The sequence below is a fragment of the Castanea sativa genome, chromosome 6, assembly GCF_040712315.1.
Source record: "Castanea sativa cultivar Marrone di Chiusa Pesio chromosome 6, ASM4071231v1".
Classification (NCBI taxonomy): Eukaryota; Viridiplantae; Streptophyta; class Magnoliopsida; order Fagales; family Fagaceae; genus Castanea; species Castanea sativa.
In genome coordinates, this window is record NC_134018.1 from 56216627 (window position 1) to 56268480 (window position 51854).

At 36.1% G+C, this 51854-nt stretch overlaps 2 protein-coding genes, 1 long non-coding RNA gene and 2 pseudogenes across 3 annotated transcripts; 3 read left to right on the forward strand and 2 right to left on the reverse strand.

Annotated features, from left to right (window-relative positions):
- The window catches only part of LOC142640231 (uncharacterized), a 5179-nt pseudogene extending 2942 nt beyond the window's left edge, over positions 1 to 2237 (forward strand).
- A 25330-nt stretch (positions 2238 to 27567) lies between these two features.
- LOC142638029 (uncharacterized) lies at positions 27568 to 28308 on the forward strand. The gene is made up of 3 exons (XR_012844962.1): positions 27568 to 27684; positions 27755 to 27828; positions 28242 to 28308. It is a non-coding gene; the product is annotated as an uncharacterized LOC142638029 (long non-coding RNA).
- Positions 28309 to 28590: 282 nt separating this feature from the next.
- Positions 28591 to 30232, reverse strand: LOC142640232 (uncharacterized). The gene is made up of 3 exons (XM_075814309.1): positions 29904 to 30232; positions 29085 to 29177; positions 28591 to 28966 (listed from the first exon to the last, which is right to left on the reverse strand). The coding sequence occupies exons 1-3, from the start codon at positions 30230 to 30232 to the stop codon at positions 28591 to 28593; spliced, it is 798 nt and encodes a 265-aa protein (XP_075670424.1).
- Positions 30233 to 32681: 2449 nt separating this feature from the next.
- Positions 32682 to 33166, reverse strand: LOC142640233 (uncharacterized). The gene is made up of 2 exons (XM_075814310.1): positions 32935 to 33166; positions 32682 to 32863 (listed from the first exon to the last, which is right to left on the reverse strand). Exons 1-2 carry the CDS (start codon positions 33164 to 33166, stop codon positions 32682 to 32684), a joined length of 414 nt encoding a protein of 137 aa, XP_075670425.1.
- A 6072-nt stretch (positions 33167 to 39238) lies between these two features.
- LOC142640234 (acetyl-coenzyme A carboxylase carboxyl transferase subunit alpha, chloroplastic-like) lies at positions 39239 to 47075 on the forward strand (annotated as a pseudogene).
- Positions 47076 to 51854: the final 4779 nt, after the last annotated feature.

The window sequence follows — 51854 nt, forward strand, 5'->3', positions numbered from 1 at the left end:
AGTTTTTCGATGGATATGGGTATCACGGGACATCATTTGAGCAACAGAGTTGTCAGACTATTACTTGGACTGGGCACCCTGAGTCCCGCTTCACCTTTGATGTTGCTGCAGATGAGAATGTCAGCCAGGTACTCTTATTAGATTGATTATTGCATCTGTTCTGTTGCGTTTAGTTGTGTTTTTTTCCCAATGCCATGGTTGGGCCTCATTTAAGTGATGCAACAACAGGAGAAACTATTTAAAGTGGCTGGATTGCCGATGGTAGAGAATTGCATGGGAGGCTACAACAGTTGCATGTTCGCATATGGCCAAGTGAGTTTCCCCAACAATGATGTTGGATAGTTCAAAGGTCTTTTGTGCTAGTTCTGTCCAGCATGTTATACTTAATCTGCCAGCAAAGTTTAATGTATTTTCTAAATTTAGCTTGCATTCTAATATGATCTAGTTTTGCTGTTATTATATATAATTGTTTGTATCTAGACTGGAAGTGGAAAGACTCACACTATGCTTGGAGACATTGAGGGAGGCACTCGAAGACACAGTGTAAATTGTGGGATGACACCTAGAGTATTTGAACATTTATTCACAAGGATTCAAAAGGTATGTGCCTAACTACCCTAGGATTGGCATTATGTGTGTACATACATAAGAGTCCTCTGCTTCACCTCATTTCTTATATGATCATTTGGATCAGACACCAATGACATATGACATATGATCATTTGAAACTAATATTTTTGAGGTTTCTTCCTACCATACTAGGTATATTTAATTTACATTTTGAGTTTCAAGTGATAGCTCGATGGTAGTGACCCCCTTTGACCTTTGTGGTGCCTAATGTAATATTTGTAATTCGAACCCCATCTTCCCCCTCCCCCACTATCTATATATCTATCTATCAAAAAATATTTTAAAAATTACATTTTATATGAAACCATTTCTAAAATTTTTAGATCTTTATATTCTAGTTTTTTATTTGAACATGTAAAAGGTGTTTCATTTTTCCCTGTCTGTTTATATATGCCTGAAATGTTCTCAACATGCAAATATGTTTAAACCTTTGATCATAGTCTTATTTTGTCTGTTACTTCCTTTCTTCCAAATTTTAGTCCCATTGATATAAAAGTTACTCTTTAAGCTACCTTTGTTTATTTGTTGCAAGAAATTCAATGCATTTGTCAATGGCTCGGTTTTGGTATGCAGGAAAAAGAGGCTCGTAGAGATGAAAAGTTGAGATTTACTTGTAAATGCTCATTTTTGGAAATATACAACGAACAGATTCTTGATCTTTTAGAGCCATCCTCTAATAACTTGCAGGTATGGATAATTTTTTGCTGAAAGTTCTGACCAACCAGTTATGCCTACAAAAAAAATGCACATTATTAGTGCAGAAAGAGTTTTATATTTCTGCAAATTTCTCTTCTTTATGAGGTCATTAAAAAATAGAGAACAATTTCTCTTATGATCTTGTTGGATTGATGGCTACAATGAAGTTTTGAGCTGCTCCATTTGTTTTGATTAGTATGCCAGGAAACTTAATTCCTTATTTTGGTGTCTATGTTACAGATAAGGGAAGACATTAAGAAAGGCGTTTATGTAGAGAACCTGAAGGAAATAGAAGTCACAAGTGCTCGAGATGTTATTCAACAACTTATTCAAGTATATAACACCATTATTCAACAACAGTTGGAACTATTTTTTCTCTAGAAATAATTGTTACTCTCTCTTTCTCTCTCTCTCTCTCTCTCTCTCTCTCTCTCTCAGCACATATGATCTAAATCCATGTGCTTGCATATATTTTGGAAGTTCATATTCTTCTGTTTATCAAGTTTTCTGTTGTTTTAACTCAATTATTTTATGTATTTTGCAGCCACAACTTGAAAGTGGTGATAAAAGTAAGTTTTTCAAATTAATCCCACATTTTGTGATTACATTTCAGTTTTATCTGTATTATTCTTGAGATTGTTTTAAACTTCTGTTGTTTCAGTTATAATGCCTCCTTCAGCCTTGGACTGCCTTGGTTAGTTCATCTAATTTGATCTCTTATTATGCATTATGTTTCTCATAGTTGATGTAGTTTTTATTCGTCATGGCCTTGAATTAAGATTGCTAATGTGGATAATAAATTTGCAGCATCTTTACATATTGATTATCCAATGTTGTTTGAGCTTCGGAATGCTTCGCCGAGGGGGTTTCTCATTGTGGCGTTCTTGAGTTCATTGCCGAAGAAGGCATGATCTATATGCCTTACCGGGTAGGCATTCAAAATATTTTTTGGGCTTGGAACTGGTACTGCAATTTGCTATAAGGAAGTTTAGCTGTCGGAGATGTCTTCTGGTCATATAATTTGTGCCTTTTCTTTTTGTATTCTTTCTATATAGATGCATTTTTCATTTATTTTATTGCTTGGAACTGGTACAATGCATTTTTCATTTATTTTATTTCTTACTTGTTTTTTCTATTTGTTAACTCTGTAGATGCCTTGATGACTTAGGATAATGTGTGCTCCAAATGACCTCCACACCAATATTTGCTGAATAATTTCTTTTTATTAACTATCTATCTCTCTTGCTTACTGCCTCTTCATTTAAGTGGAAATTTAGCATTGCTGAGTGACAGTGCTCAAAGGATCTGTGATTTTGGGCACAATTGACGAAAATGATTTTAGGGGTTTTTTTTTAAAGATTTTTGGGCTTGGTGGCTTTAATGGGTGGCCAGTTATGGGTTTGTTTGTTAATTTGTGGGTTGGGTGATGAATTTGGGAATTGATTTTTCTGTTTGGGGTTGCTGGATTGTGTGACCGCTGGATGGTTGGAGCAACATTTAAAAATGAACTTATGTGAACTGTATCGGAGCCTGTCACATTATGTACTTTTCCGGTATTCCTCTCCTAGGTTTGACAACTCATACCCAAATTTTTATCCCTACTGCCTAATCCTAGTGCTACTTGGGATTATACTGGGGACATCTATAAAATTTAGTTACTTATTTGCCCTTGATGCAGAGTTGAATTTTCTAACTCAAAAATGTTATTTGAGCTCCAAGTGGAAATCAATTTGTTCCTTCGTTTATACAGCTTTTTGTGTATCAGCTTCCTACTACCATTCTCTACATGGCCCCATTTAAGTTTATTGTAAAATATGGGGTTCTCAAGTCTCTAGATGTACACCTCACACTTCATTGACCTAGCCCTTCTTTTAAATGATCCCCACTAACATGAGTACTCATTGGTTCAGTCAATAAATAGCAATATGTTTATCATGAATGGTAGTAAGCCTAAAGTCTAAGCTCGCCTTGGATGGGTAACTTATGTTTGGGATCTTCTCTTTTATAAATCAACTAAATGGGGCTGCTTTCTTGACCACGAGTGATTATGAGGTTCAACTTTTGTTTTTTGCGTTTGGAAAATGTATTCTTATAATAAAAAAGAGGGGTGTTTGGAACATGTATGTTGTGCATGCAAACCTTTGATAATTCTAAGCACATCATCCAAATTACAGTGGCTCAAATGAAAAGTTTACAGATTTTTTATCTAATTAAAAACAAAAAATGCTCAAAAAAATGAAGAGCATGTTGGTTTACATTTCCATTATGATCTTTTATGACATCTGCCTTCATATACTTACCGTTCTTAGTTCCTACTCCCCTCATTAATTGCCTTTCTATTTCTTAATGCAGGTTATGAATTCTACATATGCAGGTTATAAATATTGATGAACCCAGTTTGACTTCTAAGCTAGCCGATTGTCTCTCGACTCTCTGGGTAGAGATTGTGACCGCCGTTTTTAGTTTTGTTTGACTTGTTTAAATCTTACTTCACAATGCTACCCGACCAAATGCTATCTTGGTGATATGTGGTTCCAACTCGATCTTAAATTTTTATTATGCATCATTGCAGGTTTATAAAACAAGCTTGCTTAGTTACTTGCCGTGATCCAGCAGTTTCTTGATCATAGCATCCCGCAAACATTACACGGTTGATGTTGTTGTTGCATGGTATGGTCCTCTTTCATCTTTATAAACTTCTACATTTTCTCGAATAAAATTTACATTTTGTTCACAGTTCTCTCTATGATTCCCCGCAGTATACTGTTAATTTGGTTGTGTTCTTTATAGACAAGAAATTGCCAGGTTAGGAATCTGCCACTGTTATTACTAAAATTCTTGGTTGACAGTCTTTGGGCAGTTTCATTGACTTGTGTTGTTACTGCAGAAATGCCTGATCGGACAAGTGGAGCATCATTATTGTTACCCTTGACTTCTACAGACAAGGATAGCAGGAACAAAGAAGAGAATCACAAGCTCTTGAATGGGAACTCAGGAGACCCTACTGATCGGGTATAGTGAATCAGTTTTATTTTTTTTATATGTTATCACAATTAAACATGAAGCCAATTATCTCTAACCTCAAATGGCACCTCCTCTTCTCGTAAGAGTAAGGTTGAGGTTAAGGTTAAGGTTGTGGGTTCAATAACCATAGGTTTAGTTCCTTAATTTTATGTGCAGTCAGTTTGTACTCTGTAGCTCAATTTCTAAGTTAAGTGCCGATTAGCAATTATGGATATAATTGTTGTGTAACTTGATTGAAAGTAGAAGAATTCATTTTGACCAAATGTGAATGTAGATCTTACATAAGGGAATTCATTTTTGTGAAAGTAGGGAAAGCCGGTGGCTACCAACACTTCTTTGTGCCAATACTAACAAGGTCTGCTCTTGGTGTAATTGTTGCTATATTTGGCATTGCATTCTCCAATAAGCTTGGTTCACTTCTTGTTCAGGTTGATTTATTTGATCAACTGCAATAATAAGGTGTATTTATTTAGATATCAAATTCACTTGTTTGCAGATTACCATAATCGGCAGCTCTAGGATTTGATAGCTTCTTGGTTATGCGCCATGGAGCCGGTCCTTTTAGCTCTAATGATGAAAGGCAGAGATTGGGTCGTTACTTCGCAGTGATGTGGTTGCGCCAATTGATGTAATATTCTAGAAAACTGGAGCTAATTCGGCAATGCCAACTTCTAAAGTGTAATAATTTATGTTAATACTTAAGAGTTTCTATTCCGTAACTTATTGTGAACTCGTCCAATAAATTAATAACAAGATGCTCTTTCTTCTAAAGCTTCGTGCTCGTGGTGAAATCATATAACTTTTTCAAGGGCGACCATGGTTGTATATTGATGTTAAAATTTTTGAAGTTAATCACTTGTCCGAATAATAATAAATTTTTGACAATTTAAGGTCTATTGACAAGGCAATAAAATTCAAAAGCAAATTTTAACCATCATGTTTGATTAGCAAACTTGACAGAAATAACAACCCAAACCAAATTGATTTTTTTGTTCTCTTCCTCTTTTTTATTAAGAAATCACATTGCCTAATATTAGGATTTGTTCGTAATTGCAAGTTATCTCATATATTCGCTGCCAAACGACAAGAGAAATTTGACATATACAATTTCAAGTTCTTGGAACTCGAAAATTATCGATGCAACTACAACTCTAAAGTGGTGGTTTTTAAAAGTTTTGTTAAGATCCATTTGCACAATTGATTACCTACATGACCAGAGTGTCCCATTCCATCTGTTGCCTATAATGCGAGTGCAAAATGATGAAAAAAAATTTTCCCTGAAAATCGAGTTTTAGAAACTCGAGTTCCACTCGGGGAAATTTTTTTGAAACAGGCATGCCTCTCTCGCCTCTCGACCGAAACAGCATGCCGTCGTTGGGGAAAAAAAATTTGCCCAGTGAAACAGGGCATGCCTCTCTGCCTCGAGTTCCTTTGGTTACAACCTCCCTTAATACTGGAGTTATAATGGAAAATAAAATCGGTCCATTTGGTCTAATTTGGTCTGATTTGGTCTAATTTGGTCTGATTAATCTATTTTGGTCTGATTTGGTCTGATTTGGTCTGATTTGGTCTGATTTGGTCTAATTTGGTCTGATTTGGTCTAATTTGGTCTAATTTGGTCTTACTTGGTCTGATTTGGTCTTAATTGGTCTGATTTGGTCTGATTTGGATATTTTGGTCTAATTATTTGGGGGTCAGCTGTCCACCATTGCTACACTGATATTCATAGTGCTACATGTGCTGCTCAATAGCTCGGCACTGTTGAACCCTATCTAGTCATATCATTCACACTCACGTCAATACACAGATCTGCATCATTTTGCAATGCACTGTTTTCAAGGATGCAGAAGACCCCTGAAAAGTTTATGATGCATTTAACACAACTCGGTATTGTCTTGTCAAGTTCATGTCAGATGAAACACAAGCATGCTAAATACTCTTCACATGAATACCGTTCACTGAATAGTCATGGCAAGACACTACAACTACCGCCTGTAATAAGAGAATCTCACCGTGACATTGGGAACATTTGAACAAAAAATTTGTGTAGTGGTTTTCCACTCGTATTGACATGACAAGCCCGAATATATTAAATTTTATTATTGAATACACAGTGGAATGAGGTTATAAATGTACCACAATTCTTTTCTTATTCCTACACCACTAACTTTGTAGGTTGAGTAAGCTATGAGTCGCAACGCCTCAACATCATCTCGTACACGTAGAAACAAGTTTCAATCTACTTCAACAAATGAATCATCACAAGTTCCAGCAGATCAACAACTACAAACATACACAGACCACTATGGAGGGAAATGGGTTGGAAAGAAGAGAGATTTCGTTAATATGCCAATATACACGTACGAGAGTCTTGGAAGCGTTGGCCACATCATGGTCGGCAAACCTACAAAACTAAGTACAGATACCACCGCAATGGAGTTCACCGTAGCAGAACCACCATGGTCAACCCTATACGAGAAGAGGTGTGAGTTGGAGGTGTATTGTCGATGGCACGGGTTACGAGTTCCTAAGGCACGCTCAGCCGAGTTACCTAGAGATGAACCTGCCAACATACTTGCTCGCCTTGAACAAGAGAACAATCAAATGCAAAGGCGGCTAGACCGTTTTCATGCAGTCCAAAAAGCTAGGAAGCATCTAAAGGGGAAGGCGCAAGAGCGAGCCATGAAGTCTATTAATGAAATTACTGTGTTAGATGATGAAAGTGACATTTCAGACTTCTCAGATTCAAGCAATGATGACTTCCAAAAATTTCTACCTACGAACATTCAACGTTGTTGTTGATGTCTACACATTTTGTGAACCTACTTGTATTAGTGTTGTTGTTGTTGTTGTTGTTGTTGATGTCTACTTGCTCATTTTTTCCCTGCTGTTCGTTGTTGGTATGTTATGAAAAGGTGTACTTGTATTAGTGTTTGCAAGAATTATAAGTGCTTGGTGAAAGTTATGGTCTAAACCGCACAACTGTGATGCATCAACACACAAGACGGCCAGCAAAACTTATATTAGATCAGCAACATTCATAGGCATTTTGCACATCTGAGAGAGAGAGGAGAGTTAAAAGAGTAAGGTTAGGGATCACAAAACATAAACTTACAACAATTAACAATTTGATGTGTGTAGTTTTCAGTGTTCTCCTTTTGATCATGTCACAAACTCTGCCTGGAGTTCCAGACACCACCTGATGGCCTAATTCTAGCTTTCTGATATCATCACCCACACTCTTGCGTCCAATGCATGCATGTACTTTAATACTTATGAAATTACCCATTGCCAATATCACCTTCTCTGTCTGAGATGCCAATTCTCTTGTTGGTGACAAGATCAAGGCCTGAACCCTGTTTAATTTTAGACATTTAAAAAATAATAATAAACCAATATGATCATAAACCAGCTGTAACAGAAAAATGAAACCAAAACATAGAAGCATCCCAATAGCTCCTAGCTATAGAGGTAAGTCATCATGAAACACATGATAATGCTTAGAATGGTCCATTAAGTGATATTTTGTTTACCTCAAGAAGTCACATGTCCTGATCATTAATCGATTAAAATAGTGAAGATTGTAAATCCTTTCAATGGTCTAATCTAAACTTAATGACAATGCAAATATGGACATTGTTTTTTTCTTATTTCTGTGGGGGTAGCCTGGTTGCTACAGGGACTGAGGGAAGTGTGCAATTTACACGCAAGCTTCTTTGCATTACAGACCTCTTGTATTGAAATTATTTTCCTGAATTCAATCATAGAGACTCTTTCTCTCTCTTGGCTAAAGCAGAGGATGTCTTGATTGAACTTAAATATAGTCCACTAAAATACAGTGCATTGCATTGCATTGCAAAATGATGCAGATCTGTGTATTGACGTGAGTGTGAATGATATGACTAGATAGGGTTCAACAGTGCCGAGCTATTGAGCAGCACATGTAGCACTATGAATATCAGTGTAGCAATGGTGGACAGCTGACCCCCAAATAATTAGACCAAAATATCCAAATCAGACCAAATCAGACCAAATAAGACCAAATAAGACCAAATCAGACCAAATCAGACCAAGTAAGACCAAATTAGACCAAATAAGACCAAATCATACCAAATAAGACCAAATCAAACCAAGTAAGACCAAATTAGACCAAATAAGACCAAATCAGACCAAATTAGACCAAATAAGACCAAATCAGACCAAGTAAGACCAAATTAGACCAAATTAGATTAATCAGACCAAATTAGACCAAATCAGACCAAATTAGACCAAATGGACCGATTTTATTTTCCATTATAACTCCAGTATTAATGGAGGTCGTAACCAAAGGAACTCGAGTTTTAGAGACTCGAGTTCCACTGGGCAAATTTTTTGAAACAGGGCATGCCTCTCTGCCTCTCTGCCTGAAACAGAGCATGCTGTTGGGGAAAAAAATTTGCCCAATGGAACTCGAGTTTCTAAAACTCGATTTTCACTGGGGAAATTTTTTTCCCCAACAGCATGCTCTGTTTCAGGCAGAGAGGCAGAGAGGCATGCCCTGTTTCAAAAAAATTTCCCCAGTGGAACTCGAGTTTCTAAAACTCGATTTTCACTAGGCAAATTTTTTTTTCCCAAGGAACTCGAGTGTCTAAAACTTGATTTTTACTGGGCAAATTTTTTTTTTCCCAGTAGAAAATGCTCTGTTTCAGGCGTCATTTTACAATGTAAATGCACTCAAATCACAACAAAAGTCATTCTCAATATATCACCATTCTAAACATGTCCAACCACGCTTAATTTGCAATTCTAACCATACTACTCAAATCACAATCTTCATAGAGGTACATTGGATAGAGAATTACAAGTACATTCAACAACAATCAAAAAGTTCACATAGAGCCAATACAACGTCGTCCATGGAAGGATGCCTGAAAAACGTAGAGTATTTACGTTAGGAGACAAGATAGTAAACATTAGGTAAACATCGAATGAACAACAATTATTTAACCGATGCATAAATTTTTGCCAACCTACCTAGTGTGGAACATGGCCGCTTGTGGAAGCACCGCGGGATTGCGGACATTTTCTGCGGTTATGCCCGGAAGCATGACACAGTCCACATGTCTGCTTCGGTTGACTCTCTATCAAATCTGCGTCCTCCCTCCGCCATCCCGGTTCTTGATCCTTATTCCTCACTCCATCCATCTCATTTCTTATTCGTGACTTCACCGGTCGACCTTTGGCCCGCAACAATGCCGGATTAGGCAACCACTTTGGCCCCATGGGATCCCTCCATAATGACTGTGACTTAGGAACCACAAATGCATGCTCATAAGTGTTAAGGGCATGGTTCAAACCATAACATGGGTGAATATACGTGGTCGAATCAATATGTAAATAGTCACATACTCTAATTGCATGTGAACACGGGATCCCTATATTTTGCCATTTCCCACAACTGCATGTTTTTTCCCGTAACCGAACTTCGTAATCGTGGTTTCCCCTCCCGCGCTAGACACGTTGAGTTGGGTAACTACTTGAAATATCAGCTCTTCATTGCTAAATGGCTTGAGATAGTGTTTCTCGCATTTACGCTTATTTCCATCCCACGTGGATAAGGCATATTCACTCCATTTCTTACCCTCTCGACAACTCATAATGGTATTCTTTGCGCCGGTCGTGGAAATATTGAACAAGTTTGCTCCAAGTGAACTCAACCAACGCGGCAATAGGAAGGCCCCGTGCACCTTTCAAAGACACCATTGAAACACTCGATATATTGGTTGTCATTGCTCCAAAACGTCTCCCACCATCGTATGACCGGGTCCACATGTCCACATCCTCGCTCATTAGGTATGTGTATGGAAGATAATCTTGATTCTTTTCCTTACCATCCCTCCCCGTCACCTTCTTCTTCTTCCTAATGGCCTCAATTTCCACCTCGCTTAATGGAGTCCATTATGGTAGCAAATTTAACTACCCGACTAGCATATCCCGCTTTCAACGCCGCCGACTTTAGAGTCGAGTTCGAAAATGGGTGTTGAAGTTGCTAGCAACATGTCGAAGACAATATCTATGAAATACCTTTGCTTTTCCATCATCCCTTCTAGGCCAGCTTTGCAATGGCGTTTTTGATACCGAGATGTCGGTCGAAATTATGCAAATGCCGTCGTCAGTATCGTGGCCAATCGTTTCTCCGAGGCATCGTAAAAACCACCTCCAACTGGACCCTGACTCACAATCCACAACAGCAAAGGCGAGAGGGAATACCTTGTTGTTAGCATCGGTTGCCATTGCGACCAACAACTTTCCCTGATATTTACCATACAGATGGGTCCCATCAATACTGATAACCGGCTTGCAGTATTTGAATCATGATATGAATGGACCGAAAGACCCAAACACATAATGAAAAAATACTGTGTGATCTTCATCGGTGGGTGTGACACGATAGCAAACCGGGTAGTCGGGTCCTGATCAATATACGCCATTAGCAACTTTTGCAGCCTTTGGTAAGATTCTTCCCAATCTCCAAACATAAGCGCAATCGCCTTTTGTTTCGCATCCCATACCTTGTAGTAAGAAGGCTTATGGCCATTATATTTCGCCTCTATCAGAGATCTGAGATGCTTAATTTGAGTGGTGTGATCCTCAAGTAACTTGTTATGGATTTCTGCTGCAATAAAATTACAACTCATCATTCTACCATCATTTCGCACTCCAGTCGGTAAACACGTGTGAGGACCCACATACACGGTGACCATCCATAGATTTTGGAGCTCGGGCTTCATAACTGCGTAGACATACCACTTGCACGACTCATGCACGCATTTCGCACAAAAATTTTTCCTCGTCGACCTAGTGATCTTAAAGTTTTTGTTTTCCTTGAGGGCACAAATTGTTAATACGCGCTTCACCTCCACTTTACTCGCAAAAGTCAACCCTTTGCACAAATTCATCCCCTCTCTCCAAGTAGACACAAATGGCATCTCAATATGTGAAGGATCAACCATATTTTCCCAAGTATTTGCAGAGAATGACAACGCAGGAGGTGCGTAGGCAAGGATTGTGTTTGTAATGTTTTGGACACTAATAACATTGTCTGCATCAGGTTCACCGCCGTCCAATGTCTCATCGTCATCAATGTCCCTCTCAAAGTCCCCAAAGTCCCGAAAGTCCCCTCTCTCAATCATGTCTTCATAGTCATCTTTATCGGCAAAATCTTCACCGTTAATGGCAAGATTCTCATCAACATAGTCGTCATCATCATCATCATCATCATCATCATCATCATCGTCATCATCATTGTTAACGACAGTAGTCTCATCAACATAGTCGTCGTCGTCATCATCATCGTCATCATCATTGTTAACGGCAGTAGTCTCATCAACATAGTCGTCGTCGTCATCATCATCATCATCTCCATCGGCATGAACATCATCATCCTCTACATGTGTAGAATACTCATATTGAGCATCCGGAAGCGCAACTTGTAAGCTTCTAGTTGTTTGTTGGATATCCTCTTGCCATCCTGCAAGCGGCTCCAACTGTATGTACAACTCAATGTTACTTACTTCAGCTATACTCTCCAACTTGTCAAACATGATCTTCACATGTTTGTCTTTTTCTATCAGCATATACTTGTAATTAATCCGGTGCTTCATGATTTCATTTGGCATACGATAAGTAATTTGCATGTTGTACGCATCGGATTCTTACCCAACTCTTCCATGACAAATATCTTCAATTCATCAAGGGTTTTCAACCTACGATCAACTTCGGCATAATAAGTTCTCATACCCGGCCCCTCAAATGGCAATCCCTTGTTCGCATTGGGATTCTTAAGCGGACCACCATGGTATATGATTATAACAATATCAGGCATTGTGAACCTGTTCAAGTCAAGTCCTATGTTAGTTAAATCACATAGTCGTAAAGTGAGGGAAAAAAGTAATGCAATCTTACCAATGAACATATTCAAGCCAGGTTATAGAGTGCCCATTAATATCTAAAGGCCAAGACGTAAACCTTCTAATCCTAGTGGATGGAGAGACGGAATTATCTATTACTCCATTGTGTGGTGACCTATAATGCCTAAAAGGGTTCTGAAAGAATTAGGTGGGTAGAGGAGCATGATTACATACCCATTCACTACATTCATTCACTACCCATTTCATACCCAAACCAATGATAAATAAAGTCAAAAAAACTTGAAAGATCATGATAAAAATAAAAGCCTAGAAATGATGAATAAAATTTTGATAATTACATACCCATTCCCATTCATTACATTCATTCACTACCCATTTCATACCCAAACCAATGATAAATAAAGTCAAAGAAATTTGTAAAATCATGATAAAAATAAAAACCTAGAAATGATGAATAAAATTTTGATAATTACATACTCATTCCCATTCATTACATTCATTCACTACCCATTTCATACCCAAACTAATGATAAATAAAGTCAAAGAAATTTGTAAGATCATGATCAAAATAAAATGATGAATAAAATTTTGATAACAAAAACTATACAAATAAATACTCAAAAAATTAACACTAACAAAACAAAGTTCTATAATTCACAATATTGATAAATTAACTAAGTTATGTTAACTATCTACAAAATAAATGGTAAAACTCTTTAACCCACACCCATAGACAACATATCCAACTATAATGACAATCAAATTATGCAAACCCTTACCTTAGATATGAATTTGCTGAGAGGGAAGAGCAGTGAGAGTGGAGAATGTGGTTTTGTGAGAGTGAGTGGTGTGAGAGAGTTATGGGTGAGTGAGTTAGTGAGGGTGAGTGAGTGAGAGAGTTAGTGAGGCTGAGATTTTAGGTTTTCTCTGTGTGTTGAGCAGTGAGAGTGGAGAATGTGAGAGAGTTAAATGCCACGGGCTGAGTTTTAAATAAACATGCCCAGAGGAAATTGAGTCTATAAGACTCGAGTTACTGCATGAAACTCGAGTCTTTAAGACTCGAGTTAGATGCGTATAAACTACATAATTTATAATAAGATATAGGTAAACTCGAGTTTTATAAACTCGAGTTTAGGTAGACTTAAAACTCGAGTTTATAAAACTCGAGATCCAGGTGGCATTTTCTCCACCTCAGCAAGCCCAAAGCGAGCAGAAAGCGAGTTTTTGAAACTCGATTTATTATGTAAATCTCGAGTTTCAAAAACTCGAGTTGCTATTTTCCTACATAGTTTCAAACTATGCCTAACTTACTATATTCATGCATCCACATGCCTAATCTGCACATTCCCCCTGAGTTTTGAGATTGAGTTATGAAAACTGAGTTCTGAGATATGAAATCTGAGACATCTCTAAACCAAACGGGCCCTACATCTCCTAAATTCAAATATATTAATGATATTGGAACAACTGAAGAATAGATGATAATAAATATAAGTATATTACATAGATAAAACAAGTCATTTTTATATATATTAACATCTAAAAGTATGTCAAAATCCTTGCAACTTAATTGATTGGCACCTTTTAGTGTTTACAAGATATTTTAGAGTTCAAATTGTTCTTCCCCTCTTGTATGTTAAGGCTCTGTTAGTGCATAGAAAGGAAAATGGATTGGTCACTTCAAGGGGACCAAACCTCCATGGAAGATCAAAGAGAGAGAAAAAGAATGAGTAATGTATTATTCACAAGACAATGTCCTGTTCTGTTACACAGTGCTTCCCTTATACCCATGGTGTAATCCTAACTCTAGTACAATTAACCCACCCTCACAGTACAACTAACGCACCCTCTTAACCACTCTTCACCTTATTAACTAGTGTGGTAACCCATTACCCCAAAGTAACTAACTAATATCTATCACCTGTTACAATCAGTTAGGTCCACATGTACAATTTCACTGTAATGAAATGATAGATCCTAACATTGTAACTATTGAAATATTAAAAAATAATAATAAATTAAAAGTAAAATGTAATCTCATATATAAAAGTACAATGTAGTCTTAATATTATCTCATAAATATATATATATATATATATATATTTATATATATATAATAACTTAAACAAAATGCTATGATTTTCATGGTTAAAAGTTTGTGACATGTTCTACTTTATCATCATAGAGAAAAAGAAAACATGTTCTACTTTAGCTGAAATATTTCTGTTTTAAATACAAAATAATAATAATAATAATTCACATTGGATTAGACACTTTAAAATAATTTTTAATTGATGGGAGGGGAAGATGGTGTCATAAGGGAAGATTCTCCCAGATGGCTAGATCTATTATGAACTTATGATTAATGAATGATAGAATAAGTAGAAGGGAAGAACATAAAATACAAAAGGATAAAAGCTGATTCAGGTGGGGTGGGACGGTGGGTGGATGATTGAGAATGTGGTGGCCGTACAACAAATAGTACACTCTTTTAAGAAGAGCAAGAAGGGGAAAGGATATTTGGGAATTAAATTAAACATGCAAAAAGCATATGATATGATGGAATTGAATTTTCTTAGATCACCTTTGAGTGATACCAAGACAAAGCAACAAAGTTGCTCATATGTTAGCAAAGTGGGAAAAGTCTAGCTCTAGGTTGGGTTTGCTTACTCCTTGGGAACTACCTCCCTCTATTTTGAATTTGGTTACTTGTAAATATTTGAGCTCCTAGGGTTTGTGGCTCTTATTCTACCTTACTAGCTAGTTCTTATTTTCAGTTGCATTGATGTTGCTAATTTCAGTAATATGTTGTTGTTAGGTGTGTTGTTGATTCTGTGTCTTCTATTATGATGTATTGTATTTTTCTTTGCTTTGTTGAATAATATCTATCTTTCAGCACCCAAAAAAAAAGCAATTTACCTTTTTCTCCTGTACTACATCTCATAAAATACAACAAAAATCACAAACTCAAACTATTCCCTCATCCATTGGCATGATTTGGTTTGAGACAACAAAGACCATTAATTATTTGAATTTTAAATTATAAATTTATCATTAAGCCAATATACTAATCAATTTTTGATATAGGCAGGAATCGAATCTCAAATCTCTTTATCATTAAAAGACGAAGTTTAAATGTTAATCTTAAAGAAATTTGGACCTTAGATTACCGCTAAAAAATAATCTTATTTTTTAAGGGTGTGAGGTTAGGAATCTCCCCCCTTAACCTTTTGGCCTTACTAATGTTTGAGGAAACAGTCAAGTGCTTGGAAGTTTTGAGCACCCATGTTCATGAAGAGAGAGAGAGAGAGAGAGAGGATACTAATTGAGTTTATGATACTAATTTGAATGTGAATAAAATATTTACTTTGCCTAGGGTTGAACTCCCTAACTCTTCAAATTTCTCTTTATTTCTATAAATTTGATAGAATTGCCCATCTTCATCACACACACACACACACACATATTAAAGACAAAACTTAAGTACAATATCTTAGGTGTTGTTCCTTAGATTCCCCTCTTGAGATTTAACTATGTGAACACTTAACTATAAAATACACTTCCATCCTATGAGAAAATTTTCACATGGCAAAATCTTCAGAAGGGAACCTAAGGAGCAATACCTAAATACTATACTTAAGTCTTGCTCATATATTAATACTCATTCAAACTATTAATGTCTCATTTTCTTAATATATACTTTATCCCCGCATATATAACTAAAGCATTGTCTTAAAGAACAAGTTAGTAAATATTTTTTGTTAAAAACCTTTTTTTGAAAAGAAAAACTAATTTTCATCTAAAGAGTTAAGATTTTTTTTTTTTTTTTTGTTCATTTTGAATAAACATGCTATGATTTTTATGATTAAAAGTTTGGAACATATTTTACTTTATCATCCAGACCTAAAAAAAAAAAAAATAACAAAATAACTAAAATACTTATAAGGGCCGTTTGGTTGGTGATTCCAAACAATAGTTTCAATGTTTAAACACTGAAAAATATGGGCCCAAAACAACTATTTGGTAGGAGTGTTTTTTTAGGGCGTTTGAGTTAGGTTTCTTATTTTAGAGTGTTTAAACATTGAATTTAAAAAACTCTTCTTACCAATTTTCAATTTTCATAAAACATTGTTCAATGATATTTTTGTAAATAAGTTAAAAACTATGAGACCCACATATTTGACAAATATTAATTGAAACTCTCTCTCCCTTTCACGTTTCTTTTCAGCTCTCTCTCTCTCTCTCTCTCTCTCTCACAGAGTAACAAAAACTCAAAAACTTCCAAGACTATCATAGCAAAAGAAAACTGCCAACCTAAAAAAAAAAAACACACACACACACACACACACACATACACACAAACACAAAAAAAACGGACTCGCAGGTCTCTCTCTCATTCTCATGTGGGTACTCAGAGTTGGTTAAATGATTTGGGTGTAATTTTATGACTTTTTCAAGATAGGCCTTTGGGAATGGGTGGGAAGAAAAGGAAGAAAGAGATGGGAAGAAAATGTGGGAAAAAGATGAAGAAAAAGAAGATATGAAGAAGTGGAAGTGTTAGAATGTGTGTGGCTGTGGGAATGGGTGGGCCGTGGGGCTCTCTCTCACTCTCATAAAAAAAATTAAAAGTACTATTATTGTCAGAAAAAGTAAAAATTTTATTACTTTAAAAAAAAAAACACATACATATGCCAAGCACAAACATTTGTTCATATTTGAAAATATGTTATTAGAAATAGAGTACCAAACACATTTTTTGAATTTTGAGTACTGTAAACACGTGTTTTCATAACACTTTTTAAATCACAATTTTCACATTATTTTGAACAACAATACTTGAACATCACTACCAAATAGCCTTCCCATTAAAGTTGATACAAGCTTAACAGTTATATCTAGACTTTTTATACTTCCCAAAAAACATTAGTATTTTATTGCAATTTATTCCATATTAACGGGGTGCCTTGTAGTACCCGTCAACAAGACCTATAAAAAATGGTCTTGTAATTATTCCATACTAGTCGCTAACTAGTACTATGCATGGAAAGACTATTAAAAATGAGATCTAATGAAATTTCTTTTTCTTTTTCTTCTTAAGTTAAATATTTATTTTCTTTATAATTAGTAAGTTAAGAAATTGTTTTTTTGGGGTAAAAAAATTGTTATTTCCCTGTTGAAATATTTAATAGTGTAAAACACTAAAGTTTGTTTAGACCCTCGATTTTAATTATGACTTGATTGCTTTTACCCTACTTAACTAAGTGCGGGATGAGAGTAAGTGTAACGCAATAAAACCAGAACTACTCTAAAGCATATGCATACAACATAAACAATAAATGCAAAGCTTAAAGAGTAAGGGAAGAGAGGTGTAAACACAAGATAACACGATGATGTGTTATCGAAGAGAAAACCGAAGAACTTGGCGAAAAACCTCTCCGTGACCCTCCAAGTCGAAATGATCCACTAGTGAATAAGTTGGAGTACAAGGATACCAAAAAGACCCTCTAAACCTAATCCACCCAAAATACTTGAGCCCTCCAAACTTTAGCTACCAACTGACTTTTTAGAATCTTGTCTTCACTAGCTTCCCGGATCCTGCAATACCGCCCAATTGCACAGCCAAGCCTCATCGGCTTATTTTGGCAAATACCCAATACTTCCCAAGTTCCAAAACACTTTATACACTCTGAATAGGCATGGGTTGTGTTTGGATATAAATCTCCTTTCAAGGTATAACAATGGGAGAGGGGAGGAGAAGAGACTACAAGGATTTCTCTCTTGAGAATAAATAGCTCTCTCTAAAATGGTGGGTGTTGTAGAAACCTTTTTAGAGTTTTCTTTTAAATAACCTCATTTCAATATTGTGGGTAATAAGGGTATATATATTATGGGTGAAGGGTATAAGAGTCATACTTAAAATCATCCAGGCAGAGAGTTTCGCGGGTCATTCAAGACTTGGCCAAGTTGCAAAATGACTTGCGAAATACAACCTAGCAAAAGATAGTTCAGCTTCCAACATATGCTTCTCACGTGACCTTTGGCGGGTAGCTCACTCGTGAGTTAGTCGCGAGCAAGTTGCAAACTTCACTGTCTTGATCAATCTTCACCAACTTAACACTAAACTCATTACAATTATATCTCACAAAATACAAAAAAAATAAATTAATGCAATTTACAACACTTTTTGTCATGAAAATAAAACCAACATAAATGTTATGTGAAAGACCATAACTTAACGCCTGTTAATGTCAGGGTCCCAGGGCTAGTTGCTATATGTTAATGTAACTGAGGAGTTGAAGTTATTGTACATTAGTGCATAAATGGACTCATTTGGTATGAATTTTAGGAAATGTGCAAATTTACAACAGAAGGTTCATCAATTTGTCCAAGTGGTTATACTCATAGTCCATTCCATCTTGGCATTCAAATATCACACCAACAGTGAGTCCCTCTAATCCTCTCTCACTAACTGCCTCCTATGCTCTATATAATCAACTCAACCCTCCAACCCTCTCTTATTGATTGGCTCCTATGCTTTATACAATCAACTCAGCTCCAACAATGATGAGTCCCACTAACCCTTTCTCACCGACTGCCTCTGTGTGTGATGCTTGGAAACACAAAACACTTAACCTTCTCTACAAAAAAAAGAAAATAGGGTTTGGTCATCATAAATTGCACATCATTCATGAAAACCACAATATCATTTTTTTTGTTATACTGAACAGTAAAGACCAAAAGAATATTAAAGATAAAATTAAGTTTACCATTCATCAGAATCAAATTATAATCCATTACAAAATCAAGCTGATAATAACACCTACTCTATATGTCTCATTCTAGATTTCAGGGAATGATTATAGTGAGTTCTAGTTATGAAAGGTTTGGTTCAAGCAATTTTCCTTTAGTACCAAGCAAAATAGGAAAAATGTACCATGTCAAGATAAAAGCCAATCCTCAAGATTATTAAAACCTGAAGTCAATAAGAGCAACTCGATCAAATTCCAAACATTTCAACAACTATCCAACACGATCACATACAAAGCCTTTTGCTATAAAACAAAGAATAAGTAATAAGAAAATGTTGCAATGATTTTTTTTTTTTTTTAAAACCTATCAAATTGCCAATGAGACAACACCGTAAAGCGTGACCATTTGAAAACATCTAAGTGGGCGTTCCTACTTTAAATCAATAAATAAAAAGGCAAGGTAGTATAGCATCAGTCAAGCTCCACTACAAAATACGCGGGTCTTAGGCAACATTTTTTTAGGCCGCGTATGTAAAAACGACAAATGAACTAAAGCCGCATTTCAAAAAAACGCGGCTTAAAGAAAACAACAAAAGCCGCGTTTTAAACATGCGGCCATAGAACGCGTCTAAAGCCGCGTTTTCTTGAGCTATAGCCACATTTTTGGGGGTGGAGCTATGGCCACGTTTAAAACACGCGGCTATAGGACCTGCATATTTCATTTTTTTTTTTTTAATCTTAACTATGGCCACGTTTAAAAAACACAGCTCTAGCTTGCCTAAAGCCGCATTTTATAGACGCGACTTTAAATTTAGTCTAAAGCCGCGTGTTTAAAACGCAACTTTAGTTTGGAATTAGGCAGCGTTTCTTAAACGCAGCTTCAGATTTTGCCTATAGCTGCAAGTTAAAAATGCGGCTTTAGGCTTTGTAGAAATACTAATCTAAAAATTTTCAACCCTAGCCTCTCCAATGGCACATCAACCTCCATCTCTCAAAGCCTAATCTCACCCCTCTGCCGATTCACACTCATTCTCTCTTTCTCAAAGACAGAACTCTCTTAGGCTCTCACCTATCTCTCATCCTTCTCATCAAGCTCTCACCTCCGATTCATCCATCATCCTCACCAATTCATCATCGTGCTCACCGCTACCACCAAAGCTCACGCTCCATTGCACCGAAGCTAATGCACCATCGACGACCCGATTCATCATCCTCCTCACCCATCTTCGAAGCCCAACTCCATTCATCCATAATCCTCATCCATCCGTTCAATCAACCATCACCGACCCACGCAGGCCACGCCCCATTGCCGATCTGTTACCCAAGCCCCATCGTCGATCTTTCTCCACTCTTCTACAGGTACTTTCTCTCAGCTTTCCCTTTTTCTCAATTTGCATTTGGGTCTTTGTGTGTATTTGTTTATGTTGTTGATTCGACTTGGGGGTTATTGAAAAGATCCTAAATTTTTTGAAGTTTCGTTTATGATTGGTGATTTTTGATGGTCTGGGTTGAGGAAAAAGATTGGGGATTTGGGTTGGGGTCATGCAACCCTTTTGTTTGGTTATTGATTCTTTTCTTGCAGTTATTTGTTTATTTGATCTGATTTTTTATTATGTTGGGAATGTGTTTGTTATTTTTTTAGCTCAAACAAATCTGGGAAGTCCAAGAGGCCTGGAAAGGGTGGTAATCGCTACTGGAAGAACATTGGGTTGACTTTCAAGACACCGAGAGAGGCAATTGAAGGTTTGCTTCCTTTGACATATTTAGTTTTGCAATTTTTTTGTTTCTTTCTTTATGTGAAAGCACTGCTAAGACTCAAAGAGATTGCTTGCTAGCTTGAACTTTCAAAGTCCTAAACAATGACTATTTGTACCTCTCTAACAGTAGTAGTAGTTATATGTTATAAGTTGAACGTGGTGGCAAAAATGAAGCCAAATTTATAAGCTAGTAGTGGGTGGATAGGCCAAGACTATCTAGTGCTTTCTAAAATTCCATATGGGTTAGGTACATTTATAATCATCATAGATAGAAACTGGTTTCAAATTGTGTATTTGTTTGGTCAGTTGAAGCGTAAAGGGTAATCATTAACGTTAAAATTAACCACATGCTTTGTTTTGCCAAGACGTTTTTTGTTTCTATATGACTTGTGTATTCATGTTTTTACTTTTTCCTTAGCTGATGTGGGATGGGAGTTGAGACCCTTGGTTGATTATGGAGTGGCTTGAAAGTATGCCTTTTTTTTTTCTTTTCTTTTTCTAAAATAATGGGATGCTTTGGCATTATTAGACAATTAAGCTAACTCTTTAGGTCACATGAAATAAAAAGAGAGCTACCCTACCATGTTTTCCTAGGTATATTAATACTGCTTTAAGATGTAACAATGTGAATATTTTTATAAGATAATAGTACCCTTAGACTTAAATTACTCCGCACTTTCCTCTTTTGAACAAGTGCAAGTATAAATAACAATACAATTCATGTGTGAATTGTGGAATGTGATTCAGGTTAGTGTTAGCAAATTAAACTTACCCTTTTATCTGTGCGAAGAGTCAAAAAGACTTATCTGTGGAATGAGTGCAAGTATGATGTTTTTCATGGGATTGTTTCTGAGTCAAGAGTGAAGTATATGCTTGCTAAATTATTTAGGGAGATACATGAATTGGGTATTCTATGGAATTTGTATTGCTTTTGATGAGTTTGTTTCCAAGTGAAGTTATAGATTCTTCCTAGTTGGTTAGAATTATAAACATGAATTAGGTATTCTATGGAATTTGCATTGCTTTTGAGGTTGTGGTGCTTTTGATGAGTTTGTTGCCTAGTGTTCTTAGGTGATTAGAATGATAAAATAGAAAAGAAAATAGTTTGCTAAGTTAGTTGCAATTGAAAGTATACAAGCTGTATAAGATCGCATTTGATAGTGCTAAAAAGTTGTCTAACTTCACTAATCTTGTTTCTAAGAGTGTCTCTAGCTGCTATATATATAGTATATCATAGCATGCAATTTTGGAGAAGTCAAGGTTTTCTTTATATGAAGTAACTTATGTTCTTCTTAGATCTCTGATTGGTTCGAAATAGCTAACTGCTGCCATTATATTTTTGTAGTACCATTATGGACATAAGCTGTGTTCTACCTGTAAAACAAGGGTACAAAACCGATGGCCCACTTGTAGACAAGAGCTTGGAGATGGGAAGGCACCCTTAGAAGCATGTGCGTAATGTTTGCAGTTAAGGTATCTCAAAATCATATGTTGATGCTTGCTGCAACTTTTTTGTGTCAAATGGACCCTAAACTTTCCTCCATTTTGTTGCTGTATTGAACTGCATATTCCTTGAAGGTTGATAATTTTCCATAGTCCTTAAAGCTTGATTGAAATTGTGACAGGTTTGAGAAAATTCCAGCTTCATATTCCTTTGAAATTCCGACTTGTTATTTTGTTGCATGCAACCAGTTGGAATTTTGTAGGAATAACAAGCTGGAATTGGGTGTGTGACAGGTTTTTTATAGTAGCGTTTGTAAATGCATTTGCCATTTGACAAATTCAAAAAAGTATTTAGGGGTTATAGCTGCGTTTAAAACGCGGCTATAGTTGTGGGCTAAAGCCGCGTTTTAAAGACGCGGCCATAGTGATGTGTTGAAGTCGCATTTTGAACGCGGCTATAGATTGCCTCTATAGCTGCAATTTTAAAACGCAGCTAGAGTATGTCCTATAGCCACGGTTATTGAAACGTGGCCATTGGTCTTGGCCTATAGCCGTGTTTGGAAAAATGTGGCCATAGACCCCTTAAGCCTATAGTCACATATTTTAGGCCACGATTGTAAACATGGCCTAAAAAAACACGGCTATAGACCAAATTGTCCTATAGCCAAATTTTTCTGAGCTATAGCCACATTTTAAAAACGCGGCTAGAGAACTTTTTTTTTTGTAGTGCTCTTACAGTAGGAGTATTACTCCCATCTCCCATAGAATCATGTAAAACAGTCTTATAGTCTCTTCGGACCAACTGTGCAACCCATCCTCAAGTTTTGGAGATAGGATGATATCCTTATCTCCAACAGCAAAAATATCTGGCTTGCAATCTTTAAGATTCAAAGAGAAAGATGCCACAAAATTAATTAGTAATAACTTCTTAAAAATTGATTTTGTGTTGAAAATTTTTAGGTAGATTGCTTAAAAAATATGAAACAAATAGGAGTATAGGACTAACTTGCAAACCTCTTTTAAGTAATGACACTTCATATCAACTCTCTATATTAATAAATACTTCTAAAGTTGTATGTCTCCCCATTTTTTACCAAATTTCTTTGATCGGAAGTAAAGTAAGCAAAAAAGGTGTGAAAGTATGATAGATCACTACTGATTCGATTAGAAGATTAACTCTAGAGAAGGCCTTCAAAATAAAATATATCCCAGCCAGGCATAGTTAGCAAATAGCCCTTAACTTTCACCGCTTCTTCTTAGACATAGAAGTTCTGTATGTCATAAATAAAAATGACATCACACAACCTTATGTCAGAAGGACTAAGTGTTAATTCTTGGCTAATGTCACATTTACATTAGTTTTTTTAAACTCCAACTCTAGGTAAAAGCAAACTCATATTGAAGGAAAAAAATTCTAAATTATTTGCATGTCATACTTATTTTGAAAATACTTCAATTATACTCTTAATCTTTTTTTCACTTCATACAATATAAATGTCGGACAAATTCAAAGTTCTGACATGTGTTGAATTTAGGTTAAATCATGAAATTAAATACCAAAAAAAAAAAAATCACGTAATCATATTATTAAGCAAGTGTTTCCATACTATGAAATATCTCAAGAAGAAATTAAGGATAACTTACAGTGTAGAAGTGTAGAAGTAAAATATGTAGCTTCAGAAACGTTACATTTTGATTATTAATTGGTGTTATACGTGCAAGAATAGCAGAGAGTCAGTGGATCTTTTTTTCTTTTTTTTTTTATAGTGAGAAATTTGTGGTCATTTTTATTTACTCTCTTCAGGGTATCTTGGGTTAAGCTGAAGACAGTGATTTAGATGTGGGAATGTTGGCAATGGAAATTTCATCAGTGACGGTTTTAATAATTTTTTTCATGGTGTTTTTTAAGAAGTATAAATTATACAATCTAATTAAAAGAGAAATTCATATATTGACAACAACAACAATAAATAAAAAAAACGCAAATACATAAAGTTTACAATTGTCTTCTACGAGTTTTCATAGTTTGAAATCATTTAATGATAGTCTCATTATCAATGCTACAAGCTACATCTCTTTCAATGTACACCAAGCAATCGTTCATCCACTGAATGTAAAACAAATTATGAAGCAAAATATAATTTTATTAGCATAAAAAAAACCTGAGAGTGTTTCCAAATTTCTTTTAAAGGGTAGACAAATAAAAAATTTTAAATTATTATTATTATTATTATTATTATTATTATTTATATATATATATATATATATATATATATATATAAAATTTAAGTCAGAGTGGTCCTGAATTTCATCATCGTTGGAAATAAAAGATTTGGAATAGTGCTACTCCCTTGTATGTTGTGTGGATAGAACTTTTGATAGTGTTGAACAATCTAATGATAGTTGATATTGAGATCATTGACTGTATTTGGCAGCATCCGCTCCTCTTATTTTCTAGGTTTTATAAAATATACCAACTTGATACTGTAATTCTTTGGGAGTAGTTCAATTTGCACATAGTGTGGTTGATCTATCTCCTTTTTTGAATAAGAGTTTACTTAATAAAATGTCATTTTTTGATTATTTCTCTGCATTTTGTTCAATTTTAGATTCCCCTATTGAACTGATTCTTAAACCTATATTTTGAGGATTAGGAGGATCATGCGGACTTGACTTGTTATATATGTATATGGTCAAATTACACTCTCATCCCTTAAGTTTTAGAGAAATGACACTCACCCCCAAACTTGAAAGGAAAAAATACTTCCCTCCCTTGAGATTTGAAAAAAATAACACTCCCCCCTGTTAATATTAGTAATGGAATATTCTAAATTTTTAAAAGATTCTCTTTATCAAAGTTTAACCATGGTTAGAGCATTCACATAAAATAAAATAAAATAAAAAATGAAAAGAGCATATTATAAAACATGTTACTTAAGTGGATTTTTTAGTCTCTTCTAGCACCTTTCCAATTGATTTTTTATAGTTTGATGATCCTCATAGATTTTTTAATCGCACCTCTCTCCAACACTTTGGATAAAAATTTATGAAATAACACAATTTGTCGAAGCTTTCAAGCTTTTATTGTTTAAAAATGAGTTTGAAATTTTCAGAGTCACTTATCAATATAAAAAACTTTCAAGCACGGGTAAATTGGATAGAATTTACATAGGTGCATGTGTGTGTGTATATATGTGTGTGTGTGTGTGTGTGTGTGTGTGTGTGTGTGTGTGTTTATCAAAGTGTTGTTGTGTTGCTATTTTTATTTCATTGCAATTTATTTTGTTAGACCACATTTTCATCACACAGGATATCTATTTATAGATTTATTAAACTAGTTTTAATTATTCAAAGTATAAGAGAAACTCTAGAAGTTCAAATCAATTATTTTTCTTTATGCAAGTCAGGTGAGGTATCAATGGCTATTGGCTTCTACTTACCAGCTCATTTTTACATTTACTTCTTTACTGCCAAGTATTGTCTCTTTGGTTGAATTATTAACAAGTAGCATCCACTTATTGAATTGCAAATTACCTTTCAAGCATTATAGACACAAGAGAAATAGTTTGGGCTTTTTCCAAATACTAGAACTACTTCTCAAAAACTAATTTTTTTAGTTATATTAATTTCAAAATTTTGGTTTAGGACATTCAACGAATATAAAATCTTCAAAAAAAAAAATGCTGAAGAAATAAGATAATAGAGCATGAGTAAATATCCAAAGCATTGTGTAACAAACAAAACGAGCTTTTTCAAACAAAATCCATCAACGGAAATGTCTTGAACTCTGAAGCAAACCCATTAACAACAACAACAAAAATTGAGCTTTTTCAAAAAAAAAAATTAAAGCTTTACAAATTGTTTTGTGAATATTATACCATTGTGCACATAACAATCTATCTACACATAAATTCCAAAAATCCATGGCTCAGCTATGCTAAAAAACAGGAAATTTTGAGGACTTTGTCGACATTTACCTGGTTATTCAGTTTTTGTCGTATTCATTGTGGAATCATTGTTGGGCCATGGAATGGGAGGTTGTAGGGGACAAGCTAAGGTGTATTTGTTACTGTGAATTTGTAAATAAAAGTCCTTAACATCAATCTAGGTTTTCAAAGAAGCGGGAAAGGATGAGCGGGAAGGGATGATTGCCAAAATTTTAGGTTTTGTAAAACTTTTAAGAATAAGTTGAGGGCAATTTTGGAAATATGTTCTTAACTAAAGAATAGGTTAGTACACAAAATTTTTAACATCAATTTAATAGAGTTTAGTTAAATGAATGTCAAAGGGGGAAAATGTTTTTTCTTTTTAAGTTTGGGGGTGAGTGTCATTTTCCTAAACCTCAAAGGAGGGGAGTGTTATTTGCCCTATGTATATTATAGAGCTTACTTTGTGACAAGAGGTTCCCACTTAGCTATATGTTTCTTAATTTTCATAGCTGATTTTAGGGAGAATTGACTGATAATGTTAAGTGATTTTATAATTGATTGAACCAATCTGATATTCCAACTTGTCTTCATGTTTTGAAGGGTGGACTGACAAGTTCCTTTTGGTTTACAGCTATTTTAAAGGAGGCATGAGGACTAGTGTTGAAGCAATCCTACTGGTCAGTGTTTGCCACTTCAACCCAAAATAGCCACCTTTTTTCTTTTTTGTTTAGATGTTTGAATAATTATTTGTTCTACCTAATTTATTCATTTTATTGCTGCCCATTTGTGTTTTATGGCTGCTTGTGTGTAAAGATAGATAACTTAGGATTTAGGACTGAGGAGACTCAGGACCAAGTAAGAGAGAACAAAAGAAGTCTTAGGAATCTTAGGCAAGCCTTAGCATATTGCTTCTTATTTTTTCTTTTCTTTCCCCCGTTTTTTATATATCAGTAATAATTTTGGAAACATAGCATTAGTTTCTATATGAAATTAATGCTTTGATGTCCCAGGCTTACAAATATGCATTCTGAATCAACAGTTCTCCCAAAAACAAAACAAAAGGGTTTAGGCTTCATATTGCAGAACTTGGCATCAGAATTAAGAATATTGTCATTCCAAATTTTATTGTAACTGTGCTTTGGTGATGAGCAATAAGTACATCTGCATCATAGAGTTCTTCTCTGTAACCGCCATCCAGAGAATGAAATTAGAATTAGCTGTTGTAGGGTCTGTTGATTCTCTTTGTTTTAGTTTAAAATGCCAGTGTATTTTCACCTCTAGCTTAAGTACGACTTTGTAAAGCTTCACTTTTAAAGGTTCAGCTGTACTTTCACTTGACTTATTTTTTAAATAAAATAAGCGAATGATAATAAATTCATCCAAACACATTCTGACTGTATATACACTTCCATTCTTTAATTTCCCCTGAATATTTTCCTTTTACTGTGCAGGTGCAAGAACATAAGCATCCTCACAATCTTCTTTTGCAAATTGGAAACACATTCTACAAACTTCCCGGGGGGACGTTTGAAGCCTGGAGAAAATGGTACTGTTTATTCAGGAATTCCCCTGCATCTCTTTCTCTCTCTCTCTGATGTTTCTGCCAATCTTTGCAGAAATTGAAGGCTTGAAGAGAAAACTGACGAGCAAATTGGGTGCTAATCAACCTTCACTTCAACCTAATTGGCAGGTTTGTAAGTTTCCTTGTAATGAAGCATATGTACCTATATTTTTAGATGCTTTTGTTTTCCCCAACTAAATTTTGGAAGAAGATTAATGCAAACAGAGAGAGCTAAAATCAGCATTATTTTTTTGGGGGGGGGGGGTGTTGGTGTAGTCGTAAATTTCCTGATGATGGGGATAGACAACATGTCCTTCTTCTTCTTCTTTTGTCCTCCAAACACATTGGTTACATGTGGCTGACCCAGCTAATCATCCATAGGCGACTCAAAAAAAGAAAAAAATTCGCACCAAGGCTTTGATGTTGCTGCAAGTTATTTGGCCCTTATTTCTAGGCATCTTACTAGATTGGCAGGAAACATGTTTAGAATATGTAGTCAAAATACTTTATTGCATTCGACAGATTGTTGCATTTCGTTGCAGATTGGTGAGTGCGTGGGCGTGGCAATCTGGTGGAGACCAAACTTTGAAACGGTGATGTATCCTTACTTATTAGGAAAACAGAGAAAACAGTTTCTGGACTTGGAGAATGTCTGTGTATATTGCATTAAAAAAACAGATTACAGAGCTGAATGTATATATATACAAGGAAGGGAAAAACAGGGGAAACGGACTAACTAATCACTAACTAACTACCAGATTTCCCTCTAAACTTGATTAATAAAAATAACTACCACACACATGTAAACCACGTGCTCACTAAAACTAACACAGAAATGCAAAGCTACATGTAGTATAAATATAAAACTAACACAGTGGACAAAGTTGTCGTTTAAGCAGCAGATTTGGGAATCTTCTTCTTCACTTGATCCTTGCTTCTGTCATGATCCTTTCTATCTTTCTTTGTAGAATCTTGACACCCCCCCTCAAGTGGTATAGGGGCATAAATGTTGACCATATTCAACTTGGACACAAGAAATGAGAATTGATGAGCATTTAAAGCCTTTGTCAACAAATCTGCAATTTGGGAATTAGTTTTAACATGTAACATTCTGATATACCCTTCCAAAACCTTATCCCTCACTAGATGACAATCTATCTCAATATGCTTCGTTCGTTCATGGAAAACCGGGTTTGCAGCTATGTGAAGGGCGGCTTGACTGTCACAAAACAAAAGTGTTGCTTGAGGGTGCTTGACTTGAAGATCACTAAGCAAATACAAAAGCCAAATGACCTCACAGACTACGCCATGGCTCGATATTCGGATTTCTGGCGATGATCTTGAGGCTTGTTTGTTGCTTTGACTTCAAGAGACTAGAGACTCACCAAGAAAGACACAAACCTGTCACAGACCTTCTAGTGTCGGGACAAGAAGCCCGGTCTGCATCGGTGAAGGCTTTCAAGTGCGAGGTCGACTTGCTTGCAAAGAATAGACCACGACACAGTGTTGCCTTGAGGTATTGCAAGACTTTATTGGCGCATGTAAGTGTGGTTCTCTAGGATATGCCATGAATTGACTCAAACGATTCACGGCAAAGGTTATATACGAGTGGTTATGGTTAAGTATAGAAGCCTTCCTATAAGCCTCCTATAGGAACTAGGATCTTGTAAGGCTTTACCTTCATACTTTGCGAGCTTGACATTAGGATCCATTGGAATCTTGGCTGGTTTACACCCCATCATGCCGGCCTCTTTCAATAGATCTAGGATGTACTTCCTTTGACACAAGCTAATGCCATTTGCTGACCCTTGCTACTTCAAGACCCAAAAGAACTTTAAGTCACCCAAGTCCTTCAATTTAAGCTTGTTGATCAAGAAGAACCTTTAATTCATCCTTTGCTTGCTTGTTGTCACTAGCAAGTAAAATATCATCAACATATACTAAAAGAACAATGAATGAGGTAGAAGTCTTCTTAGTAAACAAAGAGTAGTCTGCTCTAGATTGAGTAAAACCCAACATGAGTAGAAGCGATTGGAAAACTTGGCAAATAACGCTGGCGGAGGCTTGTTTCGGACCATACAAGGACTTGACAAGTTTACATACAAGCCCCCTTCTTTGTGGAGGCTTGGTGGAAGGTCCATATATACCTCTTCCTTCAAATCACCATGAAGGAATGCATTGTTTACATCAAGTGACATAAAAACCAGCCTTGCACAGCAGCTATTGCAAGGAGGCATTTGACAGAAACCAACTTTGCAACAGGAGAAAAAGTCTCCAAATAATCAAGGCCTTCCTTTTGAGTGAAGCCTTTGGCAACCAACCTGGCCTTATACCTCTCCACACTTCCATCAGACTTATATTTCACCTTATACACCCATTTACACCCAATAGTTTTCTTATGAGAAGGCAAAGGAGTGAGAACCCAAGTATGGTTAGCTTCAAAGGCAAAAATCTTAGCAACCATAGCTTCTCTCCACTTGGGATCAGTGACTGCCTGGTGATAGAACTTAGGTTCCTCAATGGAGGAAATCATATTGCAGAAATGCAAGTGTTTAGAGGACAACACAGAAGACAAGTAGGAAGACAAAGGATGGGCGAAGACTAGAGGAATTGGAATGACAATGGGAAGACACTTGATTACATTTGTAAGCATCTACATAAGCTGGTTTATGTTGACCTAGTAGATTTTCTAAGGGTAACGGGTTGATCGAAGTAGATAAGGAAGGCATCAGGAAATACAAGAGGTTGATCACTAGACATGGAAGAGGGGCCGAGTAGGCAACACAGCAGGAAGATCAACTGACAAGGAAGTGGACTGATCAAGATTAGTAGGCAAGGGAATTGGCAAAGAACCAACTAAAATGGTGGAGGGACTAGATGGGGGGGGTCCCTGGATTCAAAGGTGTGTCTGCAAAAACAAAACTAGGACTAGAAGAACCATCAAAAACAGGATTACAAGAAGCAGGTAAAGGAATTGACAATGGAGGTGTCTCAGATAACAAAGACTTATAAGAAGGAGAGAAAGGAAAAATTGATTCATGAAATATAACATCTCTAGAGATAGTGATCTTCCTTGTATGCAAATTAAGAACTTTGTAACCTTTCACATTGAAAGGATAACCAAGGAAGACACATGGAAGTGCTCTAGAATCAAATTTCAACCTATGAACAAGAGGAGTAGAGATAAAACACAAACATCCAAAAACTCTAAGGTGATCAAATGAAGGTGGTTTATGGAAAAGAAGTTCAAAAGGGGACTTGTTTTGTAACAAAGGAACAGGCAGCCTATTAATGAGATATGTGGCAGTGAGGATGCAATCACCCCAATAAGTAGAAGGGAGATTAGATTGGAGCTTAAGAGACCTTGCAACATTCAAAAGATGTTGGTGTTTCCTTTCCACCACAGAATTTTGTTGTGGTGTATAGGCACAAGTCTTTTGATGCACAATGCCATGAGCATTATAAAAATCAGGTAAAGAGAATTCAAAAGCATTTTCTGACCTGATCACTTTAATACCAGTGTCAAATTGGGTGTAAATCATGTTATAAAATGAGATTAAAAGATGTTTAACATCTGACTTAGCTTTCATGAGGTACACCCAAGTAGACCTAGTAGCATCATCAACAATTGTAAGGAAAAACTTAAAGCCATCATGAGTGCAAACAGAATATGGACCCCAAACATCCACATGTATTAATGAAAAAGGCTTATTACACTGATTATTTTGAGAAGGGAAAGGCAATCTCTTTTGCTTTGCCAAAGGAAAAATGGTACAAACATCAGTACACTTGGATGAAAAAGAAGGAAGAACATTTTGTAAAATAGACATTCTACTTAAGGATGGATGGCCTAACCTAAAATGCCACAAGATTGACATGTCTTTAGAAGAAACAGAAGAAGAAAAAGCTGACTTGAAGGACTTGTGATTGGAAAGATGATCTGACAGAGAAGGTGTAGTCCTGGAAGTTCTCTTCTGTAGTAGATACAAACCATTATGGACTTCACCCACTCCAATCGTCTTCCAACATGAAAGGTCCTGAATGAAACAGTATTGAGACAAAAACACAAGACACAAAGGCAATCTTTGAGTAAGTTGGCTGACAAACAAGAGATTGAATGAGAAAGAAGGAACACAAAGAACATGTTCAAGAATAAGAGAGTTAGAAAGTTTAACAATGCCAATGTGAGTGACATGTGTTGATTCACCATTTGGCAACTCAACAACACAATGTGAAACAGTAGTATAAGACTGAAAAAGAGAAATAGAACAGACAATATGATCACTTGCTCCTGTATCCATGACCCAAGTATCAACACCAAAGGCAGTTCTATTCACAAGCTTAGCAGAAAATATGGAGTGCTTGAGATTACCTGCTAGGGGTGTGGACTGAGAACATGAAGCTTGATTAAGAGCAACATTATTTTCCATGGCAACAGTATTGGCCTGGGCATCATTCCCTCCAATCATGGCAAGCAATTTCCGACATTGCTCCATTGTAAAAAGAAATGCTTGTTGAGTGGTAACAGCAACAGACTCTTGATCAGCATCAAAAGATGAAACCTGATTAGCCCTTGGCTTAGTCTTGTAGCCAAGAGGGTAGCCATGGAGTTTATAGCACTTCTCCAGGGTGTGACCACGCAATCCACAGTGGTTGCAAGTAGGCTTTTCCTTAGTCTTCTTGAAGGTCTTGGAATCAAGATTCATGGCCTTAGCTGCAAGTGCTGTGGAGTCCACAAAAGGACCATTGTTGCTGCCATGCCCAACTGATCTTTGCTTCTCATCTTGAATCAGCAAAGAGAAGACTTTCTCAACAGATGGAATAGGATCCATCAACAAAATTTGTCCTCGAATGTGAGAGAAAGAGTCATTGAGACCCATCAAAAATTGCATAACAATTTCTCTGTGATGAATATTTGAGATCTTCTCATTTATATGACACACACACTTCTCACAAGAACATGTAGGAAGAGGTTCATAATTCTATAATTCATCCCATAGAATTGAAAGATTGGTGAAGTATTCAGTCACAGATAGCTCACCTTGAGAAAAACTTGCAAGATCCTTAAGCAATTGATAAACCCTAGGTCCATTACCACGAGAAAACATGTTAGGAGCTTCTTCCAGGACTTCCTTAACGATCTTGCAATACACCATGCTCGTGGCTATCACGGGAGAGACACAATTAACAATCCAAGAAACCACAATTTCATTTACCGCAGTGACCAGCTTTGACCCACGAGAGGATTTTTCTCCATGGATGAAGTCAAAGAAGCTGATCCATCAATCAACCAGAACTTGTTCTTGATCCTAAGGGCTCTCTCCATTGATTTTGCCCATGTAGGATAGTTCTCACCTCCAATCAATGATTGTGAGACTAATATCGCAGGATTTTCAGCATGATGAAGGAAAAATGGATGAGATTCATCAATTGTGATGATTGCAGAAGCTTGATCGGAAGAAGCCATTGATGAAGCTTCAAGATTCTAAATGAGAAGAAAAACCCTAACTTTTAGGAAGAAAAGGAATTGAGAAAATTAAGCGGAAGCTAAGCGCTTTGATACCATATTAGGAAAACGGAGAAAAGCAGTTCTGGACTTGGAGAATGTACGTGTATATTGCATTAAAAAAACGATTACGAAGTTTGAATGTATATATATACAAGGAAGGGAAAAACAGGGGAAACGGACTAACTAATCACTAACTAACTACCAGATTTCCCTTTAAACTTGATTAATAAAAATAACTACCACACACATGTAAACCACGTGCTCACTAAAACTAACACAGAAATGCAAAGCTACATGTAGTATAAATATAAAACTAACATAGTGGACAAAGTTTTCGTTTAAGCAGCAGACTTGGGAATCTTCTTCTTCACTTGATCCTTGCTTCTGTCATGATCCTTTCTATCTTTCTTGGTAGAATCTTGACATTACTGCCCTCCCCACATCACAAAACCCAAGGTACAACCATTATCTCTTTCAAAACAATGGACATGTTTTTCTTATCAAAGTTGTCTTTTGAGCTGAACTCACCTTTAAAAGTTTTCATGATCCAGGAGTGTAAGAAGCTTTATATTGTTCATTTGTCTGAAAGAGAGTATTTTGCTGTACCGAAAAATCTGGAACTGCTTGCTGTTCCCCTTTTTGAGCTCTATGATAATGTTCAGGTATGGTAACATAAAAGCCTTCTTCCTCCCTATTGCCTTTTTGACAATCGCTCCCCAATAATCAAAATCAAAGGCAAGTGTCATTAGAGGAGGCATTAACATCCTACAAATGTGTCAAACAGAGAAAGAGATGATGATAATGGTCTCCCTGATGTTACGCCTAGTAATGCTTACTCATATTAGGAGAATGCTAGCCATAGTCACGGCTGTACAGCACCTGTATCTTTTTTTTCTCAAATAAATGTGAACCATGCATTACACATGTGAACAACCTGGAGCATGTGTTGCATGGAGTTCATAACTGCTAGGTACTACTTTTAACATATGACCTGCTATATTGGTCGCAGCTGCAATTGTAGGACAGTCATTGACTGTGATTTTCTATTGTTTTGTTGAAGCAAATGGGGAGAGGAAAGAAAATGGAGTGTATAAAGTTTTCCACGAGGCCCACTACTTTTTTTCCCCTCCAAATTGGGGAGAGAAAGAGAAAAAATGGCATTGAGAAGAAAAGTATAAAACACTATTCCCGTTTTTTCATTTTTCTACTTTAATAATAAGAGAATATATAATCTATGAAGCACGGGTGCGGGTGCGGGTGCCGGACTCGGCAATTTTTGAAAAAGGTGGGTGTGGGTGCGGCGGGACTCGGCGATTAAAAAATTATTAAAAATATATTTATTTATATTTTTAATATATTACTAAGCATACTTTTTCACATTATATAAACATATACCAAATTTAAGAATAACAGTAGATAATAACTAAAACATGATGTTCATAAATTAAATACAACCCACAAGATTGAAACTAAAACATTCCAAGATGTTTAGAAATTAGAATACAACTCATAAGTTTGAAACTAAAACTAAATAAAAGACAATCAACAAGATAATCAAATCCCAACATCTTCATCATCAAGATCAATAGATTCACTTCGAACTTCACTTTCACTAGTAGTAGCACTAGTGCTAACATTCCCAATAACTATGGCCTCCAACTCTGGCTCATCAAGAGTAAGGGTTGCATTCTCAAGAATTCCAGCTCCTCCATGCATGTCGCTCTCATTCCAAAAGTCTCCTCCAATGTCCCACATCTTTGTTGCTGTATGTATGTACTCCGCATTGCGCCTTGACAAGAGTCGAAGATTAGAATGCACATATACCAAATCATCAGCACGTGCAGGAGCCATTTTGTTTCTTTTTAAGGAATGAATGAATTTGTATGTGCTCCAATTCCTCTCAGCACATGAGGATGAACAAGGTTGTCCAAGAAGCTTAAGGGCAAGGGTTTGAAGAGTTGGAAATGCGGTACCATGGTATTGCCACCAAACCAAAGGTTGTAAGATCCACCTATCTGTCAAGGCAACTGGTGAAGGAAACCTCCCTCCTGAAAATGCTGCAAACTCAAACTTCACCACACTTAATTCATTCCCATCTTCAAAGTATCGATCTAAACACTTGCTCCTTTCCATAGAAATTTCATAATCTCGATGTGGAGCAACGCGTTTTGGATTTTCCGAAAGCCATTCAATGGAGTAATACCCAGAGTTAAAGATTAAAAAACAAATATAAATAAAAGGTGTGTTTTACTAGAAATGGGAACTAAAGAAAATAAAAAATAAATGTACTTACTTAGGATTTAAGGAATGAGCTAAGCAATGTAGTGGTGTACAGTTTTTAGTCCATCGATCAATGAGTATATCATACACCACACTCCAAAATGAGCAATGCTGATCATCTTCCAAGCCTTCGTGCCGATATATTACTGCTTTCACCTTATACATCATTGAATCCCACATCTCATACATAAGATGAAGACAAGGCTTATACGTGTCGGCCATTCGTAGCATATCATAAATAGGTGCTGTGAATTCAAGGATATAATCAATATTATCCCACCAAAGATCACTTAGAATCAGATCTTTCACTTTTTGAGCTTTTCCAACATCATCCTCCCTATAAGAAGCCCATTGGTCACTAATAGCCATGGCTTGAAGGCATCTTTTTATCAACTTCAACCTTTTTAGCATTACAACAACCGAAGCAAATCTAGTATCGGCAACTTGGAGCGGTTTAATGGACAAAATTCATTAAACATTGCCAACCTCATTGAATGGTTCATGATAAAAACACGTATGAAGGATGCATCATCACCAATACGTGTAATCCAATTACATTCCTCATATGTAACTTCATTCTTTTCAGTGTTTTTTGCTGCACAAATATTATTCAAAGATAGATTGAGAGTGTGGACAACGCAGGTGTCCAAAATATTTTAGGATACTCACTTTCAATAAGAGATCCAGCCTTCATCACACTAGCATTATCGAGTGATGACTTGGACAACTTTTTCATGTCCAATCTCTTTTATAGCATCCTTGACACCCCGCAATATAATGTTTGTCTTTGAATTCACCCGACCCATCAATTGCCTTTATAAACACTTGGACCCCCCTCTGATACAGCCATAATATTAATAAGAGGCCTCCTTTGTGGATCAGACCATCCATCAGAAACTATACTTACACCATTTTCAAGCCAAAAGTCCTTAATTGGTTTCAAAAGTCCTTCAACATGAGCTCTTTCTTTTTGCAAAAGTGTTGTTCTCAAAGCATTGTATCCAGGAGGAACATAACCCGGAATGCTATGAGTAGCAGCATATGCATAGGAATTACGATAATATGGGTTCCTTGCAAAGTTAAACGGAAGCCCAGCGGTGTAAAACATCCTAGCAATTGTACTATCCAACTTATGTCTAGCATTATTCTGGTATGCTTTCTCCAAAGTATTATTCACAGCCACCTTCCTCCTCTTACCATCAATCGGATTTGTACTATCACTCCTTTCATGTCTCTGAAATTGGGAAATAGGTATAGGCCCACGGCCTGGAGGAGGTGGGGGTAAGGGAATTTGACTTCTCCGTTCTCTCTCTAACTTATCATTCTCAACTTTATCATACATTTGCTGCATTTCTAGCCTATGACTCGGTGTCACCTTAGGGCACGCTTTAATTCCTTTATTAGGAATTTTTAACAAATGAGCCTTAACCCTAGAATAAGATCCCATATAAACTACACCACAATAATTGCACTTAAAGTATGTGTTTCCCCCTGATTTAACAGATGCACCAGCTGGTTTTTCTACTTTAGTCACATACTGCCAAAGAGAAGATTCATCATTTGGCACTTCTTGATTAGACGAAGGTGAAGTTTCTGTGCTAGTAACTTCGTCCATTGCAAATTCAATAGATTGAATTTAACCTACAAATAATAACTATTAACTAAATAAATTTAGAATAAATCAAACCAAGTTCACAGATTCACAGAGTCACAGATTCATAGATTCACAGTTCATGATATTAACCAAGTTTACAGATTCACAAACTATTATTCTCAACTCAAACTATTATTTGATAACTATTAACTAAATAAAACTAAGAATTTGAGTTGAGAAAATTCACAAGTTCACAGATTCACAAACTAAGATTCACAAATCACATTCACAAATCACAAATCAAACTAAATCAAACTAAGATTGAAAGTGAAAGCTTTATTAATATCAATACCTGAGTTGAGACTTGAGAATGCGTGAGAGAGAGTTGAGAATGCGTGAGAGTCTGAGAGAGATTGAAAGTGAAGGGCTGAAGCTTGAACAGGGGAGACGGAGAGAGTAAAGGCAGAGATGGAGGGCTGAAGCTTGAAGGCAAAGACCAAAGAGTGAAGGAAGAGATGGAGGGCAGAGCACACAGCTGAGAGGCAGAGCACACAGCTGAGAGCAGAGAGGCAGAGAGGCAGAGAGCTATGAACTTAAGAGCACGGATGAGATTTTTTTTAATTTGGTGAAGTGAGAATGTAGTGTTCTGTTTTGGCTGAAGTAGGGTTAGGTTAAGTTCATACGGTGCGTTTCGCACCTTTTTTTTTTTTTTTTTTTGAATTTCGGCCTGAATCGGCCGTATCGGGCTGAACCGAAAATTTCGGCGGTTTCACCCGATACGGACCGATTCGGTGCGATTCCGCCCGAGTCAGCGCGAATCGCGTCGAGTCCCCGCCGCGTCGGCGCGAGTCGGCGGGAAAAACCATCTGCCACGTGGCCGACGCGGCCGGACGCCGCACCGACGCGCGAGCAGTGGCGTCCCTCGCGCGTCGGCAAGTCCCGCCGCGTCGGACGCGGGTGCGGCACCTCTGGTGCCGCGTCGGACGCGGGTGCGGCACCTCTGGTGCCGCGTCCGTGCATCCCAGTATATAATAGCAATTTATTTTTTAGCTTTCATCTCTTTTCATCCTTTATGTCAAACACACATGATAGAAAACATGTGTTTGTTATCCTTCCAACCAAGCAAAGCCTAAAAGTATCCAGGAAAAATGATTTTGGCAAAAGCATTGTACATCATTTCTACGCAGGAACAATTTTTTGTCAAATAACTAAGTACCAATATTGTTTTTCAATTTACCAAAAAAGAAAATATCGTTTTTCAATCACTAACAATCACCAAAAGCTATTGGTTAGTCAATAGTCACTCACACCAATCTCACTTGTTGGAGTGCAAAAAGCAAAGAATCGGACATTGATTTAGGAGAAAAGTCTGGAGAGACAAAAAAATATCGCACCCGTGGCAAATTGTTAAACAAGTAAAAATTTGTTAACTCAAATATCATGGAAAAAAAAATGCAATAAAAAATGTGAAAGAAACTTGTTGGATATGTAGTAGAAGCACTGGTCTTGATGCAGATGAATGACTTTAGACCGCTGTTGACTTCCCAATCTGTGCTTGGTGCTGCTGGGCCTGGGTGTTTCGAAAAAGCCCATCTAGAATTTTTTTTTTTAAGGCTGGGAGGCTAAGTGAAAGTGAAAGCACAGTTGGCCCACCACCTTTCATTGTAGGGCCGAAGATGGTGGGCCAGATTGCTAGGTGATCCATCTGGTGGGCTACTCATTATTTGGGGGTTGCATTTATCCCTAATGTGATGACATGTCTATCTTCTGGATTAGGTTCGTATCATATCATCCACACTCACCTTCCAATCCATGCGCGTGATTTCTACTACCCAACATAGTAGGCCACTCGTCCTGAACAGTACAATTATCATATCTGCATGAAACGCCAAACTCCTGTTTCTAAAAAGCAACCAAATTAAAAAGTTCCACTCCCACCAGCAAAAGTTGGGACAAGGCAAAGGCAAGTCTATGAGAATAAGTGAATAACAAAACAAAACAAACCTTATTGAAAAAAAAAAAATGCTGTTGCCACTTTTTTTTTTTTTTTTTTTTTCTTCTGAAAACGCTTTTGTGCAGTAAAATTAGCAGAACCATTGGTCCTCAAACATTTTATTAGTCTTTAGCCATATAGTAAGTATTTGTTAATAGTTTGCATGTGTTTTTGTGTTGAGTTCTCAGCTTTGCCAGCTCTTGATGTCCTAAAATTGAGGTATCCAATTCTCTCACTCTCCCCTTGCTCTCTCAGAAAACACAGCAATTCATACATACAATCTTCTTTTTGTTACGTGTTTCTAAAGAAAAAACAGTTCGCTTCAATTAAGTTGAATAATTGTGCTAAAGCTTAAATATTTTTTATATTACATTTTAAGCTGTATAATTCTATTATTTTTACTACATTTTCTCAGCAACCAACCAGACCATCAAACTTTAATAATATTTTTTTGAAAAAAAAAAAAAAAATCTCAACTTTCATTATGGTTTAGGATTTATATTGGTTAGGTTTTTTCTTTTCCAGTTGGGAAATTTTACTCTGAGCTTCTTTGGTGATTTATATAGTTTTTGCGAGGTTACCATTAATTTTGGGGAGTTGGGAAATTGTTAAATGTTTATATGTAAAGCAATACATAACTGTAAGTTTCCAAAGATTATATTGAAATTTGATTGTTTAATAGACGGGGGTGATTATATTTGGAACTAATTTTATGTAAGTAATTGTGTTGAAGAGTACTTATATTAGTTATGCATTCTAAGTATGTTAAGCATTGTGCCATTGGAGCTTATCAGGCTCTAAAATATTAAGGCATATGCTATAGAATACACTTTTATAGATTTTGGTAAATCAATTTTTATCTTGATCTTGATGTTCTTTCATAGTAAGGAAGTTATGAATCCAGTGATTGACCTGAGAGGGCTTTTTCTTTTCTTTTTTTTCCCAAGTTTCTCAATTTTTGGGGTTAATCAATTGTAATTCAGATAAAAATGCTAATAAAATCGTCACTGTTTTAGGTACCATGGAATTGAAAGGAAATGAAAGAACACAGAATTTTTTCTTGCCATTGTTTTGGATTAGTGGAAAGTGAAGGGAGGGAGGGAAGTGCATACTAATTGCAAGTCTTTCTGAATTATTTTTCAGAAACAAATTTAAGCTTTATAGGGATGTAATTTTAAAAAAATGTGGCACAGGTGAAGCATCAGTATATTAACTTTGAATATCTGCACAAAGATTTCAATGTTAACAGGTGACCTTATCAATAGTAACTGGAAAGTGTGCAAGAGGGAGTGAAGGCAAAGACCAGGGCTTCGAGTCCAGGTCTCATCTAGATTTTGGAAAGGACTTTTTTGGTAGCTATTTATTTAGAACTTCTTCTAGAGAAGCAAACAGAAATTGGTCAAAGGCTTTTGAAGGTTCCAGCATTAGAAGCAGGAACAGATTTGGCATCAGTGCAAAAGTTAAAAGGTGGAAGAATCATGATTATCCGTGGCCAGATGATATTGATCCAAATTTCACTGGCAGTTACTTAAATTTCCTGTCCCACTTCAAGCCTCTATCCGAGAAACCAAAACCAGTGACTCTTCCTTTTGAGAAGCCACTGGTAGATTTGGAGCAAAAGATTACTGAGGTGAGATTTTCATTTTAGGAGCTTCATGTTAATAAGTTTGGGTTTCTAGTAAACAAGTTTTATTACAATGACATTTGGCATTACGGCTAAGAAAATTTGGTCATTAAGTATTCATGAAGGCCCTTCAGTTTGGGTTGTATTCTAAATGTTCCTGCTAATTAAAGCAATATTTTCATTCTTAAGCTAACAACATAGAGGCATAACATCTTACCGATTACCCTTGACATGTGAGGCCTTCACAAGTCACAGACCTCAAATATTCTGTCCCCTTCATATATCTTCTACTTAACTTAAGATCTTTCTTGCAGGTGCGTAGGATGGCTGATGAAACTGGCCTAGACTTTAGTGATCAAATTGGTTCTTTGGAAAGAAAGTTCCAGCAGGTGACTTTCAAAAGTGCTTAATTTCTATCATGTCAGAGTTGCATCTTTATCATGTTCATTTTGTGTTGTAACTTCAAAACATTTCATCAATTGCAACTAATTCTAAGATGGCCTTCTAGATCTAAAAGAATTTCTAAAATTAATTGCAGGAGAGAAATGAATGATGATCATTTGCTATGTTTTTAGTCTATGCAAATAATTTCAGTTTTAGCATTACCTTTCATATTTTCTTCTGGCACCTGCTCTGAAGATTCTGACTAGTTCTAACAAATTCTACAAGCATCCTTCCTACTTGTCACATTAATATGGAAAACGAAAGCATACTCGTGAGGCATTAGTTCCATGGTAATAATGTGAGGAAAAGTCAATAAATGTCTGCTCAAAGTGAAGCCTGGATTTCCTTAAAGTGCAGTTTATTTATTGAAAATAATAACAACCAGAAGCCTTGGCCAATTGCTAGCTTATTTTCTGATGGTTTTTCAGTTATTTGTTTGCTTATTCTTGGTAGGCAGCAATCCACATTGTTGTTTTACTTCTTCTTTTTTAAATTCCTGTAGCAATCACTCTAATATTTCTCATTTCAAATTCAGGCTCTTAAAGATTTATACACAAATTTGACACCCATGCAACGCCTAACTATTGCTCGACATCCCAACAGACCAACAGTTGTTGATTATATATTTAATATCACAGAGAAGGTAGTTTATCACTTACGTTATTTCATTTTATCACAACAAAAAGAATAATTTGTGACTTAATCCTTAATTCTATAGTGGGTGGAACTCCATGGAGATCGTGCAGGCTATGATGACCCTGCTATTGTGACTGGTATTGGCAGCATGGATGGTAAGACCTACATGTTTATAGGTCATCAGAAGGGTAGGAACACAAAGGAGAACATTGCACGCAACTTTGCAATGCCAACTCCTCATGGGTAATTTCTCTAAGTTCTTATTCACATTTATTGCAGGAGATTTCAATTACACATGACTTCACATATTTTTAATCAGTTTATGAGTTTTTTTTTTTGGGGGGGGGGGGGGGGGGGGATAATTGTGATGTAACAATGGCCTTTGCTTATCAAAAAAACTGCTGAAATTAATTCTCTGCTTTAAGCATCATCTTCATTTTTTAATAAATAATGGCTGAGTTCAGTAAAACCACTGTCTGCAAACAGTAATCGGAAGGCTTTGCGTATGATGAATTATGCAGATCATCATGGTTTTCCTATTGTAACATTTGTTGACACTCCAGGGGCCTTCACTGATCTCAAATCTGAGGAACTTGGTCGAGTGTGTTTTCAACTTTTCTTTTCACTCTGCAAGTTGTACTGTCTGATATACTTCAATAATGAAATTGGTCAGTATTTATGCAGGGTGAATCAATAGCGCATAACTTGAGGACCATGTTTGGCCTGAACGTGCCCATTGTAACAGTTGTAACAGGTGAAGGTGGCTCTGGTGGAGCTCTTGCCATTGCTTGTGTCAATAAATTATTTATGCTAGAGAACTCTGCTTTCTATGTTGCAAGGTGATAAAATTATTTTTTTCTTCTTTCTTTTTAGTATTATCATTAAAAGCTACTGAAAAGAAAGTAGACAGCTGTAGACTTTAGTTTGTAAATGGTATTAAATTTTTTTTTCTACTCTAGTTTCTGAAGTTGATGAAGCAACAAATAATAATTACAATTATACTCATACTAAAATAACCCATTTTGCTTAAAATTTATTGCTTATGTTCATGTTTATATTGAACCAATTTGAATTCGTTATTCCTCTTTAGTGCTCTACATCTAGCTTACACACACACACACACAGATATTGACCACCTTTTCTGAAAGTCAACATCCTTGTTATAGCTCTCATGGGTCTTTTATGCCATGAGTATAGCATTTCTCTGGTTTGTGTCTCACAGTAATAACTCTATAGCATTTCTCACAGCCTCAGAAGTTCTAATGTTTCTTGTGGCTTGTTTATCTTACCAGTCCTGGGGCATGTGCTGCTATATTGTGGAAATCTTCCCAAGCAGCTCCTAAGGTAGTTGGTAGTTGAATAATTTGATGATTGCAGTTAATTGCAATTTGGGCCATTTTAATTGATTATGTTAGTGATAAACTTGTGACAGGCAGCTGAAAGACTGAAGATAACAGCTCAAGAGCACTACAAGCTTAAAATTGCTGATGGTGTAATTCCTGTTAAGTATTTTAGTCCTCAAATATATTTTTCATTGTTATATCTTTGGTTCCTTTGTCTTTGTTAAAAAGAAAAAGAGAAAGAGAGTAAATGGCAATTCTACATTTCTGTTTCTGTACAAATTTATATACAAGTCACAGTGAGTGGTCCTCAAGAAAAGTAGAGAATCAAGGCTTGAAAATCAAGCAAATTTAATACTAACAGATTCTAGAATATTTCTAGAACATTCCAATAATATTCTGAAAGTCATACAGAAATTTGATATGGGAACAACAGTTTGTGAGATTCCACTTTCTTTTTCTGGTAGGCATTCATCTTGGCAACAAAGGTTAAAACTGTGTGCGCCTTTTACCAGTGATGTTCGGAGTATTCCTTTCATTTTTAGCAATCAAAATTTCTAGTAATCTAATGAGTCATTTTGAGCATAATGGGAAATGGCTTTTGTCACTTGGTTTTTGTTTTAACATCTCAGTTATGTGATGCTTTATGCTTAGTTTGCAACCCACCAAGGTCTTTGAGATGCCCCATATCTTTTGTTAAGGGGCGTTATTGGGAATACAAATGTGAGTGGAGTCCCACATTGAGAAGAGCGAGTGATTAATATAAAATAATTGGGCCCAAACTCATAGATTTAAACTTTTGGGTTAAATCGTGTACCTATATATTATATTAACTACTTAATTGGAGTCATCCCAACGTGTTATCTCCCTAACAGGGGCCTCCAACTGAAAAGACAACATCAAGTTCTTTAGTCTTTAATAATGAATCTCTTTTCCATTTTTTGGAGGTTAAAGTTCAAATATTCCATTCTGCCACTTCTACCCATCTTCAGTTATATCTTGGGTCAAGTGGAAGCAAGACAATGCATAAATTCAGAGCAATCATTTTTTATTGCCATAGCATTTGAGAAAAGTTGAATCCCTAAAATTTTTGAAAGACAAAATAAGGTAATACCTTTTCATATGCAAAGATAAGTGTAATATAAAATCTCCTAGGTAAAACCTTTTCATATGCAAAGATAGGTGTAATAGAATCTCCCAGGTTTCAAGGGTTTGTACTTTGTAGACCTATCATATAGATTGATACTAGTTCCCGTGACTAACTTATGCTTTAAATTATAAAAACATGTCATGATGGATTGGAGTTCAAGGGTGCTGTAGGAATGTGAAATTTAATGCTAACTTGCATGATGATTGCCTAAAATGTCAAATATATGATAATCCACAGGCAAGTTTCTATGTTTACTCAAATCTGCAGATTCTTCATCAGACTCTATAGAATCTTATCACAGTAAAAGCAAAAATAACTAAAAACAAGCTCAAAACTGTTTGACTGAATTTAATAAGTTGTTGTCTGTACTACACAAAAATCAACCAACATTTCATATTCTATTATTATTGAGTGATGATCAAATCCACTGGTATAGGCTTTCTCATGGTTGATGCTCCTAATATTATTCGCAGGAGCCTCTTGGTGGTGCACATACAGATCCTGTCTGGACTTCCCAACAAATTAAGCTTGCAATCACTGAGGCCATGAAGGTAAGTGCTTTTAAGATCTACACACGGATTGGAAGAGAAATTTATGTGTTGAAGTACTGTAATATTTTTTTAGTCCCAAACATATTTTAAAATTGTTCCATGATCATGATAACCTTTCTTGTATTCATGTTACTAGATATGTTTCTAGGGAGTCATTTCTCTTATTGAATATTCTTTGTTAAATTTACAATTCTCCCAAAAGCTTAAAGCTATTAGGAGATTGTGAATTTTTTCATTTAATCTAACATTCTCATTCCAAGAAAATGAAGTTTGAAGCAGTGATGTTTTCCAAGAAAAGTTTTGTTCTCCATTAATTTATTGAGAACTTGTAGAGGCAATCAGTAGTTTCTTCTTCACAGCAGAGAGACAGAGAGAGTTGTTGCTTCTATTTTGTACAGCATAATTCTTTTCTGCCATTAAGTGACTTTCCACTCAAACATAAAGTAGTCTGTTTTGTGAAAGTTGTAGTTAAATTCCATTTATACAATCTGATAGCTGATCTAATCAGCAATTACAATTGATAAATGGAATTGCCCATCTATATTCTTTGTATAAACATACTTGGTTTAGCCAATTTGACTTTTCATCTTTGGTTGTGTTGATTTCCTAGTCATCCACCACTCATTATAATACCAAATGTACATAGGAATTGGCAAATATGGATAAGAAAGAGTTGCTCAACCACTGCAGGCTCAAATTCTGGTCAATTGGTGGCATCCAAGAAGGCATTGCGGTGGACCCAGAGAAGAAACGTAACATGAAGCCATCAGATAACAACATGCCAAAGACTGCTGATATGGAATAAGAGCTTGAGAATTTAAAAAAGATTCTTGAAGCAGGACCATCTGATCATACTAACATCGACTTAATTGAGAAACTCAAGCAAGATGTAAACCAGGAGATTGACAGAGCATTTTTCAATGGGCTTGCAAGAGAAGCTTGAATCAAATAAGTCAGAGTTATCTAAAGCTCCAAATCCAACCGATCAGCCCCCAGATCGTAATTTAAAGGAAGATATGGATGCTATAATGCAGGAATTTAAACTCAAATTGTCACAGCCAGGGGCCTATCTTGGGTTAAAGTACAAGCTTGGCAAGTTAAATTTGGCTAGCAGGCTCATTGAGATTAAAGAGAAAAGTTAATCAGAAAATTCCAGCTGAGATTAATGGCCTGTTTGGAAGTTTAGAGAGGGAGGAGAGTAGAGGAGAGGAGAGTAGTGGGGAGGAGAGTAGAGTGAAATAATTACCCTCCACCTTGTTTGGATGTTTTTAAAATTAGTAAGGGGGGAAGGGAGTAATTAGCCCTTCCCCTTGTTTGGATGTTTTTAAAATTGAGATGGAGAGGAGAGGAAATGATTAAATAGACAAATTTACCCATATTTGAAAATAAATTGCAATATTGGTCTATGATTAATTGGTTTGTAATTTTGTTAATTTAAAAAGGGTAAATTGGAGAATTCATTTGGTCAATAATTTATCTACTCTACTCTCCCTCCAAATCTCTCCAATTTGGGGAAATTAAAAATGAAGGGTTAGAGGTAGTTGAAACCCCCCCAAACCCCCCCAAATCCCTCCCCCTCCTCTCTTAAAAAACTTCCAAACAAGGGATTTAAATTACTCTCCCTCCCTCTACTCTACTCTCCCTCCTTCTGAAGAAGGCTCAGGAAAACTTATCGAAAGGGGATTCCACGAGCAAAGATTATGTAGAGGAAGCAGAGAGAGCAAAGAAAGAGCTAGAGGAGGTTCTCAAGTAAGCTAACTTGGAAATTGTTGGGGTGACTAAGAGAAAGCCGGCTAGTCCATCTCCGGATTTAAGAAAGAAGACAGTGGATGTGAATAAAGAGATTGAACATGAGATTGAGAGAGTAATAGATGAAGCAGGTCTTAGATACAAACTTAAGCAGTTGAAGGCAAAGATAGGAAAAGGATCAAGTTCAAAAGATATAGAAAAATTGCAAGCAGAGATCAAGGAGAGAATTCTTGCTGCTTTGGATGTCACAGCACTGAAGGAAAAGGTTGACAAACTCAGAGTGGGATTGCCATCCTCAATAGAAAGAGTTACTGAAGGTCAAATTGGAGCAGAAAATGGCAAATGGTGAAAAAACTTGCTTTTTGCACACAATGATACATCTTCTTGTATTTGCAGTATGTACTATTGTCTTCTTTTCTTTTTTGAACATTTTATTGTATTTATATTATTCATTTTCAATATTGTTTATTAACTTCAAGTTAAAAATATTTAGTATGGTGAAATTATATTCTTATTGTGCACTTCATTTCATCAATGACTAGGAATAAAGCATTCACTGGTTCTTCATATCTGATTTGAATGAAGAACTTTAATTAAGGACTGTTCAATCACTAAAAGCAGCCAACTTTGTGGGAGAAAAGCATCAGTTAGGTTTCACTTCCAGCACACATGCTTCTTTTGCTTTTGAGACTGTGATTGCATGCCAATTGATATACTCTAAGTGGGATTTCAATCTCTCTCAAGATCTCTTCATGAGTCTATAAAATAATGATTCAGATCCTCCATAATTGTCAATCAGATATGAAATCAAAATGAAGAAATAGAAAAAGAAAAACATGATGACCTTTAGTGAGAGAGAGAGAGAGAGAATGAGCACTTGTCATGATCAAATCATCTGTTCCCACCATGAAAAGGAATGTGTCCCTATCATGGCATGATTCAGTCCTATTTCTTCCTGTTTTCTTATCCCTCTTGAAGCTTTGTAACGCTAACTGCCATAAGTTTTTTCAATAATTGCAGACATATATACTTTTGAAAATTTGCTGACTTTATCTTGGATTTATCAAACACTTTAGCCTGTAGGGTTTTTCTGTGTTTGGATGCAACTTTTTGCTAAAAGTTTATTTGTTAAAAGTTTTGTTGAAAGTTAGAAGAGCAACCACATCAGTTAGTGTAAATTTTCCTTCTATTTTACACTAAAAACCTGTTTTTTCTATTTTACACTAAAATCTTGCTTTTTCTATTTTGCACACCCATTTTTATAAAACACCCATATCAGTTTATCTATTATATCATCTATTTTATTTAAATAACCATTTTCTCACTTTTTTAATTATTATTTTATCTCAAACCCTCTCTCTCCACTCACGAGACTCTATTCTAGAGTCTTTTCTGAAACTCCTCTCTATTCCAACATTTTCACTCCTCTCTGAATCTCCTCTTTATTTCAAACTCCTATTTGAAATTTCAATCCAAGCAGGGAGCACGACGCCGATTTGAAACTCTGATCCAAGCTAAAATTTCCATCTGAAATTCAAACACCGATCTGAAATTTCCATCCAAATGCCGATATGAAATTTCCATCTGAAACTCCGATCCAAGCACGGCGAGAAGAACTCTGATCCAAGCACGACGCGAAGAACGTCGGTCCAAGCACGCCAATCTGAAACTCCGATCCAAGCACGCCGATCCACCACAAGGACCGATTCACTCTTTTCTGTCTCCGTTGGTGTGTCTGTGTATGGGTGTGTTTGGTTTTGTTGTTGATTTTGTGGTTGATTTTTTATTTTGTCTGTGGGAGTGTGTGTATCAAAGGAAGAAGTAGATGATGAGGGCGTTGGTTTTGCAGATGGAGAAGAGAGAGGAAAAAAAAAACGAAATTAGAAATTATTAAAATAATGTATAGAAGAGCAACAGTAATTGTGTATATATGCACAGTTACTGGAGCTCTTGCACAATTTTACACCCACTGATGTAAGTGTTTTTTTGGGTCAAAATGTGTAAAAAGAGCTACTTTTTGTATTTTGCAAGATTATCCATAGACTGATGTCGTTGCTCTAAAGTATAGTTAGTATCTAGAAAAAAAAAATTGAGGTTTTAAAAAGTTATTCATAAATAAATAAACTAAAATTTTAAAAGAAAGTATAGTGTATCCTTTAAAAAAAAAAAATTAAAAGAAAGTTGTTGACAAGGGCGAATGTCAGCTTTTTGTTTCTTTCTCCAATCTTAAAAACAAAACAAAATAAAGAACAGTTAAAAATACTATTAATACAATTTGAATCCAAAACATCAGAAAAATCATGGAGTTCCCACCTGTAAAATTTCCAACATAGTTGCATTATAGGCTCATTGGATTTCTGAGTGCATTGGATCTACATAAGAACACCAATGTATTGTACATTTTCCCACGTACAAGGGATGGAGTTCTGGTTATTTATGTTTGATAAGGATAATTTTGTAATTAACACATGACGAAACAAAAGGTGACGGACATAACAAGATCGTCAACTTCACTAATGAGAGACGATCTTATTGTAAAGTCTACAGCTCGCCTCCATACCGAACGGCTACATCTTGGGCACAGTAAGCTGAAGATAGTAAGCTGAAGAGAATAAGCTGAAGGCGATAAGCTGACAAGAATGTATAAACCTCTGTCGGGTCTGACGATACCTTACTTGATCTCCACGCATACTTGTATAAGGAGACATCTTGCGTTGTACGCTTAACCCTAATCAAGAAGACTCCTACAAAGAAAAGAACTCTAGGAGATACGCAAAATCCAAGAGGTTCTCTCCTAGAAGGAAAGAACTTCTTGGCCAATGCACAGATGTCAACCTTACACTACTATAAATACCCTAAAATCTTCATAAATCAAGATACGCATTATTCATCCCAGCTCTGACATTCTAGAGTTGCGAATAAGAGATTCCTTTAACTTGACCGTCAGAGGGTATTTGGCCAGTACCACACCGGTACTCCTCTTAAGGCCTTCAACTTTTATGTTGTGCAGGTCCTCTATCGAGAGCACGTGAAGACTGTGTGACTTAATGACGATTTTTGGCATCATTAACGTTAAAACCCAGATGAAATTGCATCAAACTATCAATAATAAACCACTTACTAACCTGTGCGATATATTGAAAAATCTGAAGACATGTATATACATGGGTTACGTTCAAAACTATCATTGACTTATATCATCTTCTTATATCGCTACATATATTTTTGCTAATATTTATATCCCCATATAAGGATAGATTTATATCCACAAATTTATATATCTAAATGATCATAGATCAACAACAATTTTATCTATAAAATTTTTATATTTAATTTTGTTATATTTAAAAAATTATACATGCATATGAGTTTACCCATTGGATAGTACTCCAAAATATTTAATTAGCATGAAGTTTGGCACTTATGTTGAGAATGAAAAAAAAAAAAAACATGCAATTCAACGATAATATTTCAAAATATTAATGAATTGAAAATTCTAAATAGTATAATATTAATAAAGAGTTATATGTGTGCAACTTAGACCTCAATTAGAATAGTATAATATTAATAAAGAGTTATATTTGTGCAACTTAGACCTCAATTAGCTTTAAACGCCAAAATATACATTCAATAAGGCAAAAACATCAAATCAATAGTCTTGTAATAGAAATTTCACGAAGTTTATCATTCAAAGCAGTCATTCTCGAACTTATTAGATATGAACATTATTATGAAAAGTTGTCAGCTCATATTCAAAATGCAACATCCAATAACATTGATGGCCTAGTGTTCTAAGTTTATATTAAAAAAAAAGCCTAGTGTTCTAAACTTCTAAGAGCATCAGCATTCATTTCTCCTAATTCTATCCTATTTTACCATCAAAAAGTTACTTTATTATTTATACCATACCATTTTTCAACATACCCAACGTCAAAACTTTTATTCTATCCTATTTTACTATCAAAAGCTACTTTATTATTTATACCATACAATTTTTCAACATACCCAACGTCAAAACTTTTATTCTTCTATTCTACTCTTTAAAATAATATATTTACCCAATAAATTAATATATCACATTCTCTCACATCTCTCTCCTCTCTCTGATTCTTAACTCTCTTCCTCTGTCTCTCTTCCACTGAAACCACCACCACCTCCACCTCCACCTGCTTCACTGCCCATCACCCACCACCACCAAAACAAAACCCACAAATGACCAACAAAAACCCAGAAAAATCTCCATGCCCACGATCCCACGATCAACAAAAACGCTGATCTCCATGACCAACAAAATCTCCATGACCAACAAAACCCAGCAAAAACACCGATCTCCACATCCCATGATCTCCATGCCCAACAGTGATCTCCACATCCCACGCCCAACGCCGATCACCACACCACACCAAACCCACTTCCACTGTCGACCCAATTGCCACAACGACTCCACCAATCTCCAAAGAAATCCAGGAAATCGTGGCCCACCCAGCGAAAAAACCTAGCCACCACCACGGCATCGGCTAGCAACCACTACCCAATCACAGTACCCACCACCATTCCAACCACCAAAACCCACACCGACAACCACCAAGAAAAACCCATGCCGATCCGAACCCATGCAACTCACGGCAAACCCAAACAAAACCCATGGCAAACCCACAACCCAACGCCGATCTCCACATCACACCCAAATACCAATCTCTGCGCCAAACCCCAAACGCCGATCTCCACGCCACCACATTGATCTGCAACGAGAGAGGGAAGAGAAATAATGAGTGGGTGTGGCTTGCCATGGCCGGTGACAATGGGTCAAGCCATGGTGTGGTGGCTGGGTTGAGTTTGAAGAGAGGAGAGCAGAATGAGAGAGGGAAGGAAGATAGAGAAAAGAACGGAAAAATGAGGGAGAGAGGAGAGAGACAATTAAATACTAATTTTTAAAAATACAATTAAACTACAGTAGCATCTTATTAATAAGATGCTACTGTAGCTCAATTGTAAATTTTTTTTACAATTCTGATGGTTTACAATTTTCATTGATGGGGTGTTTTTGGCTCTAATGGCAAAGTATTCCTTACATTTCCCATTTACCATTTTCAATGTTGATGCTCTAATGATTGCATTGTCAAAACTGCATATGCAATAAAAAAATTTGAATAGTTATGCAAACACAAGCACATATGGGATTATTTTTTGGAGATTGGTATTATTATTAATTAGATATTCATCACTTGCTCCTAAAAGCTCTGCAAACTGACCAATTACAGCAACTCTTTTAATTGTACATCTAA

What these genes read in the sequence shown, in the direction of transcription:
- LOC142640232 (XM_075814309.1), bottom strand. Translation starts at nt 30,232, where the DNA reads ATGATTTCCTCCATTGAGGAACCTAAGTTCTATCACCAGGCAGTCACT. An exon ending in ATAGCTGCTGTGCAAGGCTG is followed by an intron (nt 29,178 to 29,903) that starts GTTTTTATGTCA and finishes ATTCTTTGCAAG; the next exon opens with CAAGTCGACCTCGCACTTGA. An exon ending in ACAGGTTTGTGTCTTTCTTG is followed by an intron (nt 28,967 to 29,084) that starts GTGAGTCTCTAG and finishes GTATTTGCTTAG; the next exon opens with TGATCTTCAAGTCAAGCACC.
- LOC142640233 (XM_075814310.1), bottom strand. Translation starts at nt 33,166, where the DNA reads ATGGCTTCTTCCGATCAAGCTTCTGCAATCATCACAATTGATGAATCT. An exon ending in GGAGAAAAATCCTCTCGTGG is followed by an intron (nt 32,864 to 32,934) that starts GTCAAAGCTGGT and finishes CTCCCGTGATAG; the next exon opens with CCACGAGCATGGTGTATTGC.